The sequence below is a fragment of the Stegostoma tigrinum genome, unplaced genomic scaffold (assembly GCF_030684315.1).
Source record: "Stegostoma tigrinum isolate sSteTig4 unplaced genomic scaffold, sSteTig4.hap1 scaffold_53, whole genome shotgun sequence".
Classification (NCBI taxonomy): Eukaryota; Metazoa; Chordata; class Chondrichthyes; order Orectolobiformes; family Stegostomatidae; genus Stegostoma; species Stegostoma tigrinum.
Window position 1 is genome coordinate 800,299 of NW_026728461.1, and position 72,089 is coordinate 872,387.

Below are 72,089 nucleotides of genomic sequence, written 5' to 3' on the forward strand. Positions count from 1 at the left end.
CCTGCCTGACCCTCCGCACCCCCCTCACACATTCACTCTGTGTCTCTCACACTCATTCATGCATGAGCACACACTCACACAGACGCACACACACATACATACACACACGCACACACACAAATTGGCCGCAGACCTGATATACATAGAGAGATAAACCAGCTACATCACCCTTTTATTCACTCAGAGATAATAAGAACTGTCGATGCTGGGGTCAGAAATAACACGGAGTGGAGCTGGAGGAGCACAGCATGTCAGGCAGCATCAGAGGATTTGTCCCACTTTCTCAATGAAACTTCACCAGAAAAAGCTGGGATTTATCTGATTGACAGAAACTGTGTTAAAGATGGTTGAACTCAGGGCAGTGTCAATTCATGCACAAATTTTGTATCTGTGGGCTGTATTTCTGTCTGGCTGTGTGTTTGTATGTATGTGCCAGATGTTTCTTATGCGGGTTTATATTTCTGTGCATCTGTCTATGTGTCAGTGAGTCTGCATGCATGCATTTGTCTGTGTGTATATGTGTGTCAGTATGTCTGCATTTCTATGTTTCTATGTGCATAGGTGGGTCAGTGTGACTGTCTCTGTGTTTGTTAGTTTGTCTGTGTGTGTGTGTCATTGAGTATGTATGCGTGTGGATCAGTGTATCTGCATGTGACTATCTTTCTATATGTGTATGTGTGTGCCTCTGGATATTTGTCTCTGTGTATCTGCAAGCTTGTGTTGCCGTGTGTTTGTCTGTGTGTGCCAGTATCTGTCTGCATGTGTATGTCTCTCTGTGTATATGTGTGTCAGTGTGCCTGTGTGTGTCTATGCCAGCATGGCTGTTTGTGTATGTGTTTCTGTGGGTCTGTATGTGTGTGTTTCTGTTTATCAGGGTGTGTGTCAGTATCTGCTTTTATGTCTCTCTCTCTATCTGTATGTCTCTGTGTCTATGTATATATGTGTGTGTGTAGCAATGTATCTGTGTGTGTCTCTGTCTCTGTGTGTATGCATGTGTATCACTTTGTCACTCTTTGATTGAGTGAGTGAGTGTGTGTGTATGTGTGTGTTAGTTTATACGGGTTTGTGTATCCTATATTTGTGTGCGTCTCAGTGCAGCAGGCTGTCTGTTGTTTTGGGATGTATCATTTGAAAATAGGGCTAGCCACCATCCCACTGTCTCTCAGTCTGTACCTCTTGTGTTTAAAGTGATACAACGGTCATGTTGATGTGTGTGCATACGTGTGTCTCTGTGTGTTTGTGTCTGTATGCTTATCTTTATCTTCGGTGGGACTTAGTGGACGGAAGTTGAAGTGAATGAATGAATGAAGTAATTAATTAAAAAGTGATGAATCAAAGTCTCACCCTCCCTCTCGTGTTTAAAGTGATACAATATCACCCTCTGGCGGACGCCTCTACACAAGTGGCAGAATTTTTTTTGGAGAAATCAACGGGGCCTGTGAATCCTGTTGTAGAGATAGTAGGAACTGCTGATGTCGGAAAACCTGAGGTAACACGATGTGAAGCCGATGAACGCAGCAGGTCAAGCAGCACCAGCGGAGAGGGAAAACTTGACATTTCGGGTCGGGACACTTCTTCAGAAATGGGGGAGGGGAAATTGATTCTGAAATAAATAGGGAGACGGGGGAAGCAGATAGAAGATGGATACAAGAGGTTGCGGTGGGTGAGGGATGAACTGAGTTTTTTTTTCGAGGGACGAGGGTAACATCTTTAAGGAAGGCATCCTAGTTTGCAGTTGTTTCGTGCTTTAAACAATGTCTTTGTACACACAGAGCAGTCTTGGCCGATCGATGTTGCCCCTTAAATATGAGCAGAAGGAGAGATGAACAAGCCCACTGCTGGTCTCATACCCTTCACTTGTGAATACTTTTCCCAATTAGGATCTGAGAGAGTAGATTACAAAACAATACAAATTGCCGAAAGTGCAATAAAATTAACCATGTCTTCTTACAAAACGGCTCACGTAAACGTGTCTAGATACAGTTGCAGAAGAAAGACTCTATTTAATGTGTATAATGTCAGGAAAACTGTCCAAAGTCAAAACATTTCCACATTTGCCGAGGGAACACATACATTTCTGAACATGAGCATGTTTTACTCTGAGGAGCTTCAGCATAATTAGAATCCTCTCTACACCAGCACAGCGTGAATCTGTGTGTGTGCGCCTGCGTCTGTTGACGCTGCCGTGAGCTGCTCGCTCCCTCTGACTGAACCCGTGATGGTTTTCACGCGCTACCTTCCCCTCTGTATTAGCGTGCGGCGGCCAGCAGAGGGAACCAATGCATTACTTTGAACAAAAGGGAGCAATTGAGAAGGAGCAGTCAACTTCTACTTTCTCTCTCCAACTGGTTCCATCCCTTTCTCCCTCTCTGTATCAGCGTTTGTATGTGTGCGTATGTGTGTCAGTGTCTGTATGCAGATGTTTGTCTCAGTGTGTGTCTCTGTGTCTGTGTGCTTCTGTCTCAATGTGTGTCTGTAATGGCTGTGTCTTTGTGCCTGTGGCTCTTTCCAGTGGGCTATCTGTTGTTTTGGGGGTGAATCCATTGAAACGGGGTTACCTCCCTTCCCTGCTTTCTCTCTGTCTGTCCCTCTTGAGTCTCAAATGATACAATGGTCACGTTGACATATGTCTGCATATGTGTTTGTATCTGTGTTTTTTTTCCTGGTTGCAATCGGACTCACTGGGGATCCAGGTTCAAATCCTGCCACAGCAGATGGTCACATTTGAATTGGAGAAGATACCTCGAATTAAGAATCTAATGATGACTATGTTGAGGTTGGATGGCTCACCGAGCTGGTTTGTTGTTCTGCAGACGTTTCGTTACCATGCTTGGTAACATCCTCAGTGCAGCTTCTGATGAAGTGTCGGTGTGTTTTCCCACCCGGTTTTTAAACTCTTGGGTCTGTTCCGATGGATTGCCTCACTTCCGGGTTTCCTCCATCGTGGAATGTATATGGGGTTGAGTTAATGTGTTTGTTAATAGCCTGCTTCGTGCAGTGCCATGCTTCCAGGAATTCTCGTCTTTGCCTGCCCCAGGATCTTGGTGTTGTCCCAGCTGAAGTGGCGGTTCTACTTGTCCATGTGGATTGAGATGAGTGAGCATTGTTCGTGTCTTTTTGTAGCCAGTTGTTCAATGATAATGGATATCCAAAGAACTGGGTCAGGAGATGCCTACAGGAACAGCATCAGAAAGATTCTACACGCCCCCGACACACTCATCACACTACCCTACATCAGGAACACGTCAGAACTCACCACAAGACATCTAAGGCCACTGGGCATCAGGGTGGCACACAAACCCACATCAAACCTACAAGTGACCACCCGAACTAAAGACCTACTCCCCACCATGGACAGGACCAATGTCATCTACAAAATCCCCTGCAGAGTCTGTGAGAAACACTACGTTGGACAAACGGGAAGGAAACTAGCAACAGTAAGAGAACACCAACCCTAACCCTGACTTAATCATTCAGCAGGATGTGAAATGCTGGTAACTCAGGCACGAGAGCTTTCACATCTTGAACGAAAAGCAATTGCATGCTGTGAGTATCACCGTGACATCTCTGATCATATTTTACATTCAGAAACTGCCTTTTGTGAAACTCTAAATAAGCACCGTTGAATTTTGTAAATTTTACTCAGTTGCTGTTCCTTGTCTGCCACTCCGGTTTCCAAATCAGCTGGCTGTCACCTGAAATTAGTTCATGTCCAGGATTGGAAAGCTGCACAGAGAAACGTTGGGGTAAGGAGAAAGGCAAGCAAGATGGCAGCTCGTAGCTGCACCGAGGTTCGAATAGCCTCCCAATGTGATTTGTCGTTCTTGAATTCTAATGCTGGCTCAGTTTTTCAGGCAGAGGGTTATCTTTCAGCCACTTACACTGCAAAACTGGTGTGTAAGTCTAAGTATGCTGCACGGTGTGAACTGGTGCACGATCTGCTCAGCTTGGTGCATTTCCCCAGTAGCCCGGTGGTTTTCACATTATGTGTTGACGCCAGAGTTGTTCAGTTTCGAACAAAGGGTGAAATCATTCACCATCGTGAAAGTCTAAATTCCAGAAATGCCGTGCGGTTCATATTTTCTTTATCCAAGCATAACTGTATACACTTTCTCCCAGGCACATTACATTTGTTGCCTAATTGAGTGTCACAAGGTGCTCTCAGCTTTCTGTTGATTTTTGATTTGATCGAGCTGTTGTCAGCATCTTGTGGGAAAAGAACGTTTTAGTTAGGCACTGCCCGGCAGCTAAGAAAATGGATGAACAAGACAGGGATCCTTGAAGTCTTTCCTTGTGCCTTTGCTTTTGTTGTTTTGCAGTAACAACATCAGAAAGAATCATATTTGTCCCTCCTGTATGGGTGGTAGTGTGGCCGAGCGGTCTAAGGCGCTGGAGTCAGGTTCCAGTCTCCTCGGAGGCGTGGGTTCGAATCCCACCGCTGCCATTATGGTTGGCTGTTCTGCTGAAGCTGGGTAGGGAAGACCTGTGTTTCAGTTGAAAGTAACAGAAGGCAAGGTTTTGTTTCTAATCAATGCACAATGCAGGTGAGCACAGAACATCTGCTCCTCATTTTCATCGCGTTACAGGATCAGTTTCATTATGGAAATGGAGAGAGCAGACAACCTTCGGTCTACCTCGCCAATATCGACCAGATATCCTAAATTAACGCAGCTCCATTTGCCAGCATTTGGTCAATATCCCTCTAAACCCTCCCGATTCACACACACATTTGGATCCCTTGGAAATGTTGTAATTTTACCAGGCTCCACCAATTCATCTGGCAGTTTAATGCATACATGCACCACTTTCTGGGCAAGAAAAAATGGCCCTCAGGTCGCTTTTAAATTGCTGCCCCTGACTTTAATTGTACACCCTCCAGGTTTTGACTCGCCCACCGTGTGATAAAGACCTTGACTACTCATCCTGTCTATATGCCTGATGCTTTTATAAACTTCCGCCAGGTCGTCCCTCAGCCCCCGACCCTCCAGGGAAAACTGCCCCAACCTATTCAGCATCGCCGTACGGTCCGAAACCTGCAACCCCGGCAACGTCCATGTGAATATTTTCTGGGCAGGTTTACATGATATCTTTTATTTTTCAATAGTGCCAATAATGCTGGACTACTTTGATCTGTTCGTAAAAAGAGACGTGAAGCGTTGAACAGCTGCAAATTTGAATGCTGTAGGAAGGCCAGAGTGCAGGGCAAAGCCGGGGCTGTGTTCCTCTAATGTAGTGGTTATCACATGCACTTCAGCGCGAAAGGTTCCCGGTTCAAAGCCGGGCGGAAATAGTGGTGTTCCTCTTTTACAGCGATTGGTTCCTGGATGGACGTGGAGTGAGCTTTCTCGTTTGTTGTTCTCATCAGCCAACCTTTCTCTAAATGAAGTCGCCCATATCTGCTTTTGTTGTGGTCGGGAGGATCATTCTATTTCATTGCAGTGTGAATCTTTGTTAAATTTCGCTCCTTCCTGGCCATGAATGTGCGGAGGTGGTCACCGCTTTTAGAGTGCATTTAGCGTGCCCTAATCCTTTCTGTAGTGGAGTAGTGTCACCTTTGCTTTTCGTGCAAAAGCGCTCCAGCCCAAAGTCAAGGAAAAGCCTAATTGTCCCACGTCGCAGTGCACTGCGAATTCCTCTCTGTCAAGTACATCTCAAAGTAGTCTCTGTATGTCCTAGTTCCGTTAGAATCTGCCATGTCTCAAAGTGCATGAAACTAAACCAGAAGCCCTCAGTCACATTTTGGAGTAGAGAAACATGTTTGCATTTCTTAGCAGCGAACACAATAGCGACTTATTCAGTCCACAACAGGAGTGAAGGGATTTACAAGCTCAGACCAACCTCATGACACTTGCTCTCGCAGAATCACGAGCATTAACGTATGCTCTCAAGTCAAAGACATGCTGGCATTGAAACTGAGGAAATGCAAGACAAGCTACCAATTGATATAGCATCCATTCATTTTTTTCTTTATATCAAGGAGGAGCAAGAAAGTCTAAACCAGGAGAGATAGGAAAGCAAGCCACATGAAGCTCAAGTGAAGCAAACTGTAGTTTCATCACTCACCAGGATGTGAAGTGATGGTGGCTCAGGCGTGAAAACTTATTGCTTCTTGAACAAAAAACAATCGCATGCTGTTAGCATTTCTTTGACATCTCTGATCGCCTTTTACGATCTGTCAATGTGCTCATAAACTACCTTTTGTGCAACTCTAAATAAGCAGCTTGGAATTTCGTAAAAGTTATTGCGTTTCTTTTCCTTGTTTTCAAACACAGGTGCCCGAATCAGCTGGCTGCCGTCTGACATTTGTTCGGGTCCCTGACTGGAAAGCTATGCGGGAAAATTGACTGTGAAGGAGAAAGACAAGGCAGGTGGCAGCTTATGCCTGCACCGAGGTTCAAACAACCTCACAACTTGGTTTGTCGTTTTCGAATTCTCACACTTGCTTGAACCTTTTGACTTGCGCTTTTGTACAGAAACGAATACGAAAGTATGCTCTTGAGTCGAAGCCACGTTGGATTTGAAACTGCAGAAAGGACAAGCCAGGTTACTAAGTAATGTTGTTTCCATTTTCTTTTCTTTCTTTTGCAAAGGATCAAGGAAAGCTAAACAAGGACGAATATGAAAGAGAGGCTCGTGAGCTCCAGTGAAACACCTTCTCCCTTATTCAGTCCTCAACAAGTGACGTGAAGTTGACTCGGACGAGAGAGCTTTTCACCTCTTGGACACAAAGCAATCCCATTGCATTAGCACATTTTTGACATTTCTGATTGCTTTTTACATTCTGTCAATACGTGTAGGATCTGCCTTCTGTGTATCACTGGATAATTGAATTAGGGCGTTGACATGGGATAATGGGAAGGAACATGATTTTCCCTCCCATTATGATTTCCGACGTGTCTTCCAATGAACATACATCGAATGAAAGAGAAACTTCGCCATTTCACGCAAATTTTCAGAGAAGAAATCTACTAGAAACGTCTGCTCATCCAACAAACCCGCATAATTATCAGGAAATCCAACATAGCATTCACGTTATTCATGCAATTTATCGCCTTCAATATATTTAGAGATATATAACTGTCAAATTCTCAACGGGAGTTCTAAGGATAAGGTCGGAAAAATCATCAAAGTTTTAGATCCGTCATGATGTTAAAGAATGGCGAGTCAGCGGAGCCAGGTTGAATGACCTCTTCCTGTTCCTATGTTTCCATCTTTCGGTGTTGTTTCAAGCAGAGAATTGTCAACAATAACGTGGAACATAAAACAGTGTAACGTAGGTCTGTGCCGAACGCTATTCTGAACTGAACTGATCCCACCTGCCTGCCAATGGTTGCGTATTTCTCTACTACCTTGCCTTTCACGTGTCTGTCTAAATGCCTCTTAAACGTTGCTGTCATGATGATGAGAATGAATCGAGAACACTGAGTATCAAGTCTCTCACATTTACCCTGCTGCTCTCACAACTGGAATGGACAGCTCCTGTTGCAGTTTTAGGTCAGATAATGGAGGATGCTTATCGACGCTCTACCAGACAGCATGCTCCTTCACATAGGTTTCCAACTGGGCACATGGAACAAGTTGCCATGTAAATGTTGGGGATTCAGGGGTAGATTTCTCAACTGTCGGGCTGGAGTTCTAGCTGTGGAACTAAACATGATATTCTAAACCTAGTTCTGGCCTCTTCTTCATTTACAATTTTAGATGTGAAATTCAAGTTACCTTTGTGTTACGTTCTTATGCATTCACTCTTCACGAAAGCATTGGAACGTGTCCTTGAATGAAGTCCTGGTGAAAGTTGATGATGGCGGGTGTAGTGTGTGACCTGTCGGTTGTGTGAATTTTGCAAACGAAGTTGGTGACTTGTTGCTGAATCAAATTCTATGAAGAGTGTCATGGCATGAAAGGGCATGTGAGGGCAGCATGGTGGCTCAGTGGTTAGCACTGCAGCTTCACAGCACCAGGGACGCAGGTTTGATTCCAGCCTCAGGGAAACTGTCTGTGCGGCATTTGCACATCCTCCCCGTGTCTGTGTGGGTTTCCTTCAGGTGGTCCAGTTTCCGCCCACAGTCTGAAGATGTGCAGACTAGGTGGATTGGCCATGCTAAATTGCCTGTGGTGTTCAGGGGGGTGTGGGTGGTAGGGGAAATGGGTCTGGGAGGGATCCTTCAAGGGTCAGTGTGGACTTGTTGGGCCAAAGTGCCTGTTTCCACACTGTCGGGAATCTGCTCTAAAGGCCCCTTGCCATGGGGATGTAATGTTATCTGTGAGGAATTGTTTTACTGACTCAAGGAGAGTGGACTGTGCTGTTCCCAGGAGTCAGTATTGGCAACAACCTCTCCTCAGGATAGATATTAATGAACCACACAGGTGTACAAGGTGCACAGTTTCAAAATTCTAAATGATGCAAAACTCGCAAATAGACTGAATAACGCAGAAAGCCGAATAACTGTTTTTTACCCACAAAATGTATCTTGCTGGGCATTGCTCTGTGTTCCTTTCCTGAGCCTTGTGACATGGAGCCATGGCACAATCAGGGCAACACTTGAGCGAGTGTAAAAAGGATGCAGTGCCAGAGGACATGCCGGGAGCAACACGAGGTACACAATGAAGTTAATTTCCCACAACAGGGGCATACCCCAAACAGCAGACTGAGGGGAGAGAATTCAGGGTGAGCTGAAGCTTTGAAAGTCGGTGCCCCAGAGACTGTGGAGGTCAGTTATTGAGTCTGTCCAAGAATGCAATTGACAGATTTCTGCAGAGCAAAAACATCAAGGGCTCAGGGGACAGTCGAGGAAAATCTTGAAAATGTACATTTCAATGCAGTTTTGCACTGTGTAATTAATCAAGTTCCTCGAACATCTTCGGAGCCCACGAGTGAAGATTTCATATCCCAGCCCTCAGGCAATTTGCCAACCATTAAGGTATAATCCAAAATATGGAGCTACATGGATGTGCTCTGCTCCAGTGGCACAATCGGTCAGCATGTAGTACTTATTTGGCAGTATAGAGGTGTCTGCCAATGCTGAGGCTTTGAGTTCAAGCCTCACTTGGAGCAACTTCAGTTTGTCATGTTTCAAGAGGGTATTGAAGAAAGTCAATTCTGCCAAAGTTTGCAAAAAAAAGTTCTGTGCATTGTGAAATGACTCAACGATTGACAGACAACCTGCAAATATTCACAATGTGAAGGAATATCTTCGGAGAGAGAAAAGAAGGTGATTTTTTTCAGCTCAAAGACATTTCTCACATGGGTGACTGCACTGAGTTAAATTGGGGGGAAAAGGGCTGTGAAGATCATTTCAATTTATTCACTTTGCTGCAAACTCGCACAGGTCAGTGAAATACTATAAATGGAATCAGATTTATCGAATTCAGCCGTTCGAATGTTACGTTCTACTTTAGTTAGAAATGTTATCAGATTTAAATACAGAGCTGCTGAGAGGAAGGGAGGGTTCAAAATGCAAAAAAAAAGACAGACCCTTGTATGTGGATTTCTTGGATGGAGCTCAGAAAGTATGAAATGTACCTCAAATCATCGGGATGTGGTTAAATCTTTCAGGCATCAGTGTAAAACGGGAAGCACGACAGTTCCCTTCCGAATCGAAAGGGTCTAACTTTACTATTGAATTGAAAATATATTCCATTTATAATGCTTCACGGAGAATGAACTGCCGAACTTATTCAGCTGCACGTGTACAATAAATTTCATTGCACGTGAAGTCAAAGAAATTTGAAACTATTTTCCACCTCCCCACAGCCTTTGTCTCACTGTTAAGGTGCCTGTTTGGGGACCGAGGGGTGCAGGTACAGAAACCTTTGAAGTTTACTGCACACTTAGACAGGGTGGTTAAACAGGCTTTTGGCGCACTTACCTTCTTTGCTTAGTCATTTGAATTTGGGAGTTGGGAAGTCACGGAAGTTGCACAGGACGTTGGTGAGGCCTCTTCTGGAATACAGTGCGCAGTTTCGGTCACACAGTTGTAGGAGCCATATTTTTAAGCTGGTGAGTATTAACAAGAAGGCTACCAAGATGTTACCTGTGTGGAAGGTTTGAGTTATAAATAAGGATTGGACAGACTGTGACTATTTTCTCGAGTCCTTCGGAGGTTGAGAGGCGACCTGACAGAAGTTTATAAAATAACGAGACGTGTAGACACTAATAATGGTAATTTTCTTTTCGCTGGTATGGGGCATGTGAAGACTAGAAGTCATTTATAAGTTGTGAGGAGATAATATAAAACAAAGATACGAGAGGCAGAGCATCACAATGACTGTGAATAAAACGATGGCAAGTTGTAGCAGTGAAACATGTGGCAGAGAAACGGGTGACAGTGATGCTGGCATGCGACATCTCAAATGTGTCATTTGCCAGTGAAATTCACCGCTTCACCAAGTGGAGAACATTGAAGTGAAGCAGTGACAGCAACTAACTTAGTTGGTTATTCATTCTGCGAATGCTCTTTCCGCGGATGTCCCTGTTAAAATCACATGTGGACAGGATGAAAGATGCAGCAACATGTGTGGAGCAGTGGGTGTAATTGGTAATGCATCTGACTTTGGATTAGAAAATGGAAATGTTGTATCTTCCCCCTCTGGAATGACATTGACAGCTTTCCCACATTTGCAAAAAGACAGTTGCTTCCAAAGATTTTTTCTTTTTGCAATTTTTTTTGTTGGATTCCAAGCAGCTGAAGTGATTGGATAGCTGCATTTTGGACATTGAAAGTTGACCATGAGCAACTTCAGTGTGGGACTATTTCAACTCACTGTCCATTTCATATCTCAGCTCATGGCAATGGCTCCCATTGTCAGAGTAACTGCTTGTGTTCCACATAAAGCTGCCTTTTGCCAGGGAACCGTGTGTACGTTGAGGATACAGAGCACTTTTAATCCAAAGGCCTCTGTCACTCTCGGAGGATATATCTTTGTATCTCCCTCTGTGGCTTAACATGAGGATGATTACTTCAAGGTGCTTTAGCATATTTTTATCATCTCAAACTTCAGTCCCATTCGTTGATTCCAGGGACAATCTCATTGAAATTTGCACTCTCAAATTAAGAAAACCAAAAGCAGTGGGAGAAACACTGGAAACTGGGACTAGAAAAGATCTGAACACACACACTGACAAGATGGACAAATGGTCTTTTTCTATACGATTAAATCCTCCAAGAGGGAGAGAGACTGACCTGCAGCCAAAATGAACAATAGGCTGAAAAGGCTAAAGCAGTGCCATTGAGAAAAGATGGCAAGGGCCACAATGCTTTCCCTGGTGGCCCAGTGGTTAGGGTTTGGCCCCCTCAACACTGTGGCACAGGTTTTGATTCCCATGTTTCGCCTCCCAACTAACAGATTTTGTGTTGTTTTTCATGTTATGGTTGGCATTGGGTAGTTTGGTTGAGCTGATAGTGAGAAATTCTTTCCACTACCAGGCGCAGTAACAGTTCGATTCCCTCTTCTCCGAAAGTGAGACTGACACTGCAAAGGCCCATTGGCATCTCAAACGGTCTTAGATTTCATAATGAACCACATTCACACACTCCCAAAGATTTTCGCGAGAAGATGTCAAACAGCGAAGAGAGGACACTGCTGCAGATAACAAGGGCTCAAGTGGGATTTAAACGTGGGACCTCTGAAATCCTCATCAACGACCCTCACACCTCTACACCAATGAACAGTTTCATCGAGCATCAGCTTTCTGCCGTAATCTAGTTGACTGTCATACAATGAATGACCTTTGGATGTTGGAGACAGCTTTCAAGTTCTATCTGCTCCAGAGGTGAGTAATAGCATCTTTGAACAAGCTGCTTACATTTAAAAAAAAATCTCAGTTCAGGCAGTGAAAGCAACAATGAACGGCTTTTTCCCATTCTGCCCCTGCTCCCAGGCTGCTGCTGTTTGCTCCTTTCCCCGAGCACCGGGCTGCCTTCAATGGCAGATGGATCAAACCATTTCCCCCCACGGACAGGCAGTGCTTGGGAATGGTATATGTTTTGCGGCTCCTTCTTGAACACAGGAAAGGTGAAAAGCAGAAGAGGCAGAATCAGACGACATGAAATTATAAACCACGATTGGAAACTTCCATCAAGTGACATTAATCAGAGACAAAGAGAAAGATACAGAGCTGCTAGAAAAGAGAGAAGTTGACACTGGAGACTATTCCCTTTAGAAACTTAATACAGGACATTTCTTTGCAGCATGTTTGGTTTTCAGGATTCGACTTCATACAGCAATCTTGCAGAAAGTCTTTTGCAATGCGGATGTCAGTTTCTTTGTTATGACCGGGCAGGAGTTAATATCTGACACCAACAGTTCCTAATTAAGAGAATCCAAGTGAAACACTCACTCACTGAGAGTCATCCCCAACGTCCCTGAGCTGCGGAGCTGCAGGCAGTTCAAGGGAGGGTTAAAAATGAGCCATTGTGTCTCCCTCGCCTGCTCTGTCACAGAGACAGTGAACAAAATCAGAAGTCACACGACACCAAGTTCTAGTCCAACAGGTTTATGTGAAATCACAAACTTTCACAGCGCCGCTCCTCCATCAGGTTAAGTGACACTTTTCACCGGCATCGCCACATCACAGCGACAGAGACTGACGTCATAAACCCATGGCGTCATTCCCGTACAGGAAGAAGACGTTTGGCCCATCGAGTGCACAGAGATTCTCTGTCACTTGTCTCTCTCCGTGGTTATCCACAATCGGTAATATCTGTCCTAATAACGGTGAACTGTATCTGTGACGTGATGCTGTCTCCGATCCTTTGGTCACTCACAACTTCTCATTTCACCTGAAGGACACTGCTTCCTTAAACAGCATGGGGAATTACTGCAGGGTGTCCTTTGCATGTAAAACACTACAGCTGATGTTTTTCAAATTCAGTACTTTATTCCTGCGATCTCAGAGAACAGGTTTAACAAATCAGATCATCGCAGGCCGAGACAGAACATGAGGAGGCCATTCAGACCTTCAGGCACGTGTCACCTCATTTGCGTAAACTTGGCCCATGCATCAATATGAGATATTTATTTCATTTGCATGGACTTATGGGAAGCAGCTCAAAACACATCAAAATGATGAGGTCTGATTTCAATGAGATCAATTTCAGACTGAGATCCCTGAGAGTGTTTGCAGTGAATACATTGTGCACGGGGAAGAAGGAAGCAAGTTTTAAACAAGCCCTACCTATAGTCAACAGACACCATCACTGGTGGTGAAAAGTCCTCTCTAAGTGCAGTTTTCTTTATGCTTCATGTTTTAAAATCCTATTTACCTGTTTACTGATCCTCACCTGTGGAAACAGTTTCTCATTGTCTACTACCATGAAATCTCCATTTGACCCTCTTTGCTTGAAACAGAACAATCCTGGCCGTTTGAATATCTCCACAAATCTGAATTCCCTCAGCCCCAGGCATGATGAAGCCTGAAGATTGCAACAAAACTTTAGAAACAAAATTCACTTGGAAGGTGGTAACATGGAAATAAAACAAAACAGCAACAGAATCTCTTGCTTCACAAATCTTTCAAAACTTTCTGTGATCCAATTGGAAACAAATTGTATAATAATCCCTCAATAGAGAGAACCCGGTGCCAGGAGAACAGGCAAACAGCACCGTCTCAGGAGCAGGGAGACAGATTGAGAACAAAATATTCTTGAAAGTCTTTGCTGCTTTGAATTCCCTGAACAAAGTGGGATGTACCTCACTCTGAAAGAGGTGTTCCTCTGTTGGATGGCTCGTTGGTCTAGGGGTATGATTCTCGCTTTCGGTCTAATATGCCACTGACATGCGAGAGATCCCGGGTTCAAATCCTGGACGAGCCCAGATTTCTTCTCTTGACATTCACTGAATCACTCAACCAGCTTTGTGAGAAACGAAGCTGCTCTAACGTCATTGTGAACCCAGCACAGAGAAACACTTGTTCAAAGCACAAGAGTGTTTCCGAATGTGTGCTCCGCAATCTGAATGATTCTGGAGATCGCACGAACTGCAAACACTGGAGACAGAATTGTTGCAGTGTGGAACTGGAGGAATGCAGCAGGTCAGGCAGCAGAGGAGAAGGAGAAAAGTTGACAGTTAGGTCCAAGGCCAATCATCAGAATGAATTCTACCCTTAATTATGTATGTGTGAAAGTTCAGGAAGCTGTGAGGCAAAGTGACTGGAGACAGTGCTGAACAGGTTTGCGTGAACACTGACGCGTGTGAAGAATGTCATCAAGAAAGATAGATTGGAAAGTTGACATAGTTCTTCTTGGAGAACAGTAAACTGGTCTGAGTAAAGCTTTCCAAGTTGTGAATGGTATGAACAGGAGAACTCCCAGGATAAAAATGCTCACATGCCTGTAAAGATCGAGATCAATTAGGCAGAGGTGTAAAGTCATGACGAAAAGAAGTAAGAATTACATGACATAGCACATTTTTATACAACGACTAAGTGGACCTGTAAATCCCTGCCTGACTGCAACAAAGAGGCAGATTCATGCCACACAAAATGGAATTTGATGGTTCTGTGAAAAGCCACAATGTGCAGAGTTACAGGTAGAAGGCAGGAGAATGATATTAAAACAGACACTCATGTACTTATTGTGGAGACCCGAGGCACCCACAGCGAAGGCGAGCTACATGGTCTCCGTCTGCATTTTGACAAATTTTGTGATTCTGAGTGGAATGACAGCTCGACCAACAGAATGTGGGAACTTAGACAAAGGTAATACTTACACAAAGGTGACATGCCTAAGCCACAGAAGATTACAGAACAACAGTGAAGATCTTTTGACATCATTCTTTAAGGTACATGCCACACAACAGTTGAAAAGCTAAATACTTGTTGAAAAAGTCATGAGCTAGAGCAACAGAGTGATGCAGCGGGAGCATGCTGGGCCCATACTCCAGAGATCGAAAACTCGAAACCATTCTCTGCCTTTTGCTACAGGCATATTGCGCTCTGTCCCGCATCCTGTGTTTTGATCAGTTCTCTGTTTCCCATAGCTTCATGTGCCTGAAATAAATATCTCATATTGATACACTGGCCAAGCTTGCAGAGGGGAGGTGACATACTTATGAAGGTCTTCTGCTTTCTCTGTTGTCTGCCCTAAACTGAACTGTAAAACCTCTTATCTGAGATGGGAATAAACTGAGGAAGTTGAAGCACATCAAGTGCAGCTTTTTTTTTCATTTCTGCCAGTAATACCCCATGCCGTTTCAGATGTGAATATTTGGAGGATCAGCAGTGTGAGAGAGCATGGGAAGGCACAATGGTTCAATGGTTAGCACTGCTGCCTCACAGTGCCACAGACCCTGCTTCAATTCTGCCCTCGGGAGATTGTCTATGTGGAGTTTGCAAATTCTTCCGGCTTCCTGTAGTTGTTCTTGTTTCCTCCCACAGTCCAGAGATGTGCAGGTTCAGTGGACAGGCCGGGCTAAATTCCCCGTAGTGTTTGGCGATGCGTGGGTTATGGGAGGAGTGGGGTTGGTGGGATGCTTTGAGGTGCAGTGTGGACTTGTTGGGATGCAGGATCTGTTTCCACTTTGTAGGGGTTCTGTGAGCATTATGGTGCAGACACCACCATTAGGGAGATATATCACTGAGAAATACAAGTGGTTTTGGGACACTGTGGCTTGATGGGCTGAATGGCCATGGATTGATGACATCACTTTCCCTGTCTCTGAGAGGGAGCGGTGGGAGAGAAACAATGGCTCATTTTGAACTCTCCCTTCTGCATTGTACTGTTTGCAGCCCCGCAACTCAGGGCCGTTGGGGACGTCCATCAGTGAGTGAGTGTTTCACTCAGGTTCTGTTAATCTGGGACTGTTGGTGTCAGACATTAACTCCTGCTCTGGATGCAGCAAAGGAAAAGACTCCCGCATTGCAAAGGTGTTATTTGCAGGGTTGTTGTGTGCAGACAAATTTTGAACACCAAACAGGCTGCAAAGAAAGATCCCATTTTAAGTTGTTGAAGGGACTAATCTCCAGTTTTGTCTTCTCTCTTTTGCAGCAGCCCTCCAAGCTTCTGTCCGTCTCTGATAAATGTCATTCGACAGAAGTTCAAATTGTCATTTATTACTTGCTGCACAAGCCTGATTCCACAGCTCTGCTCCATCCCTCTTCCAGTGCTTGAAAGGGAGCGGTAGAGCATATACCATCTTCCAGCACTACCTGCCCATGGAGGGAAATTATTTGATGCATCTGCCAACGGAGAGAACCCTGTCCCAGCGGAAGGGACAAATAGAACCGTCCCAGGAACAGGGAGACAGAACGAGAAGATGTTCTTTGCGGTTTTCACTGCCTGAAGCAATGGGGAATAATTGTCCAATCAACATGATCGGACTGAGGTAGGGACACTACCACTGCGTGAGTGGCATCTGATTTATTGTTAAGTGGGACTTCATCAGACTGGGTCCTTAGTCTCGTGGTCTGATTGGCACTTCAGCTTGATGTCGTCAGTGCAAAAAGTTGCAGGTTTGAATCCTGTGTGAGGCTTTATTGCCTTTGACATGTGTTTCATTTTTAATGTTTGGTAGAACATGAAGGTGGCTCTTTATGAAATCAATTTCAGATTATGATCGAAAGCGTCTTTGCTGTGAATATATTCCATGCATCCACTTCGCCTGAGGAAGGAGCCACACTCTGAAAGCTCCTGATTTCAGATAAACCTGTTCGTCTGTGACCTGATATCGTGTGACTTCTGACTTTATATCACATTCGGAGGAAAATGAGTCAAGTTTTAAACCATGTCTGCTCACAGTAAACTGGCTTCTTCAGTGGGGATGATAAGCGCTATGTCAATGCAACTTTGTCTCTTTCAACTGTCCTTAAATGAAAGTATCTGTTTACTGACCTTAGTCAATTGAAAGAAATTCTTGCTATCAGCTTAATCAAACTACCAAACCCCATCACTACCCACCCCCAACATTATAAGCGGCTCCAAAGTTGCCAGCTGGTCGGTGGAAATGTGGAAAGGAAACAAAACAGCGAACCCAGTCTCCAGCTTCGTAAATCTTTCATCACACTTTGTGATTCAGACTCAAGGGAAAGCAAAGGATCAACTTTCTGATTGAGCAGAATAAGGCAAGGCACCTTTCCCTTCTTTAAGGCACGGGGAGATTGATTCTGATGCTCTCGGTGTCATTAGCTGATCTGAGACATCGAAATAGTCAGAATTCAGTGTAAAGATCAGGAATACAAGTAGAATCTCGGCTCTGGCACGATCGGATACTTGGGAACAGACAAGAAGTGGAAAGGCTCGAAGGGAGGTGGCTCTGGGTTCAGGAGAGCTGGCTTCTTGTGACATGGATGTCTCTGCAGTGGGTGGAATAAGACTCTTTCTGTGTCTCCACAATGAATGTCCCAGACTTTGTTTTGGAAAAGTAAAACTGGCAAAAGACAATTGCACTTCTTGTGAAATCACAATCTTAATCTGAAATTTCATTGCTCATACCTCATTACTCCACAGATAGAGGTGATGAGACACTTTCATGAGCTTCTTGGCATGTAAGTAGAGCCCCTTTGCCATCAGGGAAGAAATTCCAGGATTTAGACCCAGGTACACTGAAGAAACAATGGTTTGTTTCCAACTCAGAATGGTGAGATGCTTGGGGGTGCGGGGGGGGGGGGGGAGTGTGGGTGGTAATTTTCCTTTGTATGTGCTGTCATTGTCCTTTTAGACTGAAGGAAACTCTCACTGGGCTGATTCTGGCCGATTCAGAGTGAGTGTTGTCTTTGTTACCAGGAACCTGTTCACAGCAACAAAAGGGAGCATTCGGTGGCTGCCCCGGATTTGTGCTCCTCCCCCGTTGTTCATCTGCCACTCTGCAGTTTATACTGCTTCACCTCGCTCTTCCGACCAAACATCACTCGCACCAGCTGCTTCCTGCCATTCCGAATGGTCCGCCTCAAACACGTGGAAGAGCGAACAGGAACGTGGAATTTCATGGACATTTCTGGCCTGTGGAGGAAATGATATAGTCATAATTTCAGATAATCTTTTCAGGGCACCTTTCGATCTTGGAAGCAGAAGATGTAGAAAAATTACCAAAGGCCCCAGTGAGACTTGAACTCACGGCCCCTGGTTTACAAGACCAGTGCTCTAACCACTGAGCTATGGAGCCAGAAATGCAGATGCCGGAAAGGAGTCTCATGTATTAGAAATGACAAAGTATTAGACAACTGGAGATGATTATAATCAAGACGTAACAAAACCAAAACACAGCAGAGCGGCATCACATGCAGAAGGACGGGAGAATGCCAGGCTGAATCAAATCGTGTCCTGAGTGACGTAAACAGATCTTTCCTGCTCGTCCAGTGATGACAATTCAGTGCCATCACTGTCTTAGCCTGTTAATGGTTATCATTTACAGTAATAAATACAAAATATTGACTGATCTTTAGAAGCAGAATTACGTCACCTGTCAGTCAAAATCGATTCACTCCATGTTACAGTTCCACAGCAGCAATGCCAGCTGAAACTGCCTGGCGTGCAATAAGTTTAAAACAAGAACAGAGGGGAGGTCAGGAAAAGTGAAGGGCAATGGTAGTTTGTGAGAGGTGACTGGAGGCCAAGTGGAGCCAGGCTCAATATAGGTGCTGAAGACTAGTCTTCACTGTTTACCCTGGTATACAGATCACATTGGATCAATCACACAAGGATCCTCCTTCGTGTGTTGTCCTTTGCACATCACAACTCAGGTCAGTGCCTCGAGGGGCTCGGATACTTTTAATTTGGCAACTAACTCAGGTCAGTGGTGCACAAACTAAGCTGTGTCAGGACACTATTTAAACGGGCCACCACTCATTGCAATGACCCAGAACTATGCAGAAAGAGGAAGAACACCAATACAAAATGTTCGCTTTGAATGGCTATCCCTGCAATTTCATCCGCAGGTACTGACTAAACAGCAACACGAAGAGGACACATTATGCCCGAACACACTGGACACACTGCCACACATCAGGAACATATCAGAACTGACAACTTCTACAACCACTAGGAATTACGGTAGCACACAAGCCCAAAGCCATGCTACGACAAACATTCTCAAGGATTAAAGACACCATACCCACGACATGCAGAACTGACATTGTTTACAAAATACCGTGCAACGATTGCCACAAACATTATATCAGACAGACAGAAAGGAAACTAGCCATCAGTATGCATGAACATCAGCTGGCAGCAAAATGACATGACAAACTTTCCCTAATATCAGTACACCCGGATAATGAAGGCCATCAGTTTAACTGGGACAACATAACCGTAGAAGTGCAATCCAAACACAGACACATATGGGAATTCCGAGAGGCATGGTTCTCAATCCATAATGCAGTCAGCAAACATATAGAATTGGACCCCATATGCAACCCACACAGAACAGAATGCACAATGACAGAAGTTGCCGGAACAGACGGGGCAGTATAAATTCCAAGTGGAGGAGAACAACATCGCTTCTTCGGAAGTCTCACTCATGAAGTTACGTCGCATGGTGACGAAAAGTCTGAATGAAAACAAGCCAGCTGGGCGAGCAAGTTTACAACTTTACTTGTTAAATTTACTGTTTAATATGTGTCTCAGTGTCAGTCTTTGTAATATTATACACACACTGTTCTACCCGCTTCTCCTGCTGGTTTCCCCACAAAAGGCAGCTTTATGTGGAACACAAGCGGTTTCTCCTGACAATGGGTACCGTTGCCATGAGGTGGGATATGAAATAGACAGTGAGCTGAAGTAGCCCCACACTCATGTTACTCATTTACCTTTCAATTTCAATTTTCAATTTCCAAAAGCCAGCGATCCAATCACTTCCACTGCTGGGAACCTGACAAAAACAGCGCTGGGCAGACATTCCTCTTCGGAAGCGTCTGTCAATTTGCAAGGGTAGAAAAGCTGTCAACTTCAGTCGAGTGAGAGAGAATACAATATTCCAATCTTCCAATTCAAATTCAGATGCCGTATCAATTACTCCACTGGCTCCACACGTCTTGCTGCAGCTTTCATCCTGTCGATTGCGATGTAATCAGGGATACTGGCGGAAAAACCATTTGCAAGGTGAATATCCTGCAAAATAATCACCGTCCCTGCTGCACTTCAATGTTCCACACTTTGTGAAGCGGTGAATGTCACTGGCAAACGAAACACATTAGCCCTCACATGCCTGCTTCACTGTCACCTGTTTCTTTGCCACCTGTTTCTCTGCTAGAACTTGCCATTGTTTTATTCACAGTCATTGCAAAGTTCTGCCTCACATATCCATTTTTATTAAATTATCTCCTCGCAACTTAAAAACATCCCCTAGTCTTGAAATCTCCCATCCTTGGGAAATGATAACCACAATTCATACTATCTACATGTCTCATTATTTTATGAACTACTAACAGGCCGCCTCTCAACCTCCTAAGCACCAGCGAGAAAAGTCAATGTCTATCCAACCTTTCTTTATAAATCAAAGCTTCCATACCAGGCAACATCCTGGTAAACTTCTTCTTAACACTCGCCAGCTTCATAATATGCGTCCTGTAATTGTGCGACAGAAACCGCACACTGTATTCCAGAAGAGGTCTCATCAACATCCTGCGCAACCTCAATATGACTTCCCAACTCCGAAACTGAAACAATCGAGCAATGAAGGCTGCCGTGCCAAAAGACTGTTTAACCACTGTCTAAATGGGATGTAAACTTCAAATAATCATGTACCTGGATCCCCTAGGTCCATGAGTAGGCACCTTAACAGTGAGAGAAAGTCGGTGGGAGGATGAGGAATAGTTTTGAATTTCTTTGAACTCACATCTGAAGAAATTTATTGTACACATGCAGCTGAATAAGTTCAACAATTCATTCTCCATGAAGAACTATAAATGAACCTGAGCATTTTTCAATTAAAAAGTAATGTTAGACCCTCTCGAGTCAGAAGGAAGCCATCGCTGTTCTGTTTCTGAGCTTATATTACCCAACAAGTTCTGCATCATGTCCATATGAAGATGGATAAGGGAGAACCAGTGGATAGAGTGTACCTGGACTTTCAGAAAGCCTTTGATAAAGTCCCGCATAGGAGATTGGTGAACAAAATTAGGGCACATGGTATTGGGGGCAAAGTACTGAGCTGGATTGAAAATTGGCTGGCTGACATGAAGCAAAGTGTAGTGATAAACGGGTCCCTTTCAGAATGGCAGGCAGTGACCAGTGGGGTGCCACAAGGTTCAGTGCTGGGACCACAGCTGTTTACGATATATATTAATGATATAGACGAAGGCATTAGAAGTAATATTAGCAAATTTGCTGATGACACAAAATTGGGTGGCAGTGTGAAATGTGAGGAGGATGTTATGAGAATACAGGGTGAGTTGGACAAGCTAGGTAAGTGGACGGATGCGTGGCAGATGCAGTTTAATGTGGATAAATGTGTGGTTATACACTTTGGTGGCAAGAACAGGAAGGCAGATTACGACCTCAATGGAGTCAATTTCGGTAAAGGGGAAGTACAACGAGATCTAGGTGTTCTTGTACATCAGTCAATCAAAGCAAGCATGCAGGCACAGCAAGCAGTGAAGAAAGCTTATAGCATGCTGGCCTTAATAACAAGAGGAAATGAGTACAGGAGCAAAGAAGTCCTTCTGCAGCTGTACAGGGCCCTGGTGAGACTATACCTGGAGTATTGTGTGCTGTTTTGGTCTCCAAATTTGAGGAAGGGCATTCTGGATATTGAGGGGGTGCATTGTAGGTTCACGAGGTCTATTCCTGCAATGGCGGGACTATCATATGTTGAAAGATTGGAGCGACTGGGCTTGTATACACTTGAGTTTAGAAGGATGAGAGGGGATCTGATTGAGACCTATAAGATTATTAAGTGATTGGACACTGTGGAGGCAGGAAGCATGTTTCTGCTGATGGGTCAGTCCAGAACCAGAAGACACAGCTTAAAAATAAGGGATAGGTCATTTAGAGCTGAGGTGAGGAAAAACTTCTTCACCCAGAGAGCGGTGGATATATGGAATGCACTGCCCAGAAGGCAGTGGAGGCCAACTCTCTGGATACTTCCAAGAAAGAGATAGATAGAGCTCTTAAAGATAGTGGAATCAAGGCTTGTGGGGATAAGGCAGGAACAGGATACTGATTGTGGATGATCAGCCATGATCGTAATGAATGGTGGTGCTGGCTCGAAGGGCCGAATGGCCTGCTCCAGCACCTATTGTCTCTTGTCTATTCATTCACCATATCCTGATACATGAACTTTGGATCACTCCCCAAAGGTATCAGTAACTATTGCGAATCCTCAGTTACATCTGGAGAATTTGTTGTTTGGTGTTTCTGAACCAGTGCAAGTCATGCAGTGAAGTTGCACTTGCAACGATGTTCGGTAAGGAGTTACCAAATGATCGTGAAAGAACAGTGATGTTTTCCAAAAGAACAATTTAAATGTTTTCACATTTTTGATTCAATCCAATGATCTGACATATTACACAATGTTGTGACAAAACAATATTTGATACCAAGCACTTATTAGGACAAGTGACCCAAAACTGGCCAAAGAAGTAGGTTTCAAGGAATATCCTGAACGAACAAAGGGACTTTGAAAACCGGGATGTTTAGGGAGTAAATTCAAGAACTTATGGTCTTGGAAACTGAAAACATGAAAAAGGTGGGAGAGGTAAAACCAGAAATCTACTGGAGGTTGGAAGTCAGGGAGAACAAATGTCTTGAAGGAAAAAGCAAAAGAACAGTAGATGCTTGAACGTAGTAACACAAGTGGAAATTGATGACAAACTCAGCTTATCTGGCAGTGCTTGTGGAGAGAGAGAGCAACATTATTGTTTTGTGTCCAGTGACCCTTCTTCAGATATATCTCAGAGGGGTTTGCAGCTGGACGGACTATCAAAGGAACGAGGTGTGACGACAAAATTTCAAAATAAGGATATGATTTTCAAAACCTTGGTGCTTTGCCACTCAGAAAATGTTTATGTTAGTGAGCACAGGATGGCAAAACTTGAAGATGTTAAAATCGGTGAGAATAAACACACGGGCAGCAGATTTTTGGATCATTTCAAGATTTCAGGGAAGTAGAATTAAGAAGCCGGCCGGGAGTGTGTTTGGGGAGTTAAGTCGAGAGGTAGCAAAGGAATGGATGAGAGTTTCAGCAGCAGATGAACTGAGATGCTGTTGAGGTTGAAATTGTATGTGGACTTTGTGATAATGAGTGTGGGGGTGAGTAATGTGGGTTGGAAGCTCATCTTGGGATGAAATATTGCACCATGAATGTGACCAGTGTGTTACCTGCCAGTTACCAGGGGCAGGGATGGAGTCAGTGGCGAGGGAGTAGAATTTTGCTCAGAGCCTGGATTGATATTTTTCATTGTCTATTTAAATGCGATCTATACCCCTTTTCAAACAGGAACGGACTTGGCAACAGAACTAATTTGTGAACCAACTGTCAGCTTTATTGAAACAAAGTGTGGAGTTTATCTGTTATGAAGTAAACTACAGTGACAAACTCAGACAGCTACTTACAGTTGAATGTGTATTATACTGCTTAAGTCAATAACTAGGCAGTAAAGCAGTGATACAACATATTGGAGTTTTTGCAGCCTCGGTCTTCAAACTTTTTCTTCTGTCTTGGGCTTTTATCTTCTGATTCTCGTTGCTTTCCATTGCACAGACCTTTCTTGAGAATCTCTTTTATGCTTGTTCTTTTTTGATTAACCTTCCGCTCTGCCCAATCACAGCTCATATGAACAACACTCACCTCACGTAACCAAGTGATGTTCTTCATGTTCATAATTACTCTCTTTACATCTTACCTGAGGACTGTTATACCTGTATTTATTACCCTTATTTCACCGCCATTTCTCTATTCGCTGACAGAGTGGTATCAAGAGTATCTTTAGCTTTGAGCTGCAGGAAGCCTTTTCAATCGCGACTTATTAAAAAATAACAAAAGAACTGGGATGTTGTAAATCAGGAACAAAAACAAAGTTGCTGGAAAAGCTCAGCAGGTCTGGCAGCATCTGTGAAGGTAAAAAGACAGAGATAACTTTTCGGGTGCAGTGCCCCTTCCTCAGAGCGACTTATTAAAACCCCAGGGTCGCTAATGTAACAATCTTTCTCATCCAGTTCTCAGTCTGATTTGTCTCAAAATGCAACATTGTGACGACGATCATGAGCTTCTCACAATGCCAACACGAAGCACTGAGCATGCTCCAGCTCGCAGTGAAGTCTGGCTGATTGATGTCAGTGCGCACCAATAGGAGCACAGGGGTGCCGTGCATGACCGGACGGATGTCGCCCAATCGGAATGAAGGGAGGGCGGTATTAGTGAAAACCACGTGATCATCCACGAGAGCGGTCTCGAGTCGCTGAGACAACTGGAACGGCAGATGCTGGAGCATCGGATATAACACGGTGTGCAGCCAGATGAACACAGCAGGTCAAGCAGCATCAGAGGAGCAGGAAAGCTGACGTTTCCGGCCTAGATCCTTCGCTGAGACCAAGATTTATGCAATTGAGGTAAGAGCAGGACACGTTAAAGAAAGCAAAATGGCAGAAAGTGGGAGGGAAGTGATTTTTTTTATCTTGGATCCTCCAGTATCTGCAGTTCCCATTATCACGGGCAGTGATGTTCGTATGGGTTTGGAAGTTTTACAAACACTTCGCGCACATCGGAAAACACACATTTGAAACTCCCAGACTCACGTTCGCAGAAAACAAATCAATGCCTCAGATATTGATAGGCCCGTGTGACCGCCACCATCTCCATTGGGGGGGCAATGATCAGCGGGGCGCATGCGCGGCAGCTTTGAAACTTTGAAAGGGCCGGGTGAAGCTGGGCGCACGCGCAGCCGCCTCTGGTAGAAAGTGAGAGAACAAGGTGTGGGGCTGGACGAACACAGCAGGACTGGCAGCCTCAGAGGAGCAGGAAAGCTGGCGTTTTCGGGCCTACACCCTTCAGAAATGGGGGAGGGGAAAGGGATTCCAAAATAAATAGAGAGTGGGAGGCAGGTGGAGAGGAGACAAACAAGTTAGAGGTGGGGATGGAGCAGGTAAAGGTGAGTGTAGGTGCGGAGGTAGGGAGGGGATAGGTCAGTCTAGGGAGGACCAACAGGTCAAAGGGGTGGGATGAGGTTAGCAGGTAGAAAATGGGGGTGCAGCTTGAGATGAGAGGAGGGGATAGGTGAGAGGAAGAACAGGTTCGGGAGGTGGGGATGAGCAGTTGTTTCTTGCGAACTGAGTGTCGGTGTTCAGTAAAGTGGTCCCCAAGCCTCTGCTTGGTTTCCGTGATGTAGAGGAGGCCACAATGGGTACAGCGGATGCAGTATACCACATTAGCACCTGCATTCCCCATACAGATGGCCGAAAAGCCCTATGCTATTTCCTGTCCTGCAGGTCTGACCAGTTCCCCTCCACTGACCCCCTTATGCGCTTAGGTGAACTCGTCCTCACCGTCAACAACTTCCCTATCAAATCCTCCCACATCCTACAGACAAAATGGGTGGCCATGGGTACCCGCATGGGCCCAAGCTATGCCTGCCTCTTTGTCGGAACAATCCCTCTTCCGTGCATCCACTGGCCCTGAACCCCACCTCTTCCTCCGGTACATGGATGACTGTATTGGCGCTGCCTCGTGCTCCCGTGAGGAGATCGAACAGTTCATGCACTTCACCAACACCTACCACCCCAACATTAAGTTCACCTGGGCCATCTCCTGACACCTTTCTCACCTTCCTGGACCTCTGTTTCCATCTTGGGCAACCGTCTGGAAACCAATATCCATTTCAAGCCCACCGACTCTCTCAGCTACCTAGAATACACCTCCTCCCACCCACCGCCCTCAAAAAATGCCATCTGCTATTCCCAATTCATTCACTTCCGCCGCATCTGCTCCCGGGATTCCACTCCCGTACATCTGATGTCCTTCCTTGTCGAGGACCGCAACGCCGCCCCTGCCCCCCCCCCCCCCCCCCCCCCCCCCCCCGGCAGTGATCCAGAATGCCCTTGACCGTGTCTCCTGCATTTTTCCACAACTCCTCCCTCGCAAACCATCCCTGCAATAACAACCGAAAAAGAATCTCTCTCATCCTCACGTACCACCCCACCAATCGCCGGATACAACGCATCATCCTCTGACATTTCCGCCATCGGCAATCCGACCCCAACACCAAAGACATTTTCCCCTCCCCACCCTTGCCTGTTTTCCGGAGGGACCACTCTCTCCGTGGCTCCACACTCCCCTCCAGCCCCACCACACCTGGCACTTTCACCTGCACCTGTAGGAAGTGCTGCACTTGCCCCCACACCACCTCCCTCATCCCCATCCCAGGCCCCAAGAAGACTTTTCACATCAAGCAGATGTTCAACGGCACATCTGCTCATGTGGTATACTGCATCCCCTGTACCTGTTGTGGCCTCCTCTACATCGGGGAGACCAAGCGGAGGCTTGGGGACAGCTTTGCAGAACACCTACGCTCGGTTCGCAACAAACTACTGCACCTCCAGTCGCGAAACATTTCAACTCCCCGTCCCACTGCTCAGACGACGTGTCCATCCTGGGCCTCCTGCAGTGCCACAACGATGCCAGCCGAAGGTTACAGGAACAGCAATTCATATTCCGCCTGGGAATCCTGCAGCCCAATAGTGTCAATGTGGATTTCACAAGCTTCAAAATCTCCCCTCCCCCAACCGTATCCCAAAACTAGCCCAGCTCGTCCCTGCCTCCCTAACCTGCTCTTCCTCTCTCCTATCTCCTCCTTCCACCTCAAGCTGCATCCCCATTTCCTGCCTACTAACCTCATCCCACCCCCTTGACCTGTTCGTCTTCCCTGGACTGACCTATCTCCTCCCTACCTACCCACCGACACTCACCTTTACCTGCTCCATGCCCGCCTCTTTAACTTGTCTGTCTCCTCTCCACTTATCTTGCCTCTCCATCTTCGATCCTTATTTCGTTCAGAATCCTCTTTCCCTCCCCCATTTCTAATGAAGGGTCCAGGTCTGAAAGGTCACCTATCCTGCTCCTTGGCCTGCTGTGTTCATCCAGCTCCACATCTTGTTGTCTCGGATTCTCCAGCATCTGCAGTTGCCATTATCTCTTATCCAAGTGTTTGTTTCTTCTGGATTTCTTTCCCAGAGTGTGGGATAATAGCAGCTCGCACTGCTCTTACTCGCTTGTGTGCTCCCTGATCACCTTTGTCGGTGTCTAATCTCTTCAGTCTCTTATGGGTAAATTTAATCTCTGTAGTATTTTACTGTTACTTCCTTATACCTTTTTGGAAGTAAATTTTCCACCACCATCCACCCCCAACCGTGTGCTGCTCTCTTACCAGATTAATTTTTGAATGGTATCTTTCACAGCCAGGAAATATTTCCCAGAAAGAGAGTTCATTTTTCTTCCATTTCAGGCCACCAAATTCTACAGCATTTATATTCTGTGTCATTCATTTTGCACTTCTGCAATATGTACTCTGTTTCTCCTTCCACAGATACTAGCGATCATTGCCAAAGCCCTGTTGCCTGTGGAGAAGTTTAACCTTCGTGTCCTGCTGCAGTTTGTATGATGAAGGTGCTCCCACAATGCGGCCATTTGAGAAGTTACAGATCATTCATCTAGCAATACTGAAGAGCTGATGGTGTATGTCCAAATCAACAAACTATTTGTACTTTTATCATCTTTTATAATTTCACAAAAATATTATCAATAAACTTTTGACGTAAGGCCATTATTAGGTCAGGTGACCAAAAAGTAACCATATTTGCACGTTTTCCTGACTATCTTGAAGAAGGAAAGCAAACCTAAGCGGTTTATCATGGGAATTCCAGACCGTGTTGCCTGGTAACTGTAGAAACAGCCCCCAGTAGTGAAGCAATGATTAAACACACTTAAGTCTGAAACTAAATGAGTTGTCCAAGTCTCGAAGGTTGTGTGGTGCAGGGAGATAGGGCTCATCACAGCTAGGAATGAAATCAAGGATGGGAATTTTAAATTGTTGCTTATAAATAGGAGCCTTTGTGGGTCAGGGAGTACAGCAGTGATGGTGAACAGGTCTTGGTACAAATGAACTTGTGTGCAGCAGAATTTTAAATATTCTTGAGGTTACAGGGACGTTGAATGTGGGAGGCCGACTGGCAGTGAGCTTGGATAGTTAAGTCTAGAGGTAACACAGGAATATATGAAAGGTTCAGCAGATGAGCTGAAACGAAGGTGTCACTGTCAGATCATTTCCACTGCAGTGGAAATAAGTGGTTTTTGTGCAGGGCTCTGCTGTTTACCCTCACCTCACCTCAGGAATTCAGCTGTTTGTGAATTTGCGGATCAAGTCTGTAATAAGATCAGGAACCAAGTGCCTGCTGTGACCCAAACTGGGTGTCACTGAGCAGGTTACTGCTGAGTAAGTGCTGCTGAATACTGCTGATGACAACACATTCCATCACTTTACTGATGATAGAGAGTAGACTGCTTGAGGGGAAATTGGTCGGATTGGATTTGCTGTGTTTTTGTGCTGAACAGACCTGGGCCATTTTCCAAATTGTCAATAGATGCCAGCGCTGTAGCAGGACTGAAACAGTTTGGCTTGGAAGCTAGCAAGCTCTAGAGCACTAGTCATCGGTACTGTTGCCAGAGTGTTGTCAGGGCCCATAACCTTTGCACAATTCGTCCATTTATTAATAATTATTTGAAATGAATCAAACTGGATGAAAACTCGTATCTCTGATGTTGGGGACCTCTGGAAAAGGCTGAGATGGATCATCCATTTGGCGGTTCTTGCTGAAGATTGCTGCAGTCTTATCTTTTGCATAGATAGGTTTGGCTCCTCTGTCAGTAAGGATGGGGATTTTTGGCATGCTTCCTCCAGTGAGTTGTTGAATTGCCCATCGCCATTCATGACTGGGTGTGGCAGATCTGCAGAGCTTACATCTGATCTATTGGTTATGAGGTGGCTTCGCTCTAACTCTTGCTGCTTATGCTATTTGGCATGCAGATAGTCCTGTTTGGTAGTCTTACCAGGTTAGCACATTATTTTTAAGTACGCCTTGTGCTGTTCTTGGCATGCCCTCCTACACTCTTCATTCAACCAGTGTTTGTCCCCTGGATCAATGGCAATGGCTGACTGTAGGATATGCTGGGCCATGAGGTTACAGATTGTCTGCTACTGTTATAGTCTCTCTCACAAAGCCTCATAGATATTTGGTTTTGAGTTCCTGTGTCTGTTCCAAGTCTATCCCTTTCAGCGGAAGTTCTTGCCACCCAATACAATGGGGGGTATTCTCAAGTTTAAGATGAGGCTTTGTCTCCACAGGACTGTGTGGCGGTCGCTGTTATCAATCCTGTCATGGACAGATGCCTCTGCAGCTGGGAAATTGGTGACTATGAGATCACTGTTTTCCCCGTTTGGTGTGTCACCACCTGCTGCAGTCCCAGCGAGGCAGCTTTGTCCTTTAGGACCCGGCCAGCCTGATTGGTAATCCTCCTGCAAACTACTCCTGAAGGTGGGCATTGAGTACATTTAGTGCTATTCACACTCTCCGTGCTTCCTCCTTGTACTGTTCAACATGGATGAGATTTTTTAAAATTAAAATTCACTCTTGGGATATGGAAATCGCTGGCTGGACCAGTGTTTATTGCCCAGAAGGCAGTTCACAGTCAACCACATCGCTGTAGGTTTGGAGTCGCATGTCATCCAGACCAGGTAAGAATGACAGAATTCCTTCCCAAAAAGACATAAGTGATCCAGACGGGTCTTTCCTGATTAATTGGCAATGGTTTCATGGTCATCATTAGACTTTTAATTCCAGACCATTCTTTCATTCAAATTCCACCATCTGCCATGGCAGGATGTGAACCCAGGTCCCCAGAATGTTGGCTGGGTCTCTGGATTAATAATCTAGTGATAATACTGCTGCCGATTTATCAACCGAGGGAGGATGGTACATGGTAATCAGCAGGAGCCATGAGACTTCCAGGCATCAGAGTCAAAGTCGAGTACTCCCAGGTCAAATAATCCGGTCGGAATAGCACTGTGCTGCCACGTCTGCCGTGTCTATCCTGCTCCTGGGACAGGACATCACTAAGGACAGTGATGGTGACGTGTGGCATTGTTTGTAAGGCATGATTCCATGCATATGATGCTGTTTCTTGACTAGTCTTTGAGTCACCTCTCCAAATTTTGCCGCTAGCCCCCAGATATTAGTAAGCAGGAGTTTGTGGGGTCGATAAGGCTGATTCTGCAGTTGTCTTTCCTAGTGCCTTGATCAATGCCAAGCGGTCCGCCCAGTTTCATTGCTTTGTTTCGACTTTGCAGTGATTTGCAACTGAGTGGCTTGCTGAGGTTGGCAAATTTCTTTCCCTGAATGACATTAGACCTTTTTTCTGCCATTAGCAATGGTTCCATGGCAACCAGTTGATTCTTAATTCCAGTTTTTAATTGAATTCAAATTCCACCATTTGCTGAGATGGGGTTTGAGCCCAGACTTCTGTTGTCCATTTTAGTATTCTGGATAAAAGTTAAATTCATCAGGTTTGTTCACTCATTTTTAAATATCACCAACGCAGGCTTTGTTTCTTTGCAAAACACTGTCCATCATCCTGTCTCCTCCATCCTCCCCTTCAACAACAAGTGAGGGAGACACATGGAGTTTGTGCCACTCGATTGTCTCAATCTTAATCAGCTGCCTCCGCTGCTTCTCTCTCTTCCACGAGCCCAGCAAACCAAATTGCCTGGCATGTTGCTCCTCATTTTGGTCCTAAATTTGCATCTTTCTCCAGTCTCGTCAAGCCTTACCAGAACTTATCCTAAACCTTTCCCTATTCTCCTAAACTCCAAACATTCCATCTCTCTCTTATTTCTCCTCCTCCTCCTCCTTGCCTCTTCCCCTTTGCCACTTCACAGATATTGTCACTTGTTCTGTCTGCTTCTCATGTCTGGCTATGTCCTTCTCACCCTTTCTGTTTAAAACCAATATTTGACCTCACTGTCATTGGAAAACTCCCACTCCATCTCCACTCTCTCTCTCTCTCTTTCCTGTCTGAAACCCATGTAGTTGATGTCCCTCAAGGATCTATCCTTGGCCCATCCTGTTTCTCACCGACATTCTGCCAGGAGGTGAGATCTTCCACAAGTACTGTGTTGGGTTTCGCATATATTCTACAATGTTCAGATCTAACACCCCTCTATCACTCTCCTTTGCTCCACTGTTACTCAATTATAACACTGCTTATCGTGTTTCCACTACTTGAATAGCTGAAATTTCCTCCAATAACATTTTGTGATCGTTAAACACATTTTCTTCAGTTCTTTATTGCAAATTATTTTTCCTTACTACTGTACTGAATCCATCCCTGTTGCTGGGAACTGTCTGAGGCTGAACTGCACCCTTCTCAATAATGCTGTCATATCTGGCCTCAAGATGAACATCTTACCATACATCTTCTCAATCACAAATGTCAGAAATTTCAATCTCTGAAATGCTCCTTCTCTCACCTCGCTCTAGCTCACTTGTAATGGAAACCCCTTACCCATGTCTGTGTTGCCTTCAACATGACAATCCCAAAAGAGAACTCTCTATTCTCTGCCTGATCAAGAATCTGTTCCCACGATCGGAAATATCCCCTCAGCATTAACCTGCAAACTCCCTGAAGAATCCTATATTTTTAATTACATCACCTGTCTTCAATAATCTAGTCAGTAGTTTCCAGACCTATTTAGTCTTAGCTTAAAAGATAATCCCTGCAAACCAATGATCATCCTAGTCCATCTTCTCTGAAATGCCTCCAGTGAAGTGATATATTTGCTTGAATAAGTCGACCAAAAAAGCTGCTCACATTCCTCCAGATGTGGCCCTACCAGCAATTTGTACATTTGTCCTAAGACATGGACTCCAAACTCTTATACTACAAACACCTTGACATAAGGGATAACATCCCGTTACCCTCCCGGATTTCCTGTTGCAACTGTGTGCTTGCTTCGTGTTTCCTGCACAATTATTCCTGAGTCCCTATGTGATGCAGTTTTCCACAGTTTTTAGCTTTTAAATAACACTGTATTCTTTGGTCGTCTCCTCAAATGAACAACTTCACATTTTCCCACAGTTGTACTCCATTTTCCAACTTGTTGCCCATTATCAATATTTCTCCATAAACTGTAACCCTCATGGAACTTGACGGCTATCCTTTTTTATGAGATGCTCCCTTATTCTTCTAACTTTTTTTTTGTTAGGAGCACTGGGCAAGATGACATGTACGTAACTGCTATCGTTTTAAGGGGCATTCTTTTGAATGACCAGCAGAAGCTTACCGTCCGGTTCTCAGAATCGAGACAGCTTGTTCGTCAAGTTGCTTTGGGCTGGAAAAGCTAATGTCTCATTGTGGCAGTGCAGCAGCACAGAAGGAAAGAAAAAGGAGGAAAGAAAAGGAAGCAAATCTTGCTGTCTGCATCTCACTAATTCTTGGGCATTCTTTGCCATGTGTCAAACACCTGCTGATCCGTTTAGTGACATGAAGTCCCAAGGTGGACACTCCTAGAAGCCAAAATAGATTTCCCCCTGAATCAACTGCTGACCCCCACAAAGGATAATGTGTAGCAGGGACAATGCACAGTTATCCTCGGCCAGGAGGAGGGGATGGTGTGAATTTCTGTCCAGACTGAATTGGATTTTATGAATTTGTGTTACAGGATATTACAAGTGGACTTTAAGGTGGAAGTCTCCATAATTGTAACACCAAACTCTGACAGAATTACTCAATTCATCAGGACCTGGATATTCACATTGTGTTGAGTATTGTGTCCCTGCTCATTCCCATTTGCTGTGTAAAATTTCTCTTTTAAATCACCCCATTCTCTCAATAGATTGTCCCTAAAACTTTCAGTATATGTCCTGTAATCCTTTTTGTGATCAGTTGTTGAGTGTATAATTTATCATCCTAATGTAGTATATCTTTTGTAAACACCTCTATCAAAGGTCCCCTCAAAATACTTTGTTACAAGGAGAACAGTCTCAGTTTCTCCAAATACCTTATTCCGCCATAACTGTTTCTTATCAATAAGGCACTCATCTGGAATGTGTTGGAACATTTTCCACTTCCCTGCATCAGTGCAGCCCCAACAATATTAAAGAAAGTGAACGTTCTCCAGATGAAGCACTGTCAGAGTGGTGTCCCACCCACCACAAACAACATTCCCCTCTACACCACTGAGGCACAGTGGCATCTCTGTGCCAAAGGTAAAGTCACCATTGTCCTACCTGACCATAGGGCTGGTTTAACCTGAAGATTACCACACCCCAGGCGAGGGGAGAGGTTGAGAAGGAGAGTCCATCTATTGTAGATGGATATTCTCTATGTACCAGCAACCCCCAAGTCACATGAAAGAATAATGTTTTAAAAACAACCCTAACCATGCAACTAAAAACCCTCTTCCTACAAACCATTCTGTTAATTCTCCTCTGCCCCCTGTCAGGGACCATCCCGTCCTTCACAGTGTGTGGGGGACCTTTGGTTTGCACAGACTCAGCTCGTCTCTGTTCCTGTCTGTGATGTCATCATGCTGTGACAATGGCACTGAACATCACTGTCTCTGAAGGTGGTAGGCACAGAGATCCTCATAGCGTTTAAGGCATATATAGATGTACACTTGTGATGCCAACACAGTCAAGTCTATGGGCCAAGTGCTGGAAAATTTTTAGATTAGAATAGTTAGGTGGTGGTTTTTAACTGGCACAGGCTGGATGGGCCTCAGAGCCTTTTTCTGTACTGTAGACCTCTGAGACACTTCACATAGGAAGATGCCCAGCAATATTTCAAGCCCTTTCCGAAAATGAGATATTAGAATAAATGACACGTGATTGGTCAGTCTTTTTGAGAGAAAAGTGAGGTTTAGAAGTAAAGCGGTTTACCACGAAATTCTGGAGCCTGAAGCCCAGGAAATTGAAAGTGCCGTCATCAAGTGGACGAATAAAAATGGGATATCATCAGAAGGATTGTATTCGAGGAAAGCACATATCATTTGAGATTTGTGAGGCTGGGGTATATTAGACAGGAAGGGTTCTGAGACTGGAGAAGATTTCAAAAATAGGGAAAAGTGTGAGGTTGGAGGAGATTACCCCCACAAACCTCCCTTTGTTTGACATCTAATCCAGCCTCACAATCCTTGTGAGGCTGGATTAGATGTCAAACAAAGGGAGGTTTGTGAGGGTAAAGACAATTAGAGCTGAGGAAGTTTATATGGGCTGGAGGAATTTACAGAAACAGGAGGGTGTTGAACAAAGAAGAAAAATTACAGCACAGGAACAGGCCCTTTGGCCCTCTAAGCCTGTGCCAGATCCTCTATCCAAACCTGACCCCTATTTTCCAATGATCTGTATCCCTCTGCTCCCTGCCCATTCATGTATCTGTCTAGATACATCTTAAATGTTGCTATCATGCCCACCTCTAACACCTCCAATGGCAATACGTTCCAGGCACCCACCACCCACTGTGTAAAGAACTTGCCGCACATAGCCCCCTTAAACTTTCCCCTCTCAACTTGAAACTGGAGGAGATTACAGAGGTGAGATCTGTGAGACTGAGCAATCTACAGAGATGGTGAGAGTTCTGAGGCTAGAGGGGGATTCCAACGATAGGCAGGTTGTGAGGCTGGAGAGGGATTTCAGCAATGTGGAGGGTGGTGAGGCTCGAGGTGATGGCTGCAATAGTGCAAGTAGTGAGCTTGAGGGTCATGCTCATGGTAGGGAGGGTAGTGAGGTTTGAGGTATGATTCCTGTGATAGTGAGGGTGGTGAGGCTTCAGGGCAGATAATCGTCTAGACAGCACAGTGGAGTACTTACAGCACATGGAGTGCAGCAGTTATAGGAAGTGGTTCAACAACACTTTCTCCAAATCAAATACAAATGGGCAATCAATATTAGTGGTCTTTGCTGCCCAGATATCCCATAAGTAAATTAAAATTATGATGGGTTTCTGGTTTGGAGAGAGCTTGAAGAAGCTGAGGTAATTCTCCTTGGGGCTGATTAGCAATGATTTTGTTGAGTAGTAGACTTGTTTCCAGGATATTAGCTTGCAGAGAGAGAAAAATTATTAACATTGTGGCAATGTTTGGTAAACGCAGAATACAAAATTCAGATAGTTGGCAAACGATGCAGGGTGAAAATGTGAAGATTACTTGATTCAGCAAGTTCCCATGACCTGGAACAGTGCTGAATGGCAGCTGGATGCAGATTTAGCAGTTATTCTCAGAAGAGATTTAACTTTTCAAGGCATGATCAAGCGGGCGGTGGACAACTGGCAGAGGACTTGGGTCAGATTTGCAGCACCTCCCAGAGTGAGAGTGAAGTCTTTGACAGGGTTCCACATGGTAGACTGATGAGTAAAGTTAGATCACATGTGATTCAGGAAGACCTTGCTAATTGGAAGCAGAATTGGCTTAGTTGTAGGAGAGACCATGGTGCTGGAGGATTTTTCAGAGTGGAGTTCTGTAACCAGCGTGTTCCGCAGCAATCGGTAAATGGTCCATTTCTTTGTTTCTCATTAATATAAATGATTTGGATGAGAATTTAAGGGACAAAACTAATAAGCTTGCAGATGATACTAGAAGTGTTGGTATAGTGGTTAGTTAAGGTTTCCTAAGATGATCAATTGGCTCAATGGGTTGAGCAGTGGAGGATGAAGTTCATTTTGAATAAATGTGAGATATTGTATTTTGGTAAAATGAACAAGGATAGGACTGACACACTTAACGCAAATGCTGAGATTCAGGGACATAATTCTTCGAAGTTTATGTAGACAGGGTGGTTCATAAGTTGTTTCGCACACTTGCCTTCATTGCTCAGAACTTTGAGTATAGGAGTTGCGGTGTTATGTTGAGGTTGTACAGGACATTGGTGAGGCTTCATTTTTGGTATTGTGTGCGGTTCTGGTCGCCCTGTTACAAGAAGGACACTATTATTAAACTGGAGACAAGTCAGAAAAGACTCGCTGGGATGTTGCCAGGAATGGAGGGCTTGATGTTCAAAATAGATGGCCAAAACTAGGGCTTTTCTCACTGGAGTAAAGGAGGTTAAGGGGTAACCTTACAGAGGCTTATAAAATCATGAGGGCACAGATTATGTGAATAGCAAGGGGTTTCCCCGAGGCTGGGGGATTTCAAGACAAGGGGACATATGTGTAAGGTGAGAGGAGGAATACATATTTTAAAAAAAAGACATGAAATACAATTTTTCTTTTAGAGTGGTTCATGTGTGGAACAAACTTTCAGAGGAGGTGGTGGATGCAAGTACAATTGCATTGTTTAAAAAAAGATTGAATAATTACATGTGTAAGAAAGGTTTAGAGGGATATCTGTCACATGCAGACAGATGGGATCAGTTTAATTATAGAATGTATATATTTAATATAAATTTCCAAGTTCTAAATTGGAGTAAGGCTATCTTTGACCCTATTGGGCAAGAACTTCCAAAAGATGATCAGGAGAGATAATTCTCTGTTAGTGGGATGCTTGGAAGGTGGGAAGCCTTCAAAAGTAAAATAAAGAGAGTCCAGAAACAGCATATTCCTGTTCATGTGAAGGGCAAGGCTGGTAAATGTAGGGGATACTCATTGACTGGAGAAATTGAGGATCTGGTCAAGAAAAAGAAGGCAGCACATGTCGGGTATTGACAGCAGGAATTGTCAGTCCCTCGACGGAAAAGGGCAGGAGGAGCACACTCAAGGGAAATTGAGAGGGTGTAAAGCAGACATGAGCCATCTTTGGCAAATAGGGTTAAGGGGAGTCCCAAGAGATTCTGAAACTACATTTGGGGCAAAAAAGCAACAAGGGAGAAAATAGGGCCCCTTTAAAATCAACAAGACTATCAGTGTGGAACTGCAGGCTGAGATAGGAAATGAATATTTCACATTAGTATTTACTGCAGAGAAGGATATGGAAATGAGAGAACTTGGAAACATAAATAATGAAAGTGTCCATATTACACAGGATTAGGAGGTGGACATCTTAAGATGCATAAAGGTAGTACATAGGTCCCTGGCATCTGATCAGGTGTTATCCACAAACTCTGGGAGAGGCTAGGGAAATAATTGCTGGGCCGTGTGCTGAGATATTTCTATCACTGATAGACACTGTTGAGGTGCCAGAAGACTGCCTGGCTAATGTCTTGCCGTTCTTTAAGAAAGGTGGTAAGGAAAGGCCGGGGAGCTATCGACCCCTGAGCCTGATGTCAGTGGTGGGTAAATTGTTGGCGGGGATTCTGAGGGACAGGATTTGTATGCGTTTGGAAAAGCAAGGACTGCTTAGGGATAGTCAACATGGCTTTGTGAGTGGGAAATCTTGTCTCACGAACAATATTGAAGTTTTTTTTTGAAGTGACAAAGATTGCTGAAGGCAAAGCAGTGGACATTGTCTATCTGGCTTCAGCAAGGCATTTGCCAAAGCTCCACATGATAGACTGGTTAGCAAGCTTCGATCAAATGGAATCCAGGCAGAGTTAGCTAGTTGAAACAAGGTTGGTTTGAAGGCACGAGACAAGATCATGGTGGGGGTGGGGGGGTGGGGTCTATTTTCGGTCTAGAGGACTATGAACAGCAGTGTGCTGTAAGGATTGGTGCTGGTTCCACTGCTTTTTTGTCATTGACACAAATCATGTGGAATGAATATTGGAGGAATGGTTAGTAAGTGTGCAGATGACTCTGATATTGTTGTTGTAGTAGACAGCAAAGAAGTTTACCTCCAAGTACAATGGGAATTTAATCAGATGGGTCAATGGGCCGAGGAGTGCCAGAAATCAGTTTAGTTTGAATAAATGCGAGCTATTGCATTGTGGTAATGAAAATCAGGGCAGGGCTTAAACACTTAATAATGAGGTCCTGGGGACTGTTATGCAACAGAGACTCCTTGGGATGTTGGTGCACAGTTCCTTGAAGGTGGATGGCGGGTACAGAAGGTAGTGAAGATGATATTTGCTGTGCTGCATTTATTGGTCAGTGCATTGAATGTAGGAGTTGGGAGGTCATGTTATAGGCTGAACAAGGCATTGATTATGCTGCTTTTGGAATACTGTGTACGGTTCTGGTCTCCCTGCAATAGGAATGATGCTGTTAAACTTGGCAGGGTGCAGAAAAGATTTACGAGGATGTTGGAAGTTTCAAGCTGTGGGGAGACGCTGAATATGCTAGGGCTATTTTCCCTAGAGCATTGAGAGGTGACCTTCTAAAAGCTAATAAAATTATGGTGGGCAGAGTGTGAATAACTAAGGTTGTTTTCCCAGGGTAGGGGAGATGAGAACTAAACACTGGTTTAAGCTGACAGGGAAAGTTTTAAAAGGGAAAGCGGATGGTGCCTGTGTAGAATGAGCTGCCAGAGGAACTGGCGGAAGCTCGTCAATTACCCATCCAGATATAGAACATAGAACATAGAACAGTACAGCACAGAACAGGCCCTTCAGCCCACAATGTTGTGCCGACCATTGATCCTCATGTATGCACCCTCAAATTTCTGTGACCATATACATGTCCAGCAGTCTCTTAAATGACCCCAATGACCTTGCTTCCACAACTGCTGCTGGCAACGCATTCCATGCTCTCACAACTCTCTGCGTAAAGAACCTGCCTCTGACATCCCCTCGATACTTTCCACCAACCAGCTTAAAACTATGACCCCTCGTGCTAGCCATTTCTGCCCTGGGAAATAGTCTCTGGCTATCAACTCTATCTATGCCTCTCATTATCTTGTATACCTCAATTAGGTCCCCTCTCCTCCTCCTTTTCTCCAATGAAAAGAGACCGAGCTCAGTCAACCTCTCTTCATAAGATAAGCCCTCCAGTCCAGGCAGCATCCTGGGAACCCTCCTCTGAACCCTCTCCAAAGCATCCACATCTTTCCTATAATAGGGCGCCCAGAACTGGACGCAGTATTCCAAGTGCGGTCTAACCAAAGTTTTATAGAGCTGCAACAAGATCTCACGACTCTTAAACTCAATCCCCCTGTTAATGAAAGCCAAAACACCATATGCTTTCTTAACAACCCTGTCCACTTGGGTGGCCATTTTAAGGGATCTATGTATCTGCACACCAAGATCCCTCTGTTCCTCCACGCTGCCAAGAATCCTATCCTTAGTCCTGTACTCAGCTTTCAAATTCGACCTTCCAAAATGCATCACCTCGCATTTATCCAGGTTGAACTCCATCTGCCACCTCTCAGCCCATCTCTGCATCCTGTCAATGTCCCGCTGCAGCCTACAACAGCCCTCTACACTGTCAACGACACCTCCGACCTTTGTGTCGTCTGCAAACTTGCTGACCCATCCTTCAATTCCCTCGTCCAAGTCATTAATAAAAATGACAAACAGTAGAGGCCCAAGGACAGAGCCCTGTGGAACTCCACTCACCACTGACTTCCAGGCAGAATATTTTCCTTCTACTACCACTCGCTGTCTTCTGTTGGCCAGCCAATTCTGTATCCAAGCAGCTAAGTTCCCCTGTATCCCATTCCTCCTGACCTTCTGAATGAGCCTACCATGGGGAACCTTATCAAATGCCTTACTGAAGTCCATATACACCACATCCACAGCTCGACCCTCATCAACTTTTCTAGTCACATCCTCAAAAAACTCGATAAGGTTTGTAAGGCATGACCTACCCCTCACAAAGCCGTGTTGACTGTATTTGATCAAGCCATGCTCTTCCAGATAGTCATAAATCTTATCCCTCAGATATCTTTTAATGTTGTATGTGAATAGGGAATGTTTAGAGGAATATGGGTCAAATGCTTGCAAATGGGATTAGATTAATTTAGGATATCTGGTCAGCATGGACAACTGGGATTGTTCCATGCTGTACAACTCGGACTAAGCATTTTTGTTTTCATTTCAGATTTCCACAATTTTACTTCTGCACTGTTCTTAACCTTTCAATCCCTCTGAAAGACTGAGTTACAGATTTATACAATGCCTGTCCTTCCTCCCTGGCTCTCCCACCTCTCTTTCGGTAATTTTGTGTAAACACTGACTGACTGAATACCTTACCTGGAGGATATTTATGAATGGATTTGTTCTAATGATAATCCAACATGTTTTCCAAGTGTCGCTCCACAAATGTCCAGAGGATTTCTCAGTTTCACAGTCTGTTTTCTCTTCTGGTTTCTCACTCATTGCACTTACTTTCTGTGTGATAGCTTAGTCTGCAGTTAGAGAATTCAAACTGTTCCACATCCAGGTCTGACAGTCACTTTGTTTATCACAACCCAATTATCTCAGGATTTTGAACATTGAAGGAGAAAGCAGCACTCACACTTTGGAGAAATACAAATGGTTTGTGTGTAAAAGAGTCTGTGAAGATTCATCTGAAATGTTCTAACACCAGCGCAGTGACTCTGGGGAGAGACTGTGGAAATGGGCAGATTGCAAGAAGGAACTTCTTCATCCATCCCACCTAGAAACTGACCACCAGAGTCACACTGGAGAGAAACCATTCACCTGCTCTGATTGTGGTATGGGATTCACTCAGTCATCTAACCTGCTTAAACACCAGGGAGCTCTCACTGGATAGAAACCATTCACTTGCTTGGAATGTGGGAAACAATTCACTCAGACAACTCACCTGCTGATACACCAGCAAATTGACACTGGAGAGAGACCATTGGCCTGTTGTGTGTGGGAAAGTTTTTCTGACTCGAATTCCCCTCTGACACACCAGCAAATTCACTCTTGGGAGAGAGCATTCGTGAGCTGAGTGTGGGAAAGCATTCACTCAGTCGTCCAAACAGTCACAAAGAACCACGGTTGAAGCATTTTGCTATCACTCTCACGATCAAATGAACCATAGTTTTGGGCTGTTTGTACTGCTGTTACTAATCCCAGCTCAATTAAAGGTGCTGGTATTGTGAATAAAATGTTAATAACAGTTGTATATCTGTCAGGTGGAGCTTGGAAATAGTCACGTCACGACACATTCACACTGACTAAAGACTATCCACCAGCACAGTATGTGAAAAGGGATTTCCTGGTTCATCAGGACTAGTTAAGTAGCAGCAAATTTGAGTAACTCTTGGGTTTTTTTTTATTCTGCTGTTAGCTGTCTCCAAACCAGGTATTTTTGGGCTTGTTTCTGGAGATCATAGAATCCCTCCAGTGTGGAAGCAGATGACTTGGCCCATCAAGTCCACACTGAACCTATGAAGTGTCTTACCCAGACCCTGTCTGCGTCGGTTTCCTCCCACAGTCCATAAATGTGCAAATTAGGTCGATTGACTATGCTAAATTACCCTTAGTATCTTGTGTGCAGAATGCAAGGACAGAGTGGGGTGTGAGACTGGATGGGATGCCCTTTGGAGGGTTTGTGTGGACTCAGTGGACTGAATGGCCATCTTCCACACTGTAGGAATTCTATGATGATCTCGATGGCCCTTTATTTATTAGTTATGTCTGCACACCTTTTACAATTACGGATCCTGTTGCTCTCCACAGACACGTTTCAACTTTTAATAGGTGTTTGTTGATTTGGAAACAATCGTAATGTTTCCTTTTGAGTTTTGCCCACAAAATGAAAGTTTTAAGTCGAAACAAAAGATTGGGAGGAGTCCAGTACTATATCCCCGATTGCATTTTCCCGATCGGCTATGAAACCTGGTGTCCGTTGTGACTCTGTTCGCGGGGGGTGGAGAATGCAGTCTCTTCAAATCTTTACCTGTTGTCCACAGCAGTGATGGATTTCATGATGAATACATATACACTAGATATCACACAATGTCTTGGTTTATTTTCTATTTAGTCTGCTGTACTTTACTCCACAGAGACCGAGATAATGGTCTGGGGACCTAGGTTTGAATCCCACCATTCCAGATGGTGGAATTTGAGTTTTTTTTAAAAATCTGGTAATAAGAATCTAATGATGACCGTGAATCCATTGCCATTGTTGGAAAAACCTGTGTCCTTTAGGGAAGGAAACTGCCATTCTTATCCAGTAATATCAAGATCCCATGAATGATATTTTTTTTTAAAAAATTTTAAAAATCTGCAAATACATTTATCTCTGTCTTAATTTATTTCACCACCGACAGTTCAAACTGGTTGATGGCTACTTTCACTTTTGATCATGTTGTGGCCATTTCATGGTTGAAACAAAAAAAATGCATGAATGGAACCACAGTTGTTCTTGTAGGAACAATGCATGCTCTGATATGTTTGAAAAAAAAACCTCATCTCACTTATGAGCCAGATATCAAAGCTGACCAGATCCTGATGCTGTGCACCGTGAAAGTGAAATTCTTCACCGTCTTATCCACTTGTGTTGCTATTTCAGGGAGCTATGCACCTCCCAAACTCCTGAACACCTTTGAGAATTTCATCAAACTGACCCCCAATGGCAGGAATGGACAGAGTCAGCTTGGCTTGATGATCATAATTCAGGCTCAACCAATCTCCTGGAGCATTTTGAGAATGCAATTAGTAGTGAGTGTGGCCACCTCTCTGTACTGTAGTGATACAGATCCTCTGATCCTGCTTGCCCCAAATGGCTGATATTGAATGATTCATTGGAAATGCTGTGTCAGGATCTCCTGACTTAATCCTGTCTCCCTTGCCCTGACTGAGAACTGTTTCCCTGAGACTTTGAGACGTGAGCATTTGGTCAAAACACGTGTTTGTTGCCACAGCTGCTAACCAGCCGTTAACTGACTGCTGGTAATAACAGTGAACAGCTGCCTGGCTTGCGCCTGTGATAAACAACCAAGCAAGACAGGAGCACTGTGAAACATTAAGTTCTAGTTGAGACGTCAAAGTGCAAAAATGCCAGGGAAAGGCAGAGATATTGTGGCAGAACACGTCTCAGGTGCTAAACAGCTTGCAGAGTTCTTACAGAAAGCATGTACTTTGCGGACAGGCAATTCTGCATCTTGATGTAGCATTTTTATCTAACTTCTGGCTCATCTTGCTAGATTTGCAAATATCTCCACGTCTGGCTAATGTGAGAATTGGCTTGGTCATTTACAGTTGTGTCCCATGTCAGCGAATTGATAATCTGATTAAACTCACAGGCCTTGACTTGAGAGAAATAAAGCACAAGTTTGATTGGGTGCTGTTGCACTCAAATGAAAAACGTGCATTGTATATGCCATATCCTTTCCTGGCTCACAGTGTTTCCAAAATCTCTAGTTCAATACATCCCAAGTCATCATCATCAGAGGCAAAACTAGTGAATACTTCGATCACTTCATCTTTTGTTTTTTTCTGAAATGCTATTTGTAATGAGGTAGTATTGGCAGGCAATTTTCTTTTACTTCTGATGCCATGTGTGACTCTTCAGGGATGGTGTTGGTGGGAAGATGCGACATGCACCACGGATGAGGCACGAACATTCAGAGCAAGTGCTGAGCATGCAGAAAAGGAGAGATGAACGGTTACCTTGGAAAAAGCACATTTGGAGAAAGTTGGGTGAGAGTGCTGAGAGAAAGGACTTTGGCGGCATGGTGGCTCTGTGTTTAGCGCTGCTGCCTCACTGCACCAGGACACGTGTTTGATTCCAGCCTTAGGTGACTGCCTGTGTGGAGTTTGCACATTCTCTCTGTGTCTGTGTGGGTTTCCTCAGAGTGCTCCCGCAGTCCAAAAGATGTGCAGGCTAGGTGGATTAGCCATGTTAAATTGCCTGTAGTGTTAAGGGAGAGGTCGATTAGGTGGGGTATAGGTCTGGCTGGGATGCTCTGAGGTTTGATGAGGACTTGTTGGGCTGAAGGGCTGTTATAGTTCCAGAGTGCTGAACTGCTGTAGATTACAAGGTCCGGAGCTGGATGAACACAGCAGGCCAAGCAGCAAAGGAGCAGGAAGTGCGATGCCTCAGGCCTAGACACCCTTCTTCAGTTTTTGATCAGGCTGTTTTAAAATTGGTTTAACGAGACTGCACCATTCCTGCAAATACTGCAATACCAGGATGATGCTTGGAGAGGACAGAGCAAGCTCCTGTTCCAAAAATTGGTTTAATATAGGGTCCTTAAGTAAAGAACATATCAGATACTAAAGCTGATAAGAACATTTTTTTAATTTGAAAAAATATACTTTATTCATAAGATGTACAAAAAAAAAACACATTCATACACCTACCCAGTCATGCAAGCTGCTCTGGGTTACCCAGGGTGTACGTCCACCAACTAAAGGGGAAAAAAAAACAAAGCAAAGAAAATACACCGGCAGTCTTCACCCCGCACAGTCCCCGTTGGCCCCCTGACCAGTTGGGGGAGGCGCCAGCTGGGCTCAGTTACCAGATAGGGCCCTTGTTTCTATTCTGGACGAGGGGTTTCATACAGTGGTCTTTCCCCACCGCACCTTGGCGGCGGCTGCCCCGAGCTTTAGTGTGTCACTCAGCACGTAGTCCTGGACCTTGGAGTGCGCCAGTGTGCAACATTCGTTCGTGGTCAGTTCTTTCAGCTGGCAGACCAGCAAGTTGCAGGCAAACCAAAGAGCGCCTTTCACCGCATTGATGGTCCTCCAGGCGCAGTTGATGTTGGTCTCGATGTGCGTCCCGGGAAACAGCCCGTAGAGCATGGAGTCCCGCGTCACGGAGCTGCTCGGGATGAACCTCGACAAATACCACTGCAACCCCTCCAGACCTCCTGTGCATAGGCACACCTCAGAAGGAGGTGATAGACAGTCTCGTTCCCCCCCCCCGCAGCCACCTCGAGGGCAGTGCGCAATGGCGCAGAGATTCCGGGCGTGCATAAAGGATCTCACTGGCAGAGCCCCTCTCACCGCCAGCCAAGCAATGTCCTTGTGCTTGTTTGAAAGTTCTGGCGATGAGACATTCTGCCAAATGACTTTGGCAGTCTGCGTGGGGAACCACATGACGGGATCCACCCTCTCCTTTTCCCGAAGGGTCTCGAGGATACGATGTGCTGACCATTGCCAGACGGCCTTGTGGTCAAAGGCGTTTCCTTTCAAAAATTTCTCCACGACCGGCAGGTGGTACAGGACGGTCCAACTACTCGGAGTGTTCTGTGGCAATGATGCCAGGTCCATCCTTCACAACACTGGGGACAGGTAGAACCTCGGTAAGTAGTGACACTTGGTGTTTGCGTACTGAGGATCTATGCACAGCTTGATGCAGCCGCACACAAAGGTAGCCATCAGGGTGAGGGTGGCATTCGGAATGCCCTTTCTCCCTATTTTACAGGTCTTTGTACATGGTGTCCCTGAGGACCCGGTCCATCCTCGACCCCCAAATGGAGTGGAAAATGGCCCGGGTGACCACAGCAGCGCAGGTCCATGGAATAGGCCAGGCCTGCGCCACATACAACAGTACCGAAAGCCCCTCACACCTGACAACCTGGATCTTACCCGTGATGGAGAGGGACCGGAACGTCCACCTGCCCAGCTTCTGCTTCAGTTTGGGGATACACTCCTCCCAATTCTGAGTGCACGCCCCAGCTCCACCATACCAAACACCCAGCACCTTCAGGTAGTCTGTCCTGACGGTGAAAGGGATGAAGGAGCGGTCGTCCCAGTTCCCGAAGAACATGGCCTCACTCTTACCCCTATTGACTTTGGCCGCAGATGTCCAATAGCCTACTCACCGACCTACGATTGGTGCAGAATACGGCGACATGGTTCATGTACAGGGAGGTCTTGACCTGAAGGCCTCCACTACCTGGGATAGTCACGCCCTTCAGGCTCACGGCCTTCCTGATGGATGCGGCGAAGGGCTCCACATAGCACACGAACAAGGCAGGAGAGAGCGGGCAGCCCTGCCTGACTCCAGATCTGATGGGAAAACTGTCCGATTCCCACCCGTTGATTCAGACTGTGCTAATGATGTTGGTGTAGAGCAGCAAGCACATCTCGCCCTGCTCCACTGAGCCGACCCTGGACCGGAAGATTATCCTGGAGGCCTCCGTGGCAAAGGGGGAGGCTTGCTGGCCCCTCACCTTGCGGATGTCCTCCGTGACATCGACCCTCATCGACTGCAGAAGGAGCAGGTTCTGCGTCTTTTTCTGGAGTCGCGACAGCTTTCCCCGCCTTTCTCTCGCCTTCCAAACACCCTTGAGCACAAAGAACCTCTTGATGTTCTCCTCCACCTTCTCCCACCAGTCGCCTGGAGACTCAAAGAGGGGTTTCACGGTTCTCCAACCTGCGTACTCCCTCTTAAGCTCCTCGACGTTCTCTGTGGTCAACAGAGTTGTGTTGATGTTGCACGTCCCCTTGCCGGCTGGCTGGTCGTCCTGTAATTGACAGTCGGCCAGCAGGAGGCAGTGGTCAGAGAAGAACACCGTCTCGACGCCAGTGGACCAGACCGAGAACGCTCATGACACAAACAGGAAGTCTATCCTTGAGCGGATAGACCCGTCTGGCCCCGACCAGGTGTATCTCCGCTGCGCTCCGTCTGCAGGGGTGCTGAAGACGTCAAGCAGCTTGGCGTCCTTCACCGTGCCCAGCAGGAATCTGGACGTGGCGTCCAGTTTACTCTCCCCACCCAGTGTCCCCACACTAGATCTTCCATCTGCATCGATGATGCAGTTGAAGTCTCCACCTAGAATGACTGGCCTAGACGTAGCCAGCAGGGGTGGAAGCTGCTGCAGGACGGCCAACCTCCAGCATGCCTTCCTCCTCGGCTTCCGGATCGTCGTCCACTCCCCTGGGTCACCTGTCGCCTCCTCCATCGACTCCGGGTTGTCGGGGGGAGAAAGCGGAGCCTGCAGGGGTGCTTTGCTGGCCTCGGTTCCATCCTGCGGGGCTGGTCCCTCCTACATAGTAGTACAAAGGTCCTTGCATGGGCCTGGTGCCTGCCTCTCCTATGGGGGCGCGGGGGGGGCTTGCCCCGCATTGCCGCCGCTAGTGACCTGGGCGTAGGTAGTCCCCTGCCACCGTCACGGCCTGCAGATGTAGCCCGCTTCCCTACAAAGGTTGCAGCTTTTTTTCCTTTGTGCAATCCTTTGCAAGGGGTCCCTCCTCCTTGCAGTTCCATCAGATGGTGACTTTGCAGTCGGCCGCCACGTGACCTGACCTACCACAGGCATGGCAGACTTTGGGTTGCCCTGCGCAGGTCAGGTAGTCCTTGCTCCCACCAATCGTGATGCTGGCTGGGGGTGAATGATGTTCCCGTCCATGCCCATCCTCAGCATCACCCTGACCTGCCTCTTACTTGTCCAGATCCCGAAGGGCTCCAGGATGTTGGTTAGGTCCCCTTCTAACCTCACGTACCTTTCAAGGAAGGTCAGGACATCAGCTGCTGGCTCATGCATGTTGTACATGTGTACAGTCACCATACAGCTCCTCTGCGCAGGCATAATGAACAGTGGGAGAGCGGTCAATGCAGAGAGGGGGCCCCTCACCTCCTTTCTCCTTGTAAACCTCCAGGAAGCACTCACAAAGCTTGGCGCTCCTGAAGGTTACATTGTAAAAACCTCCTCCAGGGAAATCCTGCAGGCAGTAAATGTCCGCAGCAGCAAACCCACAACAGTCCAACAGGAGAGATAATAGGAACTGCAGATGCTGGAGAATCCAAGATAATAAAATGTGAGGCTGGATGAACACAGCAGGCCAAGCAGCATCTCAGGAGCACAAAAGCTGACGGTTCGGGCCTAGATCTGATGAAGGGTCTAGGCCCGAAACGTCAGCTTTTGTGCTCCTGAGATGCTGCTTGGCCTGCTGTGTTCATCCAGCCTCACATTTTATTACCACAGTCCAACAGGACCATTTTCACACAGAAGGTGCGGTCCACATGCGCACCTTCATCCACCTCCTTTACGGAAACACGGATGGTGTTCCAGATCCCCTGACCTGGGGCACAAGCACTCACCGCAGCCATCACTGCAGGTTTGCTGCTCCCCTGAACCAGCATAAGGCCGAAGCCAGCATTAAGATGCACCAGTGCAAGGGTGCATAATCAACCGGACAACTTCCTTCTCACTCACTCACTCACTCACTCACTCACTCACTCACTCAGTCCACAATGATAAGAACAGGTATAACCACACCCTTGATCTTAGCAAAAGAAGACCAAGAAGCAATAAGATTGTAATACTGGACTACCTTAGGTCCCAGTTACCTTCCATATTTTCCATCAGCCTGACTGAGTGCAAAGACTTGTAAATTACTGCTGACAGTTTTTACTGTTGTTCCCGTACTCCTGGGTTTCCTAACGGGGGAAAACCGATAGTCGGTTTACACCAGTACTTTTTCAAGAACTTTTCTATAAAAATCTCTTCGCAATGAATGTAGATAATTGGAAATGTGCCAATCAGATGAGGTGGGGCATGTCACTACCAAGCCTCATCAACCAGCTCCGTGACTAGCAGAGGGTCAGTAAGATTGCAGCAACAATCGGTACAGAACCGCACACCCAAAGAATGTCCCAGCGCAGAGGAAGGTACTTCAGCCTGTCACTGTCTGCATCAGCAGACTTCACCAGTCCCACCCACCACGGTCTTACCGATGCCCTATAAATCTCTCATCATTCCACTCTCACCTGAGGGTCACAAATGATTCTGCTTCCAGTGCCCTCTCAGGCAGTGCACAGGCGGCAGGAACCACTGGCTGAAGACATTGGTTCTATCTCCCTCGGTAAATATGACTCTTCATTGCAAAAAAGGCAAATCACCACCCCCTCCCTCCAAACCCATCCCATCCCATCTGTTTCTTTAGAATGTGCAACTGCCTGCAGTGTCAATGTGCCTGCAGTTGCTGAAAGGGTCTGATTTTGTGCTGTTCTATTCTGTGCAGTAAACAAACTGAGCTGTTAGCAATGCAAAAAATGCCTGCCTCTTCCCAATTCAAATTGAAGCAAATACTTGAAACAAATTCTATTTCTGATCACGTAATATCACTGTCAGGAAGTACTGGGTCACAGTTATAAACATAATTTCTTAGACTAATCCATCTTATCTGGAATATATTGAACTCATGTTCCCAAGCCACTCCAACATCCCTAACATCACTCGCATCCCTTCATGGATGGTGGATATTAAGTTCAGTACATTGAATAAGTCACGAATGGTTTGGCTTCGACTCCAAACATTCCAATTACAATCTGGTAATTTAGAATTGCAAATTAAGATCCGAAAGCTGCAGAGATATAAAGGATGGAAACAGACTGATTGCTGCAACTTAATAAAATATGAAGCTGGATGAACACAACAGGCCAAGTAGCATCTCAGGAGCACAAAAGCTGACGTTTCGGGCCTAGACCCTTCATCAGAGAGGGGGATGGAGTGAGGGATCTGGAACAAGTAGGGAGAGAGGGGGAGGCGGACCAAAGATGGAGAGAAAAGATGGGTGGAGAGGAGAGTATAGGTGGGGAGGTAGGGAGGGGATAGGTCAGTCCAGGGAAGACAGGCAGGTCAAGGAGGTGGGATGAGGTTAGTATCAGAGATAATGGGAACTGCAGATGCTGGAGAATTCCAAGATAATAAAATGTGAGGCTGGATGAACACAGCAGGCCAAGCAGCATCTCAGGAGCACAAAAGCTGACGTTTCGGGCCTAGACCCTTCATCAGAGAGGTTAGTAGGTAGGAGATGGAGGTGCGGCTTGGGGTGGGAGGAAGGGATGGTTGAGAAGAAGAACAGGTTAGGGAGGCAGAGACAGGCTGGGCTGGTTTGGAGATGCAGTGGGGGCTGGGGATGAGCTGGGCTCATCCCCTCCCCTCACTGCAACCAGCCCAGCTCATCCGCTCCCCTCACTGCATCCCAAAACCAGCCTAGCGTGTCTCTGCCTCCCTAACCTGTTCTTCCTCTCACCCATCCCTTCCTCCCACCCCAAGCCGCACCTCCATTTCCTACCTACTAACCTCATCCCACCTCCTTGACCTGTCTTTCTTCACTGGGCGGACCTATCCCCTCCCCTCACTGCATCCCAAAACCAGCCCAGCCTGTCTCTGCCTCCCTAACCTGTTCTTCTTCTCCCCCATCCCTTCCTCCCACTCCAAGCCGCACCTCCATTTCCTACCTACTAACCTCATCCCACCTCCTTGACCTGTCTGTCTTCCCTGGACTGACCTATACCCTCCCTACCTCCCCACCTATACTCTCCTCTCCACTTATCTTCTTTTCTCTCCATCTTCGGTCTGCCTCCCCCTCTCTCCCTACTTGTTCCAGATCCCTCACCCCATCCCCCTCTCTGATGAAGGGTCGAAACGTCAGCTTTTTGTGCTCCTGAGATGCTGCTCGGCCTGCTGTGTTCATCCAGCTTCAGACTTTATTATCTTGGTTTCTCCACCATCTGCAGTTCCCATTATCTCTGATTGCTGTAACTTGTTTATTCGGACCAGATATCCTAAATTATTTCAGTCCCATTTGCCAGCATTTGGCCTGTACCCCTCTGTCCCCTTCCTATTCATTTACCAATCCTGATGGTGTTTAAGAGCTGGGATTGTACCACCTCCTCCATACATGCGGCATTCTGTACATGTAAAACTGCCCCTCAGGTCCCTTATAAATCTTGCGCCTCTCAACTTAAACCTATGCTGTCAGGTTTGGATTCCTTTCCCTGAGGAAAAGATATTGGTAATTCACCCCATCCAAGCCCCTCATGATTTTATAAACCTCTGTAAGGTCATGCCTCAGCCTATGGCATTCCAGGGAATCAGCACCGGCCTATTCAGCCTCCTTTCCCAGTAGCTCGAACCATTCAATCCATGCACCATCCTTGTAAATCTTTTTTTTTGTTCTGAAACCTTTCAGTTTAACAACTTTCCTGTAGCAGGGATATTATAACTGAGTGCAGTATTCTGAAAGTTGCAATGTTCTGCACATCTGCATCGGAACGTACAAACTCCTATGCTCAATACATTGATCGATAAAAGCAAGCATGCCAAATGCCTTCTTCACCACCCTGTCTAACTGTGACTCCGCTTTCAAGGAACTATGCATCTGCACCCCAATGGCTCTGTTTGGTGACACTCCCCAAGGCCTTACCATTAACTCATAAGTCCTGCCCTAGTTTGCCTTATGAATTTGCAACACCTCACATTTATCTAAACTCTATCTGCCACTCCTTGGCCCATTGGCCCATCTGATCAAGGTCGCGTTGTACTCTGAGATAACATTCCTCACTGTCCACAACAACATGAATTTTGGGGCCATCTGCAAACTTACTAACCATCCCTCCTATGCTTCCATCTAAATCATTTATATAAAATTATGGATAAGCAGTGTCTTAGCACTGATTCTTGTGACACACCACAGGTCACAGGTCTCCAGTCCAATATATAACACTCTACCGTCACTCTGTGCCTCCTACCTTCAAGCCAGTCTTGGATCCAAACCAGTAGCTTCCACTGGATTCCATGTGATCTAACCAGTCTACCATGAGGAACCTTTTCAAACACCTTTCCAAAGTGCATCAAACAATGTTTACCCTCTCTGACTTCATCAATCTTCTTTGTCACATCTGCAAAATCCTCAAGTTAGTGGGACTTGATTTACATCACACCAACACCAGAGTCAGATAACTGACAACAGCATGTGAAGTAAAATATGTACATGAGATAACAAAGCGTGGAGCTGGATGAATACAGCAGGCCAAAAAGCCCACAGCCTCCACAGCCAGCAGCCCGAGAGGAGACAGCCACGCTGAGCCCTGCCGAGTTTTCACCATCACCCCTAGACCTCCCACTGACTGAGGTCAAATGGTCAGTCCTCAGTCAGGGGCTCACCTTTATCCCCCTCCACACACACATCAACAAATACCACTCATGTTTGGACATCGAGCAGTTTTTCGGCTGCCTTCACCGCTCCACCTATCTTCTCCTCTATCCGTCTTTGATCCGCCTCTCCCTGTTTATTTCCAAAGCCTCTCCCCATTCCCCTTTTCTGATGAAGGGACTAGGCCCGAAACATCAGGATTTGTGCTCCTAAGCTGCTGCTTGCCCTGCTGTGTTCATCCAGCTCCACACTTTGTTATCTCGGATTCTCCAGCATCTGCAGTTCCCATTATCTCTGACACAAAATGTGTACAATACTGGTTAAAAATACTGAAATAAATTCATTGTCTTCAACTTTAAAATCAAATGCTGGAGTCTGCAGCTCAAAAGATATCAGAACCACTGGGGTCAGAGGAAACCCACAGTTCATGAAATGCCCATGAATTGGGGTGATGTCACTGAGCAATTGCCCGTGAGTGATAACATCACCCACTTGAACACAGAGCATTCGGGTCTGCACAAACAGGTGGTGTGCACAAAGGATGTGAGGGTCTGTGGAGTGATTGAAAGGAGATTGATCAGAATGATTCAGGAACTGAGGGATATTAGTTGTAAGGTCAGGTTGGAGAAACTGAAGTTTTTCTGCACAACGCAATGGAGACTGAGGTGATCTTTGACAAAGGTGTCTCGGTTTATGATAGGTTTAGATCGGGTAGGTAAAGAGCAGCTGTTCCTCTTCACTGATCTTAAAGTTATTAGAAACAGAGATTTAAGATATTGGGCAATAGTTACTGGGAGATGAAAGGAAGGAACTTAACGTTACTTTTATTTGACTCAATACTGACATTCAAAGACCAAGAGTATCCAGTGCTGAATGATTAAAGAATCAAGTGGCATGCTTAGATCTTGCTGTATCTAAGCAAGTTTCTGATCTGCAAATCCTTTTCTAACACACTGAAGCTCTGAAATTTATTTCCTTCGTCTGCTCAAACACTGTACTGCAAAACAAAAACCTTGCTCCTTTTTGAAACATGCAGGTTTTTTGGAGAATTAACGGGTTGGTTGCAGAAAGGTTGGTTCCCTTCTAGGACAGTCTAGGACCGGAATACCTCATATCAGAGTGGGGTTTCATATTTAAACCAGAGATGAGGACGAAATTATTCTCTCAGACAGTTGTGAATCAGTGGAATTCTATATAGCAGAGGTGTGTTGTGGCTGGGCCAATAAGTATATTTAAGGTTGAGATTAACAGAACTTTAAGCAATAAAGGTATCAAGGTTTATGAGGAAAGGCAATAAAGTGCAGATCAGACAAGAGCACATTGAATGGCAGAGCAGAGTTGATGGTCTGAATGGTCTCTTCCTGTTTGTAACATCAATGGTCTTGAAATGAGGCTGCAAAACTCTCCGCAGTAAAATGTGCAAAATGAAAATTGCATGGAACCCCTCAGAAAGCTGAACCAAGGTGTGACATGGAAAGGGCAACACACAAATGATTGTCAATGTGGGTGATTGATCCGGAGTGATCTGTGCACCAGGGTAAACAGGAAAACTGGTCTTCAGCTCTCACACTGAACTCGGCTCAAAGTTTTGGCAAAGATCTATAGCTCAGTTTGAGGGTGGGTTGTTGACTTGGTCGCCGAGCTGGCTTGTTCTTGCTCAGATGGCTCATCACCATGCTAGGGACATCATCAGTACAGCCTCCGTTGAAGCAATGTTTTTCTACTCCACTTGGAATTTATACTGTTTGATCTGTTATGGTGAGTAGTGTCATTTCTGGTTTTGATTTGTGTGGGTTTGTATAGGGGTCCAATTCTTTATGTTTGCTGATTGCATGACGGGTGGAGAACAATGCCGCTAGGAATTCCCGTGCATGTCTATGTTTGGCTTGAGCGACTATGGTTACCTTGTCCCAGTTGAACTGATGGCCTTCATTGTCTGAGTGTCTCGATATTAAGGAGAGTTTGTCATTCCGTTTTGCTACTAGTTGAAGTTTTTGAATTCCGACATCTCGTTTCATTCCTGTCTGCCCAATGTAATGTTTACAGTCGTAATTGCATGGTATTTTGTAAACCGCATTGATTCTGCATGTTGTGGGAATGGGCTCTTTGATTCTTGTAAGTGTTTGTCATTGAGTGGCTATGGGCGTGTCCACCACCATGACTCTGAGTGGTCTGAGGGGTCTTGTTGTCATTTCCAATATATTCTTGATGTACGACAGTGTGGCCAGTGGTGAGGGTATACTGTGTCCTCCTTTTGTTGTCTGTTTAACATCGGCAACCTCACCAAAATTCCCTCACACAAGGTACTGCTGCAGAAGACCAGATAATCCCAGTTCCCAGGCCTGGAATCAGAGAAACTCAGTGGCCCAACCACGAAGATACAACGGGAAATGGGGAATAATAATGAGCGCATAGGGCTACTCTGTGGTTCCTGTCACACAATCGGTGAGCGTGCGGTCCTTCTATGATGGTACGGAGGTGCGTGAAATGCCGAGGCTGGGAGCTTGAACCTCACCCAGAGCTGCTTTTATTGACATGGAACAGGGATTATTGGGTCCTCGGGCTGTGGGAAATATCACAGAGCAATGTTGCTTAAAACAGAATTTGTAAAAAAGACTAGCTTCTTCTTGTTGGATATTGAACTGTCCCAGGGAAATGTCTCAATTATCAACCATCTTAGAGATTGCTCTCCCATCCCCCAAGAGACTGCCCCTGCCTGTTAAATTCACTCTTTGTATGTCTATCTCTGTGTCTCTTAAAACTTGATTCTTATTTCATATCCATGACCTTTTCAACGGAACCAGTTCAATTTTCATGTGTTTGACACCATTAGGGAGAGGAATTGAAAAAACCTACAAAGGTGTGGGGTGTGACTATGGAAGGCAGAAGGTTGAGAAAAGGATGATGAAGAGAGAGTGGGGAATGATGATCGCCTTCAGATGAATTTGAATGTCATTGTTCACAATCCGGGGAAAGTTATCACCCACAGATAAATAACAATGAGAAATATAACAAAAATGGAAATTGCTGGTGAAACTCAGGAAGTCTGACAGCATCTGCAGAGGGAAAGCCGGGTTAACGTTCCCGGTTCAGAGACCCATCTTTAGAATGAGGGATGTAACTGTTAGTTTATCAGTCAAATCATGAGTCTGCCCCCCGAGTGAGTTGCTGGTCTGCTTGTCCCCTTTGACATTGTGTGTACGTGAATCATACATTGGTGTGCGTGTGTGTGTGTCATGTGGAATTGTGTAGGCAGGAAGGTAAACCAGTATGTGTACTTCCATACGAAAGCAAGAAGGAAGTAACAATGTGTTCCAGTTGAGTTACCTGGCAGGGTGTGGTGTACAGGGAGCATGCTGGGCCCATTATCCAGATGGTCACTGGATTGAAAACATTCTCTGCTTTTACACCAACAAATTGATGTTTGCTGGCAGCTAAGTTAATTTTGCTCACATTGTCTCTACATCAGCTTCTTGCTCTCAGTAACCACTTCAATCTACATTTAAAACGCATTTATCCTGACATGGACACACACTGTAAATGTTACAAACATGCACCAGCTGGTACTTTTTCCTTTCAGTCAATCCCTTTCTCAAAGGAACCAACACTGGTGTGATGGTCCAAATGGCCTTCTCCTGTACTCTGTCACCCTGTGATGATCTGAGTAGTGAAAGTTATTCTCTACAGTAAGGCAATACAGCGGAGAGATAGCAGTGCAGTGGTGAGTACATCCAAGTAATCCCTGAGGACTGAGACACAGCAGCTGCTGGAGTTTAAACTCAATGAATAAAATCTGGAACGTAAACCTGAATTTCAGGAACAGAGGCCATGGCTTTAATTTCCTGAAATCCCATTCATTCATGTCCCTTTGGAAGGGAAGTCCTTGCCTGGTCAGGCATACAAGTGGCTTGAGGCCCACAACAACATGGTTGACCCCTATCTGCCCTCTGACATCAGTTCAAGGTAAATTAGGGATGAACAACAAATGCTGTCCTGACCAGCAATACCCACGTCCAACAGGAGAATAAGGAAGAATAAAAACACATTCACAACAGGGAAAATGGGCGTTTTCTCTGCACTGAATTCACCTGATCGCCCAATCTGGACAGAGACAAGGACACTCACAGCACAGAGAAACCAGGGAACTGTGCAGACTGAGGGAAGGATTCAATTACCCACTGAGGTGGAAACTGATTTACTCAGGTATACTGGGGAGAGGTTGTTCACCAGTCCCATGTGTGGGAAGGGATCATTCAAAAAATAAAATCCGGAGCCCGCACAAATTCACATATAGTTATACTCTGTTGTTATAGCTGCTGCGAATCCCCACCGAAGAAGGAACCATATCTGGACACCTGTTTCCAGTGGAATTCTGAGGGTTACTCAGCCTGAAATTTTACCTTCGATTTCTCTCCACAGATGCTGCCAGTTCTACTGACCTTTTCCAGTAATTTCTGTTTTCTTATTTGTTTCTGATTTACAGCAATTGCAGTCCTTTCAGTTTTTAATCCAGTGGAGTTCCAATGCTTTCTGATCTATAACCATCATTAAAACCTAGTTGTAGAGGCCATAATTTAGAATAAATAATCATGTAGTTGACCATGACGAAGAAAACCGTGGACTGCAGGGAGTTATCAATCATGTGGAAAGATAAAATGGTGAAAGGAATTGAACCCACAAGAATGAGTGAGAATGAATTTAGGGAGACTGAACTATGAAGGTGAGGAATAGTGAATGGTGTAGAGGGACAAACAGACCTTGGAATGAACATTCACAAATCCCTGAACGTGGTTGAACAGGAAGATCAGGTGGTTGTGAGGGGTAGACGTATTTTGCAGGCACATTATTCAGCTGGTAGCTCCAATTCAGTTTCTCATCAATATTAGCCCCCTGATGATGATAATGGGGAATTCCATAAAGATACACCCAGTGAATGTAACTTGGCTGTGGTTAGATTCTCATTTCTCAGATTTGGTCATTCTCTGTAGGTACTTGTTGGTGCAAATGTTCTTTGTCACATGGCAAGCTCACTTCAATGTTGTCCAGTCTCACTGTATTTACATATCTACTGCTTCAGTATCCAAGGAGCCACAAACGGTGCTAACGTACTGTGCAAGCAGCAGCAAACATTCCCACTTCTGACCTTATGGCGCAGGGAAGGTCATTGATGAAACAGCTGAAGGTGGTTGGGACTCGAACCTGATCCTGAGGAACTCCTGCAGCTGAGACAATTGCCATCCTACAATCACAAGCCTCCCCTTCTGTATTCAGTATTATCATACCAGGGTAAAGTAGGGTAAGGAGGGTAGGAGAATGTACATTGGAAACAGAGAAGGAAAAGGAGCAGAACATTAAAACACAGAACAGGTAGAAAATAAACTTGTCCAAGCAGTGCAGCATAAGGTAACTGTCAAATACAACCATATCACGTCAGAGTTATTGTTGCTCCGACAGTTTAACTGCAGGTCCATAACAGTGAACCATCAACAGTTACTTAGGGCTCTGAAACTATCTGTGCAGCTTAAGATAGTCACGTAAGTGTTACTCGCCCAACTGTGAGCTGACGGTCGGATAGAGAAGCTCTGAAGGTAATGTGGAAGTGGAAGTCCTGTTGAAATTGGAGGACTCAGAACTTTGTCAGAAACTGAACAGCATCCTGTTTTTGTAGAAAGTGACGTATAATTTATTTTATATCAATGTCACATGCAACCATTCTTACATGAAAATGCCTTAATATGCTGTTTTGAGCTGTAAAAGGTGTAGTGTCTCCGAGCTAAACTTACAGACTTCTTCCACGTGTATCTGGTACAAGTTTGAATAAATTCACCTTGTTTCGATTTACTAAGGTCTGAAGACACAATGTTTTCAAAACCAGCTATCCAAGGAAGAATAATATTCTCTGGTTCCTATTGAATTTAGATTTGTCATGATTTCTTAATACAATGCTCTGTCAAATGGAGCCTCAGGATAGTGGATAGTCCCTCTCACATTTGGAATTCAGCTGTTTGGTCCATGTTTGCACTAAGAATGTAGGGAGGAGAGGAGATGAGTGGCCCTTGCTTAACTCAAACTGAGATTCATGACCATGATATTATAAAGCAAGAGCTGTTTGATGTTATGGTTGTCACTCAGTTTTGACTGCATTTACGTACTGACAGGCCAGACAATTGACTGAAGGCTTGTCCACACAGGCCACATGTATGGTTTCTCTTCATTGTGAATGACACTTATTCCTTCCATGTTCAAAGCTCCTGAGAATTAAGTGTTCCTGGCAGTTCTTGAGCCAGTGTTTGAGTTGAGCAGCCTGTCAGTAAATGCTCCCTTTCCAATTCCCTGGAAAAATAAATTTACAACAGTTAAAAGTAGAATGAAAGCTGCTGGACTGTCACCTGGATCATTAAAAACTGCAGATGCTGTAAATCAGTAAATGCTCCCTTTCCAATTCCCTGGAAAAATAAATTTACAACAGTTAAAAGTAGAATGAAAGCTGCTGGACTGTCACCTGGATCATTAAAAACTGCAGATGCTGTAAATCAGGAATGAAAAATAATTTGCTGGTAAAGCTCAGCAGGTCTGGCAACATCTGTGAATGAAAAAAACAGGTTAATGTTTCAGGTCTGATGATCCTTTCTCAAGTTCAGAGGAAGTGTCACCAAACTCAGAACATTAACTCTTCTTTCCTTCACAGATGTTGTCAGTCCTGCTGAGCTATTCCACTTGGATCATTTGATATCTTTGAAAGAACAGAAGATGAAAAATACAGGACAAATCAGGCTGTGAGAACTGGCTGCAGAGCCAATCATTATTTGCGCAGAGCCAGAGTGGGAGGTTTGAGTGAGACCACAACAATGCTGTCGGTGTAACAATACAAACCGTACAATGACCTGACCATAACCTGTGTCAGTCTGTAACTGGATACGTGTAAATGACCGAAGCTTGCTGAAAATGCATTCGTGTAAGCAGGTGGGAATTCATGGTCCTCCTTTCGATAATTAATTCCCCTTTTGCACTGGTGGGATTTGTATTTGGAGTACTGTGTTCAGTTCTGGTCACCCGACTTAAAGAAGGTTGTTATGAAACAATTCAGGGCAGATTCAATGGGCTAATACCTGGAATGAGTGGATTGCCTTAAAGGAACATCTAGAGGAAAATACAGGCTCGGCCTGTATTCTCTGGAGTTTGGAAAAGAAAGAGGAGACTAAATTGAAACATGAAAGATCCTGAGGGGACCTGACCAGATGCATGGTGAAAACGTGGTCCCCCTTGTGGCAGGATCTAGAACTGAGGGTCATTGTTTTAAGGTCAGGGTGAGTCCATTTGAAATAGTGAGGAACATTTCTTTTCTCTCAGACGGCTGAGAATCTTTGTGATTCCTTTCGTCAAAAGGCAGTGGATGCAGCATCTATTTTTTTTTAAAAGGCAGAGACAGATTCTTGCTGACCAAGACAATGAAAGATATTCTGAGATATGCAGGTACATAGAACTGAGGTTGAAATTAAATCAGTGATTTTATTGAGCCACAGAGCAGGCTCGAGTGACCCACACTTGTTCCTCATTCCTACGTTTGAATAAACCGCAGGACAAAGAAGCTCAGGTCTTGTCTGATTACTGTGGGTGAGGAGGGTGTTTGAGCTCCCACTTCACTCACCCAGTGGATTAGTTCCTCTCTACACCCTGACCAGCTTCAATTAACATTTGAAAAGTTTTAATCACATCAGCTGTCATCCTTCTAAATTACAGGGAATACATCATTCCTGGTGAGATGATGCATTTTAATAGGAGTAGAGAACACAAATTAGGAATCAGTTATCCATTCTGCCTCTCGAGCCTCAAAAAGGTCAAAGTTGATCTATTTAGGCTTCAATTCCACATTCCCACTTGTCCTTGGTAGTCTTTTTAAAAAAAACATCCTGTGGGCATTGCTGGCTGTGTTTAACTGTCATTAAGAAGGTGGCAGTGATCTGTCTCCATGACCCACTGTCGTCCATGAATGGTAGGTGGACACATAATGCTGTCAGAGAGAGAATTTACGATTTTGACCCAGCAACACTGAAGGTGTAACAATACATTTCCAAGTCAGGATGGTGAGTGGCATGGAGGGAATTCACACCCAACACAGAGTCTGCAGCATGAAAAAAGGCTCTGTTGACTCTGTCTGATCTTGACACTATCTTCCAAGTACTCTGTTATTCCATCTTTTATAGTGGACTCGAACGTATTTTTTCCAACCAACAATTTTATGCAAATTGCCTGTTTTCTTTCTCACTCCCTTCTTACATATTAGGGTTACAGTAGTGATCCTCCAATCCATAAAAACTGAGTCTATAGAATTTGGAGGAAAACCACTTGTGAATCTGCTATTTCTACAGCCACTTCCTAAGGAACTTTGAGATGAAGTTTATCAGTGTCTGGGGATTTATCTGCCTGTTATCCCATTAGATTTCCCAATATCATTTTCCTACTAATACTGATTCCACCTTCCCATTAGGCCCTGTGATCCCCTTAATTTTGGGACGTTATTTGTCTCCTTTTTGAAAACCTCAGACATATCTAATTGATCTGTCATCACTTTGCACCCCATTATAAATTCATTGTTTCTGCTTGTAAGGAGACTCTATATTCTTCTTGACCAGTCTTTAATTACCAATCTTCAACTAAGAGTTTAATGATGATCATGAAACCGTTGTTGATCATCAGGAAAAAGCCATCTGGCTCACTAATATCCTTCAGGGAAAGGAACTGTTATCCTGACCTGGTTTGGTCTGTGTGTGACTCCAGCCGTACAGCAATGCAGTTGATACTTGATAGCCCTCTGGGTAATCACAGATGGGCAATAAATTCTGGCCAAGCCAGGGAATTTCACATCCTGTGAATGAATATAAAACAAAATTCTATTGGTTTGTATGGTCCCTGCAGCATGCACTCATGTTCTGTTTTCTCACTCTGATTGAATCCCTTTGTTTCCCTTTGCAGAAATCTAAACTGCTCCCAATCCTGTTGTCAGTTGTTTCATTGGCCTAATTGTGTATGCTGCTTCCTTAAATTTAATACGTGTTCATTTCCCTTTCTGTGCTGTGGTTTGAACATGTTTCCCCTTTTGTTCTTATGCCAGGCTGCGATGAGTAACTTCCACGGCTTGTCCACGTCTTCTTTCAACATTTGTCATTACCCATTTCCCACCATCCATTTAAACACTGATTCACCATTTATCACAACTGGCTCGTGCCTCATACCATTTTAACTTCTTTCATTTAATTACAGGACCAGAGTCTCAGAAACTACAATATCACTCTCCAGCTTTGTGAAGAATTCTATCCTATTGTGGTCACTCATCCTTAAGGGCCCATACTCAACTCGATTGTCGATTATTCCATCCTCATTATACAATACCCATCTGCTTCTTCAACATGTTGATTCAGAAAATTGTACCATATAGGCACTAAGGATTCCTCCTGCACTGTACTGTTACAGTGTGATTTGGACAATTTATAAGTAGGTTGCAGTCACCTGTAATTAAAGCCATACCTTTATGCCTTATATCTCTCAATTCCACCCGAATGCCTTCCCCAATATTACTGCCGCTTGGGGTCCATATGCAGCACTAAGGTCATTTTCTGTCCATTGGTGTTTCTCAGCTCAACCCAAACAGACTCTACTTCAATACACCCTATATCCTGGCTCACATCAGTTTCCTGTTTTAATCAGCAGCTCCTGACAAATCCTTTTCCCTCTTTCCTGCCCAATCCATCTTCCTCAGACAACCCACTGATTCCAGGTTTCAATCTTGTAAACCTCCTCTGAGCCACTTTGAATAAACGAACGGAAGACCAAAACCTGCATATGGTATTCGAGATTTGGTCTGACCCCTTCCTTGTACAAATGAAGCAGAACATCTTTTCATTGATGATTATTTGTTGTCAAAATAAGGGAGATGGCCTAGTGGCTTTCTGGATTTCAGAGAGATCTTAATCAATTGGGGCAATAGGCTGAGGAATGACAGATTGAATTTTATATGGATAAATGTTTGTTTTACCACAACAGAATACTTCACAAAGGCAGGACTTACACAATTAATGGTTGGGCTCTGGGTAGTGTTGCAGAACAGAAAAAAACCTCAGGTTTCAGGTACATCATTCTTTGAAATTTGCATCACAGGTAGACAGGGTGGTTAGCAAGGAATTTAGCACACTTGTCTTCATTGCTCAGGCCTTTGAGTACAGGAGTTGGGAAGTTATGTTGGCTCTTCTGTCGGACTGTGTGCTGCTCTGGTCACCCTGTTATGGGAAGATTATTATTAAACTGGAGTGGGTTTGGACAAAGTTACCAGGATATTGCTGGGAATGGAGGGTTTGAGTTATAAAAATACACTGGATAGGTTGGGACTTCTTTCACTGGAAGGTAAGGGGCTGAGAAATGGCCTTATGCAGGTTAATAAGATAAAGAGGAACACATAAGGAATAGCAAAAGTATTTTCCCTCAGGTGGGGGGGTTTCAAAACCAGGGGCTTTTTTTTTAAGATGAGGGGAGAAAGATTTAAAAAGGACATGATGGACAACTTTTTGTTTTACACAGAGTGCTCAATGTGTGGGATGAACTGCCAAAGGAAGTGGTGGATGGAGTTACAATTACAATGTTTAAAAAAACATTCAGATAAGTACATGAATTTGAACAGTTTAGTGCGAATATGGGCCAAACGCAGGAAGATGGGACTAGTTTAGTTTGGGAACATGGTCGGAATGAACTAGATGGGCCTGTTTCCATGCTGTATGACCCTCTGATAACATTCTATATCTGCACACTAACTCTGAAACTCAATTTCTTAATTTAAAATTCTTCTGCACTTCAGAATTCCATTTAACGAATATTGTGCTCCATTCATTTTGGTAGGAAGAATTTTTCCACTTCACCCACCTCCTGCAATATATTTTGCCTGTAATAATGTTCCAGATTTCAGAGGAAAGATCGAAAGTGGGGGGGGCAAAACAGGTGAGGGAGTAGCTTTTATTAATAAGGAAAACATTGCTGCTATCACCAGAAGAGATTCTTTAGAAACACTATCCAATGAAAACTTATGTTGAAATTAGAAATAAAAAGGAACGATCATCTAATGGGATTGTACTGGAGGCTTCCTAATAGTCAGAGGGAAATTGAGGAACAAATGTGCAGAGAGATCTCAGATAGGTGTAAGAATAATAAGATTATATTAGTGATCTTCAGTTTCCAAACTTTTACATGGGCTGACAGAGTGTTAAAGTTTTGGATGGTGAGTAATTTGTGAAATGTGTTCAAGAAAATTTTCTTTACCAATAAATCAATGTTCCTATGAAAATAAAAAGCTTTTCTTGGTTAATAAGGCATAGCAAGTGACTGAAGTGACAGAACAGAGAAACTTTGAATCTTGTGATAGTAATTCTATCAGTTTTAAAACAGTTGTGGAAAAGGATATGTCTTCCAGAAAAATTAGAATTTTTCAATTGGAGGAAGGCAAATTTTAATGGTATAAGACAAGAACTTTCAAAACTTCTGAGGTAGGATCAACGGACCCGAAACGTTAACTCTGACTCTTCCTCACAGATGCTGCCAGACCTGGTAAGCTTTTCCAGCAACTTCTGTTTTTGTAACTTTCAAAAGTTATCAGGAGTAGACTGCAGGTATAAGGATGTTGGATAAGTGGGAGGCTTTCAAAAGTGTGATAATTCAGAGTCATTATGTCCCTGTTCAAGTGACAGGTATGGCTGGTAGGATTAGAGACAAATGGTGAAAATGATACTCAGGTTTCAGTCAAGAAAAAAATAATAATAATAAATTATTAGATGCAAACAACTTGGCTCAAATGAATATCTTGAACAGTGTAAATAGTGTTAGGGGAATTCTTAAACAGGAGATCAGGACGGCAAAAAAGCAACATGAAACTGCCGTGGTAGATAAGCTTGAGAATAATTCAGAGTTTTTACAAGTGCATTAAGAGGAAGAGAGCACCGAGAGAGCAAGCAGGGCTCCATAAAGATGAAAAAGGTCAACTTTGTGTTGAACCAGAGGAGCAGAGAGAGATCTTAAGTGAATATATTGCATCAGTTTTTACTGTTGAGAAAGAAATGGAGGCTAGACAAACCAGGAGGAGAAATATTTTGGTTTGAAAACAGTTCACAGAAGTGGGGGAGATTTTAATGAATTTCTTCTCAGTGTTTACTAAGTAGAGAATCATGGATGCTAAGGATAAAAAGGGAAGCAAGTGGGGATGTTCTGGACCATTGTGAAGGTGTTTACAGCCTTAAAGCACATTAAGATTGATAAATCCACTGGACCTGATGAAGTCCAGCTTCGGACACTGCGGGAGGCTGGGGAATAAATTGCAGAGATTTTTGCTTCATCTGTTGCCACTGCTGCAATTCCAGAAGACTGGAAGGTGACTAATGCTGTCACATTGATTAAGAAAGGTAGCAAAAACCAGCCAGGGAACTACAGTCCACTGAACCAGTGGTATACAAGGTAATGAAGAAGATATTCAGGGAGTGGATGCACAAATGCTTGGATATTCAAGGTCTGATTTGGGATAGTCATCGTGGCTTTGTGCACAAGAATCATGTCTGACAAATTATTCATGCTTTTCGAAGAGGTAAGCAAGAGGATTGATGAGAGTAAGGCAGAGAATGCTGTCTATGTGGACTTTAGTAAGGCCTTTAACAAGGTCCCGTACAGCAGGCTAGTCATGAAGGTTCGGTTGTGCGGGATCCAGGGAGAGCTACTCATGGGATCGATGGTAGGAAGCAGAGCGTGATGGCCGAAGGTTGGTTCTTGGACTGGAGTCCTGTGGCTCATGGTGTGACACAAAGGTCAGTACTGGGACCTTTGTCATTTTTCACTTACATAAATGATCTGGATGTGAATGTATATGGCATGATTAGTCATTTTGTATCATCAGCAAACTTAAGAGGTATTGCTGAGGTATCAAAAATTACAGGAGGATGGTGATCAGATGGGGAAGTGGGCTGAGGACTGCCAAATGAAATTCAATACAGCTAAGCGTGAGGTGTTGGCCTTTGGAAAGTTCAACCGAGGTCAGAGTCATACAGTGAATGGTAAGGTTCTGAGGAGTATTGTGGGACAGAGACATTGAAGAGTACAAGTACATAGTTGGTTGAAAGCAGCATCACAGATAGACAGGGTGGTGAGCAAAGCATTTCGCATGCTGGCCTTTTTCGGTCAAGGCAGTGCATCTAGGAGTTGGGACATGAAAGATGTACAAGTCATTGGTGAGGCCACACTTGCAGTATGGTGTACAGTTTTGGCCACCCTGTTACAGGAAAGGCATAGTTAAACTGGAAAATGTGCAAAGAGGAGTTACAAGGACATTGCTAGGAATAGTAGGCCTGAGTTCTGAGGAGAGGTTGGCCAGGATTGGGCTTTATTCCTTGAATGTAGGAGAATGAGTGGTGATCTTACTGAGGTGGATAAAATCATGAGGGGCTTAGATAGAAAGAATGCATGTCGTCTTGTTCCCAGGGATGGGGAATAGAAAACTAGAGAGTGTATGGATTTAAGGTGAGAGGGGGCAGATTTAAGGACGATGCAAGGAGCAACTTGTTCACATAGAGAGTGGTGCATATTTGGAATGGGCTGCCAGAGAAAGTGGTTGAGACAGGCACAAAAACAACGATTAAAAAAACATTTGGGCAGGTACAAGGATGGAAAGTGTTTGGAGGGGGACATGGACCAAATGCAGGCAATTAGAACTTGCTGAGTGGGCACCATAGTCAGCACCGACCAGTTTGGGCCGAAGGGCCTGTTTCCATGCTGTATTAGACTCTGACTTTAAACCTCCAGGTTCTGGTCTAGTGCATCAATCCATGTGGTGGGAAGTTAAAGAGAAAACATGGGGCCCCTTTGCAGAAATATTTGTATCATCAAAAATTACGGGTGAGGTGCCAGATCACTGGAGAGTGCCTAAAATTGTGCCTTCGTTTAAGGGACGTAAGGAGAAGCCTGGGAACTATCGAGCTGAGAGTCTGACTTCGGTTTTGGGTATGTACTTGAAGGTAATCGTGAAATGTAGGATTTATGTATTTGGAGAGGTAGGAATGATTAGTTGATTGATTTTCTTGGAGAAGTAACAAAGAAGATAATTGAGACAAAGTGGTGGAAGTAGTTTATATCGACAAGAGTAAAGCCTTTGACAATGTTCCACAAGGTGGACTAATTAGTAAAGTTAGATCATATGGGACTCGGAGGGGGGAGCTTGTCAACTGGATACAAATATGGCTTAGTGACAGGACACAGGGACTGGTGTGGAGGGTTGTTGATCAGACCGGAGGCCTGTTACCAGAAGTGTTCCACAGGGGTCAGTGCTCGGTCCAATTTTGTTTGGCGTTGTATAAAAAAAGTGATTTAGATGACAATAGTGGAGACATGGTTAGCACATTTGCAGACGACACCAAAATAGGCAGGATAGTGGACAGTGAAGTAGGCTGTCCAAGATTACAAAGAGATCTTGATTTATCGGGTTAAGAGGCTGAGGAATGGCAGGTGGCGTTTAATTTGGATGAAGGCGAGGTATTTCATTTTGGTAAAACAAACAAGATCAGGACTTATACAATTAAACGTAGGGCCTTGGGGTTAGTGTTGTCGAACAGAGACACCTCAGGGTTCAGGTCCATAATTCTTTGAGGTTGGCATCACATGTCGAAAGGGTGGTTAAGTCGGTGTTTAGCCTGCTTGCCTTCATTGCTGAGACCTTTGAGTACAGGAGGTGGGATGTGGTTTTTAAGTTGTGCAGAACATCAGTGAGGCCTCTTTTGGAATACTGTGTCTACTCCAGATCTCCTGTTATATGAAGAACATCATCAAGCTGGGGAGGGTTCAGAAAAGATTGATCAGGATGATGCCAGGAATGGAGGCTTTGAGTCATAAGGTGAGGCTTGATCGGTTAAGACATTTTTCCACTGCACTCTAAGAATTGGAGGCGTGGACTTATATGTTTATAAAATCATGAAATCAATAAAACCAGCTGAAACGTTCACTCTCCATGCATGAAGTTGGACAGTTGCTTTTGCCAACCCCGTTGCGGTTGCAGGGAAAAGTGCTGGATGTGGTAGGGCTGGAGGGGACTGTGGAGCAGGCAAGGGAGTCATGGAGAGAGTGGTCCCTCCGGAAAACAGGTAAGGGTGGGGAGGGAAAAATGTCTTTCATGGTGGGGTTGCATTGCAGATGGCTGAAGTGTCGAAGGATGATGCATTGTATCGGAGATTGGTGGGGTGGTACGTGAGTACGAGGGGGATTCTGTTTTGTTCGTTATTGTGGGGAGGGGGTGTGAGGGATGAGTTGCGGGAAATGCGGGAGACACTGTCGAGGGCGTTCTTGATCACTGAGGGGGGACGTTGCGGCCCTTGAAGAACAAGGACATTTGTGATGCACGGGGATGGAATGCCTCATCCTGGGAGCAGATGTGGCAGAATTGGGTATAGGGGATAACATTTTTGCAGGAAGGTGGGTGGCAGGAGGTGTATTCTAGGTAGCTGTGGGTGTTGATGAGCTTGAAATGGATATCGATTTTTAAGTGGTTGCTGGAGATGGAGATAGAGAGGCCAAGGAAGGAGAGAGAGGTATTAGAGATGGTCCAGGTGAACTTAAGGTTCGGGTGGAAGGTGTTGGTGAAGTGGATGAACTGTTTGAGGTCCTCCTGGATGCATGAGGCAGCATTGATACAGTCTTCAATATAACGGAGGAAGAAATGGGATTTAGGGCCAGTGTATGTCCGGAAGAGGGATTGTTCCTCGTAACCTACAAAGAGGCAGGCATAGCTTTGGCCCATGTGGTTACTCATGGTCTCCCCCTTTATCTGTAGGAAGTGGGAGGAATTGAAAGAGAAGTTGTTGAGGGTGAGGATGAGTTCGGCAAAGCGGATGAGGGTGTTAGTGGAGGGGGATTGGTCAGGCCTGTGGGACAGGACGAAGCAGAGGTCCTTTAGGGCATCTGTATGGGGAACGCAGGTGCACAGGGACTGGACGTCCATGGTAAAGATGAGGTTTTGGGGACCGAGGAATTGTAAGTTCTGGAAGAGGTGGAGAGTGTGGGTGGTGTCGCAGACGTAGGCAGGGAGTTCCTGGACTCGGGGAGAAAATGAAGTCAAGATAGGTGGAGATGAGTTCGGTGAGGCAGGAGCAGGCAGAGAGAATGGGTCGAGCAGGGCAGGCAGGTTTGTGGATTTTGGGAAGGAGACAGAAGCAGGCGGTGCGGGGTTGGAGAATGATGAGGTTGGAGGCTGTGGTTGGGAGGTCACCTGAGGTGATGAGGTTGTGGATGGTTTGGGAGATGATGGTTTGTTGATCGGGCGTGGGGTCATGATCAAGGGGGCAGTAGGAGGTGGTGTCAAAGAGTTGGCATATAGCCTCGGCGATGTAGAGGTCAGCGCACCGTACTACAACTGCGCCTCCCTTTCTGTGGGTTTGATGGAGAGGTTGGGAATGGAGCAGAGGGCTGCCCGTTCTGCGGGTGAGATGTTGGATTGGGTAGAGGGGTGGAGAGGTTGAGGCGATAGATGTCACGATGGCAGTTAGTGATGAAGTGATCGAGAGAGGGTAGGGGGACCTTGGGGTGGTGTCCAGGAGCGGTGAGTGCATTGGAGGTGGGAGAAAGGCCCAGTAGAGTCAGGGTTAGGCTCATGGTTAAAGAAGTAAGCGTGGAGGCGGATGCAGCGGAAAAACTACTCAGCGTCCAAGCATGACTGGTTCTCGTTGATGTGTGGGTGGAGGGAGACAAAGGTGAGCCCTTTACTGAGGACTGACCGTTCATCCGCAGTAAGTGCGGTAGTAAGGAAGGGATGATGTAGACTCGGCAGGGCTCAGTGTTTCTGACTCCTCTGGAGCTGCCGGCTGTGGAGGCGGTGGGCAGAGTTGCTTCGGCAACGGTGGTTGGATTTTCATTGGCGTGGGTGGGGTTTAATTGGCGTGGGTGGGGTTGCATTGGTGGTGGGTGGAGCGCCGTAGGTGTTGGTGGTGGGAGGAGTGGGGTAGGAGGCGGCTGCAGCAGTGACAGTCGGTGCGTCCTCGGTGTCTATGGTGTTGGACACGGAAATGGAGGTGGTGGCATTCGCTGTCCCGGAAACTCTGTATCCGGCGGTGGAGGATGTGACGTTATTCCTGGTTTTTATGACAGTGGCAGTTCCTGGGTAGGTTTGGAGTTTTGGGAGGTGGTGGAAGCCCGTTTTGGGTGGTAGGCACCTGTACGTTTACTGTACTAATGGTTTTTAGTGCCCACTAAAGCTGAGTAGAATTGTGAATTCAGGTTGTGGATCCTACGAAGAATAAAAAACAGGAGAGGTCCTTTGCAGGTTTGGGAGAGGGAGGATCTGGGTTGGGGTAGGCTGGATTGCAGTGCTTGGAGATGCCGGCGGATTGCTGTGAGTGTGTGTTTCAGGAATCGCAGGGAGAAACACTTCTAAAGGGACTTAATGTTCTGAATGTAGACATTGTCATGTTTGGGGGCAAATTGGGAAGGTTTGAATGTGGACTGTAGTGCATTGGGGATGGTGTGGTTCCATAGGAAGGTACTAAGAAAAGTGATGTGGCTGTAGTACCTGTTTGCTTCAGGAGGTGGTCAAGCAGTTTCAAGGCCTAAGAGGGCAGTTATTGGGCACTTTTCCAGGGTAATGGTGAAAATGCATTGAGAGAGATGTGGGCATGATGAAATCAGAAGCCATCCAGAGATGATTGACTGAACTGATACCTGTGAGAAGTATTTATCTTCAGAGGAAATCATGACCAGGCTGGCCCTGGATTTATTGGACTTTAGGCGAATGACACATGATCCTGTTTAAATGCAGAATATACCGAACAGTCTTTTCAAGTTGAATGCTGAAACAATATTTCCATTTTTGCAAGAGATTACCACCAGTTGATGGACTGTAAAACAGGAGAACATCTCAGTGACTTATTAAAAAGTGACTTATTTTCTTTACCCTTTCAAAGGATTGAGTGTTTATGGAAGTCTTTCCAGAGAGAGATGGAGGATAAGTCATTAAATATTCTTAAGGGAGAGGCAGACAGATTCTTGACTAAGAATGACATCCTAATGTTATAAGGGCTGGAGAGGAATGTTTATTTGAGGCCACAATCAGATCATTCAAGAGCTCATGGCATAGTAGACTTGGTTTGATTTTTCTAATCACTTACTCCTGATCCAAGTTTCCACATTTCTATTGTCTTCAGATATGGGAAAATAACGAGAGAATTCATTTGGCCACGAAGGCCTCCCTTTCAGGATGATGGGTACAACTTCCGATTTCCGATTTTTAAACGGCACTCTGAAAATACTCAGGAAAGTTTCATGGTTCTTCAGAAAGTTCAGAGACATAGAACAAACTTAAAATCTCATTAAAACTGCTTTACTAATCAGATTGGGCTGAATATACGTCTTTAATAGTACAGATTACTTTTATTTGTTCTGGTGAGATGAGTTTTGTTGGCAAGACCAGCATTTATTGCCTCTGCCTAATTTCCATTCAGAACATGATGTTGAAACCCAGGGACTCTAACAGATATGTTTCATGGAGATGTTCAGGATTCTGAAGAAGTGACAGTGAATGGACAATGATATACATCCAAACCAGGATGCTGTGTGGTCTTGAAGATTGGAATCATCACCACTTGATGCTCACAGCGTATGGAAATTGTGAGACTGCATTTTCTGTTTTCAAAAATTAAGATTAGAGAGTCATTCAGCTTAAAAACAGGACCTTCGGCTCAGCATGCCTATTCCAGTCAAAAAAAAACAAAACTACATTAATCACACCTACCTTGAAGTCTACAGCCACTAAACACTGGCATTTTGAGTGCTCCTCCACTTGCCCCTTAAATGTTGCGTTATCTTGTATTATCTGTGACCTGACCTGTGATTTGTCTTTTTCTTTCAATTTATGCATGAACTGAGGTTTGCAAATGTATCCTACAACATCAAAGGCAGTGACTAGCTCAACAGATTAATACAAATGTTTACATTGCTTTATAATTTGTTGGAAAATAAGACTTTCTTTTTAATTCATTTGGGATTTTAAAGTAGTTAGACTGGCATTAATTGACCTTGAAAACTTCCAGCTAGAAGTTCACCAAATTGAACACTGAAAAAGGTTACTTCAGAGTACAATAGGATCTTCATCAGATGGGCCACGGAGTGGTAGACAGAGTTTAATTTGAATAAATGTATGGTGCTGCGTTTTGGAAATCAAATTAGGGCAGGGCTTATACTCTAAGTGGTAAGCCCCTGGGGATTATTGCTGAATAATGAGTCCTGGTGTGAGGGCTCATAGTTCCTTGAAAGTGGAGTCAGAGATAGATAGGATAGTAAAGAAAGCGTTTGGTATACTTCCCTTTTTTGGTCAGTACGTTGCGTATAGTATTTGCGAGGTCCTGTTGCGGTTGTACACTGGTTAGGGCACTTGTGGAATATCGCATGCAATTCTCGCCTCCCTGCTATCAGAAGGACGTTGTGAAACTTGGAAAAATTTCAGAAAAGATTTATAAGGGTGTTGCCAGGGTTGGAAGTTTTGGGCTGGAGGGAGAAACTGAATAGGCTTTTGCCTGGAGATTTGGAGGTGAGGGGTGACCTTACTGAGGTTTGTAAAGTCAGGAGGGGAATAGATAGGGTATCTCGACCAGGTGTTTTCAGTGGGGTAGGGGAGTCCAAAAGTAGAGGGTGTGGGTTTAAGGTGAGCTGGAAAAGATTTAGAAGGGACCTTGAGGAGTAAATTTTTCATGCAGAGGATGGTGTGTGTGTGTGGAATGAGCTGCAAGGGGAAGTGGAGTTTGGTACAATTACAACATTTGAAAGGGTGGGTATGTGATTAGGAAGGGTTTAGAGGGATATGGGCCAAATGCTAGCAGATGGGACAAAATTTATTTAGGATAAATAGTTGGCATGGACGAAGTGAACTGAAGGGTCTGTTTCCATTCTTCACAACTTTATGACTCAATGATTTGGTGAATTTCTGATAAATATTTACACACAGGATATTTGTCACTGGAAGTTGATTATCCCATTGAATATCAAGGTGGGCCTTTTAGTTTGCCTCCTGTTGGAGATAATTCCTGCCGGACAACATTGAAGAACTATTCTTGTTAGCCATTCATCAGCTAAACCTGAATGGTGCCCACATATTTTGGAATAACGACATAGACTACTGCAGGAACTGAGGACTGTGAAATGGTGCTGAGGAATCGGTTTCAGTACAGTTGGGTTGCTGATATTTTCACCACCTCTCAATATGGCCTGTCATCTTGTGAGCATTCACAATCCTGTCTCAAACAGAAACATTGTGTTTGGAAATGCACATTTGAGCGGCACGAACATGGAACCAGATCATGGAAACAGCACTGGAGGGGATTGGGGTCTACCAACTGGCCGGAAAACAAATACATTATCCAAATGTGTACCTGGGAAGAAGGAGTTTGTTCTTCTTTTGAGGAATGACACCATAACAGCTAAAATATTTTATTGTAATGAAGCGAAGGCTGTATCCATTTTATT

At 44.8% G+C, this 72,089-nt stretch overlaps 1 long non-coding RNA gene, 2 other non-coding genes and 1 pseudogene across 3 annotated transcripts; 2 read left to right on the top strand and 2 right to left on the bottom strand.

Moving 5' to 3' along the window:
• The first annotated feature begins 4,362 nt into the window (after nt 1–4,362).
• trnal-cag (transfer RNA leucine (anticodon CAG)) lies at nt 4,363–4,444 on the top strand. Its single transcript has one exon. It is a non-coding gene; the product is annotated as a tRNA-Leu (tRNA).
• A 13,582-nt stretch (nt 4,445–18,026) lies between these two features.
• On the bottom strand, nt 18,027–18,099 carry trnat-ugu (transfer RNA threonine (anticodon UGU)). The gene has a single exon. It is a non-coding gene; the product is annotated as a tRNA-Thr (tRNA).
• Nucleotides 18,100–24,306: 6,207 nt separating this feature from the next.
• On the top strand, nt 24,307–41,598 carry LOC132208740 (uncharacterized). Its single transcript, XR_009444871.1, has 3 exons — nt 24,307–24,482; nt 27,452–27,600; nt 39,823–41,598. It is a non-coding gene; the product is annotated as an uncharacterized LOC132208740 (long non-coding RNA).
• Nucleotides 41,599–43,834: 2,236 nt separating this feature from the next.
• On the bottom strand, nt 43,835–43,995 carry LOC132208774 (U2 spliceosomal RNA; annotated as a pseudogene).
• Nucleotides 43,996–72,089: the final 28,094 nt, after the last annotated feature.